This window comes from Geotrypetes seraphini, chromosome 1 (genome assembly GCF_902459505.1).
Source record: "Geotrypetes seraphini chromosome 1, aGeoSer1.1, whole genome shotgun sequence".
In the NCBI taxonomy this organism is placed as follows: domain Eukaryota; kingdom Metazoa; phylum Chordata; class Amphibia; order Gymnophiona; family Dermophiidae; genus Geotrypetes; species Geotrypetes seraphini.
Genome location: NC_047084.1, coordinates 21507648 through 21579736, shown reverse-complemented (window position 1 = coordinate 21579736; position 72089 = coordinate 21507648). Strand labels below are relative to the sequence as shown.

General features: G+C 42.7%; 2 protein-coding genes across 8 annotated transcripts in view; both read right to left on the bottom strand.

Moving 5' to 3' along the window:
- OCLN (occludin) overlaps positions 1–21670 on the bottom strand; it is a 64816-nt gene extending 43146 nt beyond the window's left edge. Inside the window, exons 1-4 of one of the 2 annotated variants that reach the window (XM_033928472.1) lie at positions 21515–21670; positions 14651–14764; positions 9405–9537; positions 3594–3755 (exon numbers count right to left, since the gene is read on the bottom strand). In XM_033928472.1, coding sequence (XP_033784363.1) covers positions 3594–3755; positions 9405–9537; positions 14651–14700 — 345 coding nt within the window. In that variant the 5' untranslated portion in view covers positions 14701–14764; positions 21515–21670. Of the gene's footprint in view, positions 1–3593; positions 3756–8858; positions 9538–14650; positions 14765–21514 lie in introns of both variants that reach the window. The other variant, XM_033928381.1, reaches the window with a different exon arrangement.
- Positions 21671–36468: 14798 nt separating this feature from the next.
- Positions 36469–71839, bottom strand: MARVELD2 (MARVEL domain containing 2). 6 transcript variants are annotated; one of them, XM_033927869.1, is made up of 9 exons: positions 71702–71811; positions 70376–70428; positions 67714–67812; positions 61767–62978; positions 58266–58301; positions 52363–52505; positions 45463–45634; positions 41710–41760; positions 36469–38145 (listed from the first exon to the last, which is right to left on the bottom strand). In XM_033927869.1, exons 4-9 carry the CDS (start codon positions 62958–62960, stop codon positions 38026–38028), a joined length of 1716 nt encoding a protein of 571 aa, XP_033783760.1. In that variant the 5' UTR covers positions 62961–62978; positions 67714–67812; positions 70376–70428; positions 71702–71811; the 3' UTR covers positions 36469–38025. The 6 variants fall into 6 exon arrangements, 5 of the variants coding, with proteins under 5 accessions (XP_033783760.1, XP_033783846.1, XP_033783926.1 ...); XM_033927955.1 differs by lacking the exon at positions 71702–71811 and adding an exon at positions 71609–71629; XM_033928035.1 differs by lacking the exon at positions 70376–70428 and having other exon boundaries at positions 71702–71839.
- Positions 71840–72089: the final 250 nt, after the last annotated feature.

Genomic DNA, 72089 nt, shown 5'->3' with positions numbered 1-72089 from the left:
TTTGTCTGCAAATTGCTATGTCTAATTTGTGGTTGTACATTCCATACTTGGTGTTTGTCTGTGGTTGCATGTCTGACTGAGGTAATGTCCTCTGCTAACATAGTTTGTGGCAGCATTAGGAGGACAGATAGAGACAAGTCTTTCTGTCAATAAGCAGTTACAGAAATGAAATAGACCACCTTAATGCGCAAAACCTAGTATAAAATACCAAGACTTCTGGAGGAAATAAGTAACTTTGCCGGATGCCTTCACATCACGGGATCCCTGCTGCTGGTTCATTTACAATCACACCTCACACAAAAGGCATTGAGCCCACCTAGGAAGTTCAGCACAAGAATAGATCTTGTACAATGAAGGATGTGATGCACAGAGATTTACACACAGAGATTAAATATATACAGTAGTGAGAAAGGATGTCAGCATGAGAAAACCGAGGGACAGTAGGGCTGGCCAAGGGGAGTATCATTCAAGAAAAAGGTGATAAGTGAAATAGAAGGGAAAAAGGTGGAGGGAGGAGGAGAGGCTGGAGAATGAACAGAAAGGGACAGTGATATTTGATAGGTAGGAAGCATATGATGAAAAAGGAAAGATGGGTGCCATGTGAAGACAAAAGGCAAGGAACAGATCAGGTGGCAAAGTCATCTACTATCAATTACTTCCACACAATAAACCCAGAGAATTAACCTATCAGTTGATACAGAGTATAATGATCCGACTAAAAATATGATTTTCTATTTTTTGTTCATCTAATTTTCTACACCATTCTCCCAGGGGAGCTCAGAACAGTTTACATGAATATATTCAGGTACTCAATCATTTTTCCCTGTCAAAATCTATCTAATGTACCTGGGGTAATGGGGGGTGGGGATTAGGTGACTTACCCAGGATCACAAGGAGCAGCGTGGGTTTAAACCTACAAACTCAGGGAACTGAGGCTGAAGCTTTAACCACTGCGCCACACTCTCCCACTTTTGCCTAAAATATATTGGCTTACTACCTGTAGGAAACAGGATTCCAAAAATATTTGAGACTTGAAGACAAACTGAAAAACAGGAAATGGTAGTAGTGATGTACTAAGGCAGTTTCCCTTCAGGGCAGAGCTCAGTGTAGATGCTTAAGAGGGATTAATTAGAAAATTACCAGCAAGCTCATTCAAATTTCAGTAGACTAAAATAGCAAAAATCAATAACTACTGGAAAAATTAGTATCCATCGTAATAAAACCCTTAGCGCGCATGCGCACTTAAAACTCCGTGCTTCCGTGCCTTTGCATGCGCAGTACATCGCCGTGCCTTCTGAGAGCGAAGGGCAAGGGTAAAGGAAGGGAGAGACGGCCGTGGTCGGAAGGTGGGTGTGACCATCTGGAAGGAGAACCGGTCATGTTCTAAAGGAATAGACCGCCTCCATTTGGGAGTGACAGAGGGGGTTGGAACTGTCCAGGAGCAGAGGCGAACGAGACCAGTCCGGTGAGGGCGAAGTTAACAGAAACTGTCACAGTTTGATTGAGAGAGTGCGCGCGAGGTGGGGGGGGGGGGGGGGAGAGAATCCCAGTGTCAAGGAGCGGAGAGACAGAGGGGATTGGAACAGGCGTTGTGACTGGGTTCGCTTGCCCAGGAAGCCAAGGAGCTGGAGGTAAAAGGGAGGAGAGCTGCGATCGGACATTTTGCCTGCATCTACCTCCAGAATTGCCCCAGCTGGAAAACACAAAAAAAGCCGAATCCTTCCTCCCAACCGACTAGAAAGGAAATGAAATTCTTGCAGAGCAGGGAGAGAGACAGAAAGAAAGAAAGACAGACAGCTGGCTGGGAGAGAGACAGAAAGAAAGAAAGACAGACAAGCAGGCAGGGGGCAGGGAGAGAGACAGGCAGGCAGGGGGCAGGGAAAGAGACAGACAGACAGGGGGCAGGGAAAGAGACAGACAGACAACTGGCTGGGAGAGACAGACAGCTGGCTGGGAGAGAGACAGAAAAAGACAGACAGCGGGCAGGGAGAGAGACAGACAGAAATAAAGACAGATAGACGGGGGCCAGGGAGAGAGACAGACAGATAGAAAGAAACACAGACAGACAGCAGGCAGGGAGAGAGAGACAGAAAGAAAGACAGACATACAGAAAGACAGCAGGGCAGGGAGAGAGAGACAGAAAGAAAGAAAGATAGACAGACAGCAGGGCAGGGAGAGAGAAAGAAAGACAGACAGACAGCGGGACAGGGAGAGAGACAGAAAGTACCAGACTGAAAATCTAAATAAGACCTGTCCCGTACATCATTATGTCAAAAAATCTAATTATCAATTAAGAATAGGAAATAAGCAAACGCTCGGTGTGAATTCAAAACAGGAGGACAGCAGCAGTGCAGGGAGAGAGACAGAAAGAAAGACAGACAGACAGAAAGCAAGGCAGGGAGAGAGACAGAAAGAAAGACAGACAGACAGAAAGCAGGGCAGGGAGAGAGACAGAAAGAAAGAAAGAGACAGACAGAAAGCAAGGGGAGCAGGGAGATAGAAAAAAGAAACGCCTCAGCACCCCATTGTGCTAAAAATCTACACATCTATTTTAGCACCCTTAAATGTAACGGGCTTAAACACTAGTCATAAAATAATTGCTCTATGAAGCATAGCAGAAGGTACCCACTTGCCAAAAAAATTATTTCTGTGGCGATTAAGAAGCTGGAAGAACAAAATTTGCCCCATTCTATCTATTAAAAAGGGCATTTTAAATTCTCTGGATGCCATTGCTTTTGACTTCCTCCAGTATTAATTTGATTATGCTAAGCTCTGGCAGGTTGCTTTTCACAGGATTTATGACTCCCTGTGGTCTTTCAAAGGACTAGCTGCTCCCTCATTTCACCAGCGTTTACCAGTCTTCACTCCTGACGAAGACACCGAAACGGGGCATTAATGGCTACAGCTTTTCAATGAATCTTTTTTCTATCAGCAAATCAATTTTCATTGTGTAGATTGTTGATGAAATTTTGATTTTTTCAGGGGGAGGGGGGTTCAAAGTGCTTTAAATCCTTTTTCCTCCCGTTTTGAATTCACACCGAGCGTTTGCTTATTTCCTATTCTTAATTGATAATTAGATTTTTTGACATAATGATGTACGGGACAGGTCTTATTTAGATTTTCAGTCTGGTACTTGTCTCCTATGAGTTCCTGCCTGGGGCCAAATGTCAATTAAAGGGTTAGTTGTGCCCGTACTGATGTCTTATTAAATTAATATTCTTATGCCAGTGCCGGGTCTTACCAGGAGCAAAAGGTTTGTGCCAATTGTTTTTTGGTTTAGTTACTTACATTATTGGCATTTTTCGGGTTCTTTTTGAAGCCTATTAAAAGGCAGAACAAGCCAACGAGCTCATACACAAGCCAACAAGCTCTCCAGTAAAGCAATCTGAGTGGTGGATCTCTGCATTGCCTACTCCCTTCATCTACTAACTGGAAACTTTCAAAGCAGCCATAATATTTATTGCCAGTCAAAGGCCCAGCATATAAAATTCCTCCTCTGTGTAGACGAGACAGAAGACAATTAACTCAACAGTATCTTTGAACATACACACTGCCAAACTAATTTCCTTACTGCCGCATAATTCTCCACTTACCCATTCTTCCACGTTGGGGACCCCTTCCCCTGAAAACACATTCTTATCCCACATGATGTTCGATTTGCCACAGTCATTGATCTTATTTCGAGTCTTCACGGCAAAGAAAATGATGAGGGCGAAGGCCACGATGATCAAGAAGCCCAGCACGATAGCAATGGCCTACAATCAAAGCAGGACAAAATACAAACAATATCAGAAGAGTTTAGAGTCAAACTAGACTTTACGTTTACACCCTGCCCTTTTCTAATAAAGGATCTAGGGTGGCTCACAATGAATAGCAACAATTATATAAATACACAATACATAACTACATATAACAGTTCAAAGGTGGCATACAAGCCCATTCCCTTCAATATTGTCTTAAGTCCAGGTCCTTCTCCTATTTCTACGATATCCCTCTTTCCTGCCCTCACCTGTATCTTTATCTTCATTTCAAATTTGCTATACTGCTAAACCAGTGTCCCGCAAACTTTCTCGATCTGCGGCACACTAAACTCGAGACACCCGGAAGTACGCGGATGACATCACATGCATGCGTGACATCATCACGTCGATGTCCGTGCATGTGCAAAGGCCCTCCAGAGGGGCCTGAGATGCCAGTGAGGGGGGAGAGTGCCTGCCAGTAGGGAAGTAGACCTAATAGAAGGAAGGGCGCGGGCGTTGGCTGAGGGCTGCCCAAGTCCTGTCCTCAAGATCTACTGGCAGGCCAGGATTTCTGGATATTCACATGAGAGAGATGTGCCTGCACTGCCTTCTTGGTATGTAAATCTCTCTCATGCATGTTTATTGCGGATATCCAGAAAACCTGGCCTGCCAGTAGATCTCGAGGACCGGACTTGGGCAGCCCTGGCCTACAGGATGTGCCTTTCGCTGTGAGAGGCATGTCCTGTAGGCAGTCAGCCTGCGCCTCTCCTCCTCCCCAGTGTGTCGAGGCACACCTGAAATCTCAGGAGGCACACTGGTGTGCCACGGCACACGTTTGTGATACATTGCGCTAAACCAAGGAAACAGAACTAAGGGCTAGATGCCCAAAATAGGATCAGTAAGACCACATGAGTTTGCTTCAGTCCAATTTTTGGCCGATTCTAAAACAACTATTGATGTACCAAAAATTTTGCATGCATATGATTCGCGTAGGGGTTCGTCGTAATCCCCCATCTCTCCCATCCGATTGATCGCTGTGAGAGTGACTCTCACACGTACGCAGAGCTGGTAGGGGAAGTCCAAACAGCTGAGAGGCGGGGGAAGCCTCCTGCCACTCAGCTGCTTGGGACAGGAAAACTTTTTTTTCGTTTTTAAATGGACACAGATGTTATGCACAATATCTGCCTCATTTAAAAAAAAACAAAAAAAACCTCCTCCCTCCAGGCCGAATTGGTACAGGGGACCGACCCCCCCCCCCCCATGACAAGAAAATGGCAGGAGGGATGCCTACTTCCTTCTACCCAGTGAACTCTCCCCTGCAGCAGCGAAAACAGCAGGAGGGATGCCCACTTCCTCTTGCTTGGTAAAGTATCCCCTCCCCTTCACAGCAGTGAAAAATGGCAGGAGGGATGACCACTCCCCCCGCAAATGGAGGCCCCCCCTGCACCAGGCACCCCCACCCAAACTATCCCCTACCCTCCCCTTTCCCCCCATAATAGGCAGGAGAAAGGCCACTCTCTCCTGCCACCAGATGCTCCCACGACCCCCCCCCACACACACACATACCTTTCTCAGACATTGGGAGCAGGATGGATGCTCGTTCTCTCCTGCTCCTAGGCCCGCCAGTCAAAAATGATGGGCTTTCACCTCCCCGGTGCATCAAATGATGCCTTATGGGGCCTTATGTGTCTGAGCCAATCAGGGCCTTATGCCCCTCCCTGTGCATCACATGATACACCGGGGAGGGGAAGGCCCGCCATTTTTGACCAGTGGGCCTAGGAGCAGGAGAGTAAGCATCCATCTTGTTCCTAATGAATGAGAAAGGTACGGGGTGGGGATTCGGAGGAGCATCTGGTGGCAGGAGGGAGTGGGCATGCCTCCTGCCTTTTTATTGGGGAGGGGATGGTAGGAGGGGAGGGGATGGTTCGGGGGGGGCGCTTGGCGTGGGGGGGCCTCCGTTGGCTAGAGGAAGTGGGCATCCCTCCTGCCATTTTTGCTGCTGAGGGGGAGTGAGGAGAATTCACCAATTTTTTCTCATATGGGGGGGGGCTGAGTCAGCATGGCAGGAGGGCGTGGGTATCCCTACTGCCAATTTTCGCTGGTGCGGAGGGGGTGTCAGTCCTCAATGCCATTTAGTTGGGGGGATGTTGGTGAGGGCCATCCAGCAGGGCTGCATTTTTCTTTTTTTTAATCTCTAAAACTCGTTTTTTTTTGTGCATCACCATGCGATATTAGTGAATCAATCGCTCGCATAGTTTGTATTGGGTTTTAATATTAAATAGCTAATTTGCATAGCCAGATCGGAAAATGGACGATCAAGGGGAAAAACACGCGGTGAGCCATTTTGTGCATCAGGTCGACAAAAGCAGGCAAAACTGGTTTAGTGACAAGCGCTGATTTTAGTACATCTAGCTCTAAGCAGTTTACATAACTAAGAAAAATGAAAGAAGGAAAGGAACTCCAGTACTTATAGGAAAGTGTAAGATTCATGCATACAATTAGTTGGGAAGGAGAGTTTTGTTTTCCCTTGCAGGAGTAGTCCAAACTGCCCCAGGACCCTCTGTTTACCAAAGGTAATCTAAAAGGCCCATAAAAATGACCAGGTTTTTATAGCCACTTTAAAATCTTTTAAAGAAGTCACATTGATATTGAAAATGACAGGCTATTCCAGGTAGAAGAGGCTGTAAAATAGAACCCTCTCTGTTTTCTTTTTTCAAAGTAAGCTTGTTTAGGACCTGGGAGAACCAACCAGTGGGCATTTAGAGAGTTTAATATGCAAGCTGGGCAGTATGGGATAGTCTTAGTGTATAAATAGTCCGGTACGCCAAGGCAAAAAGCCTTGAATGTCAGAAGTAAAATTTTATAAATAAACTTCTGCTTGTCTCATCACCCCTCTTGTTTTTCGACACAACCCCACCTATCTTCCTTCTTTCACCTCCTTCTCAAATTCCTGGTCAATGCTGTCACCTCTACTAAATTACAGTTACTGCAGGCAGATCCATATCAGCTCTTAGTATGCCTTATGATGCACCCCCTTCTCCCCCACCTCACAAGACAAAAAACAAGAGGCTGGGAGCAGAGAAAAGAAGACAGGCAAAAATATCTGGAAAAGATAAGAGAGGCTGCTCATGTAGTCAGGAAAGCAAATATGCAAATGGCAGAGAGTAAAATGTGGGGACAAGACAGTTTTTAGATATATTAGTGATAGGAGGAAGTGCAAAAATGGATTTGTGAGACTCAAAGGTGAAGCAGAGGAATATGTAGAAGCTGATAAAGATAAGACTGAATTGCTTAATAAATATTTCTGGATAAGTTCCTACTGGAACAGAACATATGCAAGTAAGGCTAGACTCAAACAGGGCTGCCGCATGAGCGAACTGCTGGTCACAATGGACCACTGGTCTGGCCCACCAGCAGCAATTCTTATGTTCTTATGTGTTCTGGGAATGGAACCACAAAAAACAAATCAAATAGGGCTTCGTCGGGGAATATGATGCAGCCTGAAAACTCTGCACGGAACAGGAGCAGAGTTTTCAGCTGCATCATATTCCCCGACGAAGCCTCGTGGGAGGCGAAACAAAGACTTGTTGTTCCTAAGCTAAGTGAAACATTTTGGTTTTTCTTTTCCTGTGCACAGTGATGGATTTTGTCACCCTTTGATAAATACATTTCAGTGGTTGTGGAGTTTTTTGCCTACGATAGTAAATGAAGCAGAATTGAACGTTTATTATTTTTGATTGTTAGCTGCTGATATATGAATTTTGAGGCTTTTTCTCCACCTTTTCATTAAATGTTTATCGGGAGTGTTTAGCCTATCTCTGGTGAGTAATATATATATTTTTGGTATTTTTTGGATTTAAGTTATTACTCTGATTTTTTCTTGAGAGATGTTTAAATACCTACATAATGTAAATGTGCATGAGTTGAGTCTCTTTAATTTGAAAGGAAACTCCGCAACGAGAGGGCATAAGCTCCGGAGTAATCTAAGGAAATACTTTTTTACAGAAAGGGTGGTAGATGCGTGGAACAGTCTCCCGGAAGAGGTGGTGGAAACAGAGACTATGTCTGAATTCAAAAGGGCCTGGGATAGGCACGTGGGATTTCTCAGACAGAGAAAAAGATAATGGTTACCCAATGTTATTACCAGACTGTGAAACTCCCCAAATACTCTTCTGATTAAGACCCCACTAAAACACGCAGACGTGGGAAGCTGTTAGAAGTGGTTGTAATCTGTGTATTCTGCGTTACTTTATTCCTAGGAAAATTCCTTACAAAAATAACTTCTCTGCATCATATTAACACAAAATTCTGCATTGTTTATCTGTAGTTTTTTTGTGCCTGAAATTTGCTCCAGCCTCCCTAGTTCCATCTCTCACCCCAACTCCAAGAGCCTGACTGAAACCAAATCTGCAACCAAAATATGGTCACTTTTGCTATCAGGCACTAGGAATAAAGGCAGCCAGGAATTTTCTACATTTGCCCATTTCATACCTCTCCTCTTACATCTAAGAGGACTGAGTGAAAAGTAAAGAGACTGACTCTTTTTCTTTCCAAGAAGTAGACGTGGCAACATCGTACTGGTTCTTGTGAAGCTCATACATCATCATTTCTGAACCTGCAGTTGGATCATAGCGAGAGGAAGAACTTCGTACGTTTCAGCAGGGCGTACTCTCCCAGACACATCTTCCTCACCTGCCATGACAAAACGTACAAAGTTCTTCCTCTCGCTGTGACACAGCAATGAAGACTATGGTAGTCCAACTGCAGGTTCAGAAATGATGATGTATGAACTTCACAAGCACCAACACAGCATTGCCACATCTACCTCTTGGAAAGAAAAACAGAGACAGTCTCATTACTTTTCAATTAGTCCTCATATCCATAGCAGTCACAGCCATCTAGCCAAGAGCCACAGATCCCTTCAAATCCTAGTATACCTGTATCCTTAGCAATGCTTTCTGGCCAGGCTACTGGCTGTGATTGTTATGTCCTCAGCACTGCCATCACCTCTTAACCCAAGGTAAAGCAACTGATTCCAGGCAGAAGATCACAAGAGTCCCCCATCTATGCACTTATCAGTTTACTAATAAGAGTGAAACAAAAAACACACATACATACCTCTTGCGGTTCCACCACACAGTAATGGTACAGATACTGGTTCACGAAGACTCCTGTGGTGGCAGGGGAGTAGTACTGACTGCATAAGGAAACTATCTGTGTGTAGAACACAGAGCCTGAAGCTTGGGCCACTGGGTTTACTCCCATTATATACACTATGGTCGCAATTAATGTCATGGTACCCAGAATAGCACTGACTATGATCACAATCAAGTAAAACCTCCTTGTTCTGGACATTTGAATCCTGGTGACCGTTATGACAAAAATTATAATTCCACAAAGAAAACAGAAAGCTGCCATAGCTAGCATAAAGCCTTTTGCTGCCCGAGGGTCAGTATAATTCCCTCCGTATCCAAAGCCATACCCAAAGTTAGATCCACCTCCGTAACTTCCATATCCTGATCCAAAACTGCCATAGTTTCCTCCATAAGATCCATACATTGGATAGCCCAAGCCACTTCCACTGAAGTCCAGATCCCAAGCCAGGGTGGAAGCGACACAGGCAAAGATGCCTATGGACATCACAACGATTAAGATTGACATAACCTTAATTATTCCTGGAGGGGAGGTCCACTTGTAAAAATGCTGCACCTCATCTTCTGGATAGTAAGAAAAGGCTGGCTGAGAACGCACCTCGACACCATACATATCTTTGCTTGGTGCATAATACGAAGGCTTACTGTAATTAAAAAGAATAATTTAATTAAAACATTTAACTAGATAGGAACAACATTAAAATCAGGTCCTGGTTAACAGTGGCGTAGTAAGGGGGAAAGGAGGCGGTCCACCACAGGCACCACCTTGGGGGGAGGGCGCACCAGCACCTTTCCTCCTCTCCGCCCTCGCTCCTCTCCCTGCCACGTGCATGCCTTCACTTTCTCCCACACCACCACACCTTCACTAGCATGAGCAGTAACTCTAACCTGCTCCTCGCGCCAACTCTCCCTCTGATGTCATTTCCGGGTCCCATGCCTAGGAAGTGACATCAGAGGGAAAGCTGACACCAGAACGGGCAGCAAGTTCATAATGCTGCTCGTACCAGGGAAGATAAAGAGATATAGGGGAAGGGATGCCTCTCACCCTCACTATGCCACTGATGATTAAGGTTATTTGAGCCTACTGTAATACCCTCCCCCCCTTTTTCTAAGCCAAGGTGCTGAGGATTCTATTCAGTAGTCATGGCATTTTTAATCATTGTAAACTGCATAGAACTTCGGTATATACTTCAGTAAACTGCATGGCCTTGCGGTATATAAACTGTTATTATTATTTGAGTAGCTTAGCCTAACACCCAGCCAGAAAAGGAGGAAGCTCAGAAAAATAACACTAGCCACTCTTAAAAGTAGAATATGCTGGCCAGGACTAAGGCCCCGATTCTGTAAACTGCGCCTAATGTTAGGCATGGTTTAGGCGTCCGATTTAAGTGGTTAACAAGCGATTTAAGGGTCTTAACAAGCGTTAATTGGGACTTAGATGGAGTTAGGCATCAAGTAGGCGTTGTCAGAATATAGACGCTAGGTAGACGCGAGTTTTGGGAAAAGTCACATACAAGTATGTAAACCTGGGTATAACGAGGGCGTAACATGGGTGTGGTTAAGGATAGGCACCACATAGGTGAGGAGGATTCTACTTCCCTATAAGAGGTTTGAAGTTGAGAGAGAGCTCAGCCTTCCTGCTGGAAGGTTGAATGGTAGGAAGTTCCCAGTTCAACTCCCACTGAAACTAATATATTATAAATATCCTTTTAAACATGGTATACTGTGTTTTTATTATCCTTTCAATGATGGTATACTTTGGGTTTATTATGTTAAAGATTACAATCCTGAAATAATGATAACAAATCAGTAAAAACCACATTTTTATACATAACTAACATTGTAGGGACATCTATCTGACGTCTACAACAGAAAAAAATGTGATTTTTTTGGGAACGGGTATTGGACGCCTACCCGACGCTCATTGCAACTTGCGCCACGCAGATGTCTAAACTACGCCTAAAACTAGGCACAGTTTACAGAATCAGGGCCTAAATGTGTATTGAAAATCAGATTGTGTGTTATAAATCTTTAAATGCTTTAAATTATCAGAAAGACTGTTATAAAGTGCACACATAAGTTTATTGCACTAACCAGTAAATACTATTAATACTAAAATCAGTTTAAAACAGTTTAAAACTTATAAAGTGCTAATTAAAATGCTTATGTATGCATTAATGGATCCAGTGTATTTACACACTAATTTGTATCACTGTTCTCTATTTACCATACATTTTCCTACTATAGCTCTTCAATGTCATACATAGGTAAGTAATTTGCAAAATAAATGTTTTCTAAATTTTTGGAACTATTTCTTAAAGATCAATCAATAACTAAAAGTTTTCTTTCTCTGTCCTTCAGTGTCACAAGTGACTGGAATTTCACTTCCAGTAAGTGTTAGAGTCTTTCAGTTGTTATTAAAATGCCTTTCTTTTCTTTGGATGACTTTACTTATCTTTATTCTTTTCTTTTCTTCAGGTTCCTCTTTCTTTTTCCTACACCTCTCTAAACCAAATGAAAATAAAAGGAAAGAACACCCTCACTGCCTGAGTGGGTGTGAATCTTGTTTGCCTTTCAGTTCAGGATGCCTGCACACCGTTCAATTAGCTACAAGCCAAAGATGGAGACTGCCCAACTTTGCTGCTTGGGCTGTCCTCCCAATTGAACTCAAAACGGGTTACAAATCAGATACTCAAGCATTTTTCCTATCTGTCCCAGCAGGCTCACAGTCTATCTGAAGTGCCTGGGACAATGGAGGATTAAGTGATTAGCTCAGGGTTACAAGGAGCAGCATGGAGTTTCAACCCACAACCTCAACTCAATTTGTTTACCCTTTTCTATGCTTTCCTATCCAAGCTCTACTTAATTCTTCACCCACCTTTGCCCTATTCTTCCTCTCTCAGATCCAAAAGCAAGGCTGCAGAATGCTTCTCACATTTAGTATACAAGGATGATACTAAGTCATGGTTGCCCTCCTCCTTTCTCCCTGGTTAATCTCTCCTGCCCACCAGTTGTATAATATCAGCACCAGTATGGAAAGCAGCCACAGGAAAAGGTGCACAGGAAGCTCAGTCCTGCTCCACCCATTTCAAAAGACCAGTGGCTCAGGGCCTTTGCCCTGAAACCAACTGACTACAACAGTGTTCTTCAATTCAAGGCCTCCAGAGACCTCCAAGGCCCTCATTGCCTTTCTGGTTGTTTTTTTTCAGCTACTCTGCCTCTCTACCTAGGCTTAGGCCAGAAAGGGGAAAGTAGATGAAGGCAAGAGCACATGCTTGAAGGACAAGGCATATTTCTCAGTAGACAAGAGAATATAGAAATGGTCACAACCTTGAGAATACTCCCTAATGAAGTCTGAAGGTTGGCTGTAGGGATGGATGCCAGCAGTTTTGTTACCCCCCCATGGGAAAATATTAAGTGACTCTCCTTCAGCTCATTAGAATCCAAAGTGGCCCCAGCTTAAAAATTAATGATTACTATAGGGACTATAGGGTATTACAACTTCTGGTTCACAGTTACAATCATACCACTTTTGAAACATCCTTTGCCAACACCAGTGAGAAAGCACCAGTAGTAAGAGTTCACCACCCTGGGACCAGAGAAGTCTAAAACCTGGAGTAGTGTTCCCACACCCAGATCATCTAAGTCAACACAGAGAGTTTAAAAGCATAGGCCCCCTACTGCCCTTTATCTTAAGATCCCCAATCCAGGCCCAGCTAATTAAAAACAAAAAGAAAAAAATACACTGGGGCATGAATTCTCAGTATGACATTTCTGTTTAATTTTATCTGTTGCTATGCAATCCATATTTTCATTGAATTGGTCATCTTCTAGCTATAAATTAATGGCTTAATATTCAAACTGATTTAATGTTAAATCACCTGGTCTGCCCATCCTCTGCCTTGAGCTCTCTTTTCTAAGGTTCAAGGCAGCTCTGAAACCCCATCTATTTAAATTAACATTTGGAGAGGCTGCAGTATGCAATGTGAATCCTGAATGCTTTGAACCATCACTCTGCCCTGGATGAATGGGTTCCATTATGGCATTTGGAGTTTATTTAATAAAAAGACTGTATTTCTGTTTGAATGTTACTTTCTCATTTCTCGGTTCTATATAATTTTGGAGTTATACGTCTACTGAATTTTAGCCTGCAAACCATTTTGCTATATTTTCTATGAAAGGCTGTCTTTATTGATTAGATTGGGAGCTCATTCAAACAGGGACTGTCTCCTTTGTGACTCTGTACAGCGCTGCTTACGCCTGGTAGTACTCTAGAAATAAATAATAAAAACAAATAAACCATATCCACCAATATTCAGTGGCACTTAACTAAACAGTGCAAATGAATCAGCTTTAACCGCTCACTGTATGGTCTAGTTAGTGCCAGAGCAGAGCGGTTACTTAACCCATTAGCACAATGTCTTTCTGTGTGCCCCGGAGAGATTCTAGAATTTTACTTTATTTTTTAAAAATTCCCTTTATAAGTATACACTACAATAGATGACATGTATGTCGTTTAAACAAGAGTCTGTCAATGTTATGAGCATCTGTAAGCATAAGGATACAACTGCCCGGAAAAGCATCATTCTTTGATGCGATTGGTTCTTGAAAACTAATGGCAAGTAATTGTAGTTTTATTTTTTATGCACTAGTTATCCTAACTTGAGCAACAAAGCAATCAAGGCTTTGTAACTGTTTGGATCTTCTTATCTTTGCAAACTTAGATTTTCAGCTTTGACAGACATTAAATAAAAAAAGAGAATGACTGCAGAAGGTGGATGATGAAATGTGGTTGTCTACTATCGAGCTACATTTTGAGTTAATTTGAACTCAAAAACAAGGACATCCATCGCATTGATTAGCAATTCTATTCTATCTACTTTAGCTACCCATACATAGCTTACAGAACTTTAAATAAATAACTCTCAAATTTAATTTTTGTTGGTTTTACAATTTTATAATTTCAATTATAATGTGCTGTGAAAAATATTTGCTCCATTTAGTGTGCTGGAGCTAAAAAAAAAGTTTGAGAAACACTGCATTAGTGGCAATATTCACACCACTAACCAGTTAAGTAAATGGCTAAAGTTAGGATAACAAAATGGCTGTCCTAACTTTAGCCACCAAGCTAACTAGACACCGGTCAAGTATTGGCTGGAGCCTGGTTAGCATCCGGGTAGCAGCATCTGGGCTTCTCGTGCCCCTCCCTTCCCAAATCAGGAATTTCCTGTTAAGCCTATCTTTTCAATCTAGGGGTTTTATAGGCAGAAGCAATGCCTACTCCTACCTGTTGCATCTCCTTTCTCAAAATGGCTTCCACAACTACCACTAAGGGCTATGGTAGCCATTTTGAGAAAGGAGCTGCTGAACAGGCAGGAGCAAGTGGTCATTGCTCCTGCCTGTAGGACCCCCCCCCCCTAGACCACCAGGGGTTGTAACGGTAGACCCAGAAGGGGGAGGGAGGCTTCCTTAGAAAGATTCAAAAACCTAGTCTAAGAATAATTTCTCCAGAAATCCATCTCTAACAATACAAAGGCCTTCTCTCCATGGGCCTGCAAATCCTCCAGACCTAATTGTGCATACCACCTCTCCTTAGTCTATCCCAGTCAACATGGAATTCCCAACAAGTAGCAGCAACAAGTCACAGTTGAAACAGTTCTTGTTACCAGCTATGCAAATATACTTTTAGAGATATGATTAGATGTATATAGTACTTATCACAGTTAAATTTATTTAGTATTCAATGTGGATATTTACAAGTCATCTGGGCGATAAGGTGGAGGACTTTCCATTGGCCTGACGGTCATTGTTGATGTTGGATTGTTGCCCAAATTTGCAAAATCTTCAGAATAAACCAACCTTGCAAACAGCCTATAGAAAACAAGATACAAAGAAAAAAACATTGCAAAAAAAAAAATTACAAATATATCTTACTAGTTCATTTCTATGAACGATTCAGATGTAAGTAAAACCAGAGTAAAAATAGAGCATAGTAAAAAGTCTCAAAATTAATGAAAGACTCAATGTATGGCATGCCAGCTTTAAGGATATAGGTGCCACACAGCCTTCTATAAAGTATGTGGAACATGATCTCATTCTCAAGTTTTCTGCCAGCGCTCACCATAGAACTTGAATCATGCCACAGAGAGCTTCCAAACTATCCAGGGGTGCTTGGAAGTTCTGATCAAGCCTGTATCTTTCTGCCACATTTTCTTGGTCTTAGTCTGTATTATGTGATACTTCAGGATCTTCTCTCTGCCCGTGTGATTCACAGAGTAATCGCTTGGGAATGACATCTCCGATTAATGTTGGTCTGGTGTTTTCCTCCTTTATGTGTTTAGTTGTGCTTTATTTTATGTGTTAAGAATCTTGTCTGCTTGTCATCTGTTATATTACTGAACTGAAGTTCCTTTTCTATGAGCAATTTCTACTTTTGAATTGTAAACCACTTTGACCTGTGCACCAGATAAGGTGATATATCAAGCTCTTATAGACATCTACGCTTCTCTGACTACCTCCACTGTTCTAACTCTAGTCGTTAACCCTTTCTCACCTACTGTCAACTATACAAACCTGACCACCTAAAGGAGACCTGCTCCTTCTTTTTCAGTGGATTTTAGTGTCACAAATCAAGTATCCCAAGAGGTCAAGATTTCACAGTAACCGAATGACACAAGCTCAATCTGACCCAAGACCAAATGTACGAACAGGCTTGCTTTTCTGAAGTATGCTCTGAAAACTGCAAGACTGTTTATAATTATTCTCATGCTGGTTTAGATTCTTAAATTTGTAATTTTTCAGTTTGTTATTTTCTATTTCTTACCTTTTCATTACTTTTTATTCTTCGTTTAGGGCTACTTTCTGATTAAACATTTATAAAACATGATTGTGCAATCAAAAAGTATGTTATTTATTTTTGTTTCCACTGCAGCTTCTTGTGACAGGTCACTTAACCCTCTATTGCCCAGAGTCACAAGGAGCTGTAGTGGGAATAAAACTAAACATCATGGGGGTAATAATAAAAAAAAATTAAAAAAAAACATCTATAAAGTGTCCTAAGTGGCTACTTGGACGATCAAAAAGCCTGATTGTCCAAGTACCCATAACCAAAGCTGGTTTTTAGACGTATCTAAAAACAGCTTAGGCCTTTCCCCTGCCTCTAGACACACAGAGAGAAAAGAGGTGTGTTTAGAGGAGGGGAAAGGGCGGGCAGTGGGTGGGAGGTGGGCTGACCTACACCTAGGCGTACAACACCTATAACCAAAACAGTTTAGTCGGCACTTTAGTCGGCACTTAGACCTGTTTGACTTAAACGAAAGAAAACCAGGTCTAAGTGCCGAAAAAGGGGCCGCTGAGCTGATGGCCGCTGGCGCCATCAGTTCAGCGGCCCGGCAACCTAACCATTGCAGCAGGAGAGATGCCTCATCTCCCCTACCACGATGCCATCACTCCTCTACCCGAACTGCTGCGACCCGCCCAAGTCCTCTTGCCCTGCTGAAGCCGCGACCCCCCCCACTCGATCGGGGCAAGAGGGAGCCCAAGCCCTCTTGCCCCGCGGCAGCCGCGACCCCCCCGACTCGATCGGGCCAGGAGGGAGCCCAAGCCCTCCTGGCCCAGGCGACCCCCTACCCTCACCCCCCACTACATTACGGGCAGGAGGGATCCCAGGCCCTCCTGCCCTCGATGAACCCCCCTCCCCCAATGTCTGCCCCCCCAGAACCCCCGATCGGCCCCCCAGCCGACCTGCAACCCCCCCGGCCGACCCCACGACTCCCTCACTCCCACCCCCCTTCCCCGTACCTTTTTTTCAAGGGCCGGACAGACAGGTGTCAAACCCGTCCGGCCGGCAGGCAGCCCACAGAAGAATGGGGCCGGATTGGCCCAGCCGTACCAAAGCCCCACCTACTGGTGGGGCCTTAGGCGCCTGGGCCAATCAGAATAGGCCCGGGAGCCTTAGGCCCCTCTTGTGGGCGGGTCCTTAGGCACATGGCTCGGGTTGGACCCATGTGCCTAAGGCCCCGCCCACAGGAGGGGCCTAAGGCTCTCGGGCCTATTCTGATTGGCCCAGGCGCCTTAGGCCCCACCAGTAGATGGGGCTTTGGTACAGCTGGGCCAATCCAGCCCCATTCTTCTGTGGGCTGCCGGACGGACGGACGGGTTTGGCACCAGGGGGGTCGCGGGTCGGCTGGGGGGGCCAATCGGGGGTTCTGGGGGGGCGGACGTTGGGGGGGGGGGGGTTCGTCGAGGGCAGGAGGGCCTGGGATCCCTCCTGCCCGTAATGTAGTGGGGGGTGGGGGTAGGGGGTTGCCTGGGCCAGGAGGGCTTGGGCTCCCTCCTGGCCCGATCGATTCGGGGGGTAGGGGGGTCACCTGGGCCAGGAGGGGTTGGGGTTTGGTGGTTTGACATGGCAGGAGGGCTTGGGCACCCTCCTGCCTGGATCGTTGTGGGGGGGGGGATTCTGTAACGTGTTGTTTTTGACAGACACTGGTTACAGAATCCAGCTTTTAGGTGAAGGACTGGCTCCTCCTTCGCCTAAAAGCTCTTCTGTTGGACGTTTGGGGCTTAGGCATTTTTTCTTTCATTATGGCTAAAAAGTGTAGACGTGCTGTGGGTGTACTTTTAGACGTAGTGGAGATTGGGCGTTTAGGCAGAGGAAGGCCATAATCAAAACATGGACGTTTGTTTTGGTTATGGACACTTTCCCTGCTTCTGGGTTGAACGTTTAGGGACTTAGGCCAAAAGGGGACTTAGGCCAAAAGGGGACTTAGACGCTTTTTTTGATTATGCCCCTCCATATCTTTAAATCTTGTGATTAATCATGATTAAAATTTTAAATTGAAATGCAACCCCAAACATGAATATTCCCTACAAATATTTTGAAACCCAAACTATAGAGGGTACCTGAGGAAAGAATATCAAATTTAAACCACAGTTTTTATGTCCATTAATGAGAAATGCAGACAAGTCAGCCATCTGCCCATGCAAAGTAACCTAATGAACCACAAACATGTATGAAAGCCCTGCTGCCAGCTTAGCTCCTATTTCTTTTCTCATTTTAAAAGTTACCCATCTGTATGTATTTAGCAAGGTGAAGCGATGTCTGTCTATGCACACCCCTGCACATGCACACTTTGCTACAAGACTCTAGCAGACGTAGGGGCTTTCAGTAATAAACTTTTGCTTCTTGAATAGCGCAACCCAAGAAGGGCAGGCAAAGAAGCCAGCTCTGTGGGTGCCATGGTTGCTTGAGCAGCCCCCCAATAGTGAACAAGTTTCTTGACTGTGTCCAGAGAGAGGTAAATTCCATCCTCAACAATTTTGAACTGGCTCCTATGCAGGCAGGGGATCTGTTACTTCCACAGCACATAGCTGTGCACAGCATAGCAAGCCCACAAAGATGGAAGGCCTGCTGATTGCTTTAAGCCCATATTTTCTTTTCTTTTAGATTTTCAGTATTTTTACATCAGCATATTACATGTTGATAATTAGAAACAATAGAAAATTAAAGGAAATAATCATCAGCATAACAAAGTACCAAGGAAAATACTAAAACATTCTGCCCACAAACTTAATGGCAATCAGATCACATGATGTTATACAAAAATTATTAATAAAGAAAATACAAGAGAGCCTTCTGCCCCAGAATCCCTCATCCAAGCTGGTTTATCAGTGCGCATGTGAGATTACACTATGACATTAACATCTACTCGTGCATCAAGAAAATGTTCGAGCTGCTTAGGACCATAACAATGAAATGGTTTCCCTTCATGTAAAATGCAACAAACACATGGAAATTGCAACAAAAACAATTTGTTAATAGTGCCTGTACTCTCGGATGCAACGCCAAGAAGGCCTTACACCTAATCTGAGTGTCTCTTGCAAGATCAGGAAAAATCCTTATCTTTGATCCCAAAAAGTTTGCTTCCAAATATCTAAAGGAAAGTTCCAAAACCGAATTTCGATCCAGCTCAAAGGCAAAAGAAACCACTAACATTGTTCTTTGCATTATCACTTCCAAAGAAAATTTGAGAAAAGTTGTCAGGCCCATATTGCCCCCATTAACCTCAGGACTCTCAGAAACTTTATGTGGACTTTTAAAACCTTGCAAATAAACAGCTTTGGTTATTGGGGGTAGTGAATCAGCAGGTAAAGTTTCAGTAAGAAATTTTTTTAACATATCCACAACGGACACCAAAGGAAACCTTGGAAAATTTTAAACTCTCAAGTTATATCTCCTAATTTGGTTTTCAAGATATTCCAGGCGTCTAGATGTATAGTTCCTATCCTTGATTTCAATCGCCTCAACTGCTTCAAACGTCTGGACCTTTTCTTTTAGATTCGCCAATTCAGAAGAACATTGATCTGAAACTTGTGCCTGGAGAACCACTTCTGAGATAATTTTCAAATCTCCACTACTTTTGTTTCACATCGTTTAACTCTCAATAATTTACTCACAGTTCCTTGCCCCAAAACTTTCGAGGCCGCTCGTGTGTTAAGATCCTCCTCTGGAGTTAAGCTCACTGATTCCGCCGCCAGCCCCCCCTTGTGAACCGGGACCTCCATGCAGGCAAATCTCCTCTGGTCCACTCTGGTCAGCAGACAAGCCGATTCCTGGTGTCCACTCTGGTCAGCAGACAAGCCGATTCCTGGTTGGTGGGGGGGGGGAGCCGCACGTTGAACGGGACTCAAAGACACCCCGCTTACACTGCCGCCCAAAACTTCCATTACGGGCTCAACCAAAGAGAGAGAGGGATTCTACCCTGCTGCAGTTCGAAAGCTAACAAGCGTTGCCTGTCTCATCACAGGAGTAGAAGCAGCAGCCGGGGGAGGTTCCCACACCTTTGCCTTCCTTTTCCCCATCCTTCACAGGGTGGGTTACCAATTCCATAGGCTCCGAAGCAGAACTCCGGAACTAGCAGCTTGTGCATCTGCTCACTACCGCGCCATCTTGGATCTTCTAAGCCCATATTTTCTGTACTCCTCAAAGGACTGCCTCAGCAAACATTAGACTAGATGGGAATGGGGAAAGGATAGCTAGTACAAATAAGAGAATTCTGAGTTATGTTCAAAAGGCAGCACCGGATATCACAGCTTTACATCATCATTAATAGCAGTAAAAAGGGCCGAGATACATTTCAATTGGGCTGGAAGCCCAAGCAGAAAACAAAGTACTGCCAGGCCAGAATTAATAAAAATGTCAGAAAGGAGGTACTACTATTTCTAGAGCATTACCGGACATATCCAGTGCTGTACAGAGTCAAGGAGGAGACAGTCCCTGCTCAATGAGCTCACAATCTAATCAAACAAGACAAACAGGATGCTAAGGGGGATGGTTAAACTGCTGGCCAGGGTGATGAGCAAAGGGCAGACCTAACAATAGCCGAAGAAGGTAATTATATATTAAGATTTGGATGTATATGTTATAAGATCTTACATGGTCTTGTACCAAAGTTATTTAGTAGATCGGTTTATATTTGTTAATCTGAATTGTTCACGGTGTATTGTTTGCTTTTCCAACTGTAAGAGGTTGTGCATGGAAAGATTTTTTTTCAGCATTTATCATTTCAAGCTGCAAATCGGGACACTGAATTTTGCTGATTACTGGATGGTTCTACCTCTTATTTGCACTTTAGCTAATTTATTTGTGAGATTTTTGGGAAAACTGATTTGTACTTCACTGTGATTATTCAGTCCTCTTTGAGAAACCGAACAGAACTGTAAGGTTTTGAGGTATACAAATGTGATTTTATATTTATGTTATATTATATTTAAGAGACTGCTAGACCATACACGGTCCTCTAGTTTCTCTTCAAGCTGAATGTCGTTTATTGACATGATATTCTGCTTCTCAACACAGCATACAAATGCATTCAGTATACATGAGTATAGCTCCCAGCATCTTTTTGGTTGTAATCATGCATAGAACACTCCCTTCTTAGCCCTTTGGTTGAGACTGAGAACCAAGGTTAACACACTGTTTACCTAAGCCTACCAAAGAGACACTATGATGTCATTACCACTGTCAAAGCAGGAGATTAAACTTCCTTTGACAATATCTGCCTGACAAGAATGGGCAGTTTCTTTAAATAGACATGTTCTTATAGGATAAGGAAAACTATTTGAAGAACCAGTGAAAAATATCCCTCAACAATAAATAAGCTCAAACAGAAAATGATTTACAGAGATAGGAATCTCAGATAGGCAGGTCAGAAAGGACCAAAATTGATGAAATAGCAAAAAGAAGTCTGATCTCAGAAAAGTTTTGAAGGCTGAACAAAATTAATGTTCCTTTGAACTAGTGCACCTATATTTAACTTAGCCTTGAGTTACTATGGCAAAGGTATAAGGTAAAGCCAGATAAACAAATAAATCATAAACATGCATCCCTCAGTGTCCCAAAAAAGCCAGGGATTATACCAGGCAACCAGAGATCAAAGTCACACGCATCTGCCTGCCCTCACAAGCCGAGCACCTCTCTTCACACGAGATCGGCTCCCCCTCCATTCCCCTCCCTCGTGGTCCGTCGTCTCCCTTTTTCCCCCCGCTCTCCCCAGTGCAGCATTCCTCTCCATCTGCGGTCCGGCATCTCTCCCTCATGCTCAAAGTCCTCTCACAGCCTACCTTTAAACTTCTTGAAGATCGTCTGCCACCGGTCCCAATTGTCCTTCTCCGACACCCTGCTCCCTCTCACACTACTTCTTCCTCCCGACCACGCCCCGCCTCCTCTGATGCCACTCCCTGTTCCTCGGCAGGTAGAGGCGTGGACGAGAGAGACGAGTTGCATCAGAGAGGGCGGGGCGCAGAAGAAGGAAAGCTCCGGGTCCACCTTAAAGAAGCTTGCAGGTAGGACGGAAGGGGGGAGGGGGACCATTTTGTTTCGAGAGATGGGTCGGTGCCAGAGTGTTGGGGCACGGGTCCGAGAAAGGGAAAGATAACAAGGAGTGTGAGCAGTTCAGTGACAGTGCCTGCTTCCTCCGATTTGCTTCTCACTACACTGAGTCCCTGTGATGGGCTTGTCCGGCAGCTGCCTAAGGGTACAGGGGAAATCTTTAAGGCAGGGGTAGGGAACTCCGGTCCTCGAGAGCCGCATTCCAGTCGGGTTTTCAGGATTTCCCCAATGAATAGGCATTGATCGCATGCATATTCATTGAGGAAAACCCGACTGGAATGCGGCTCTCGAGGACCGGAGTTCCCTACCCCTGCTTTAAGGAGAGAGAGCTTCCGTTCCGAGCCACAGTTCGCGATCCACCTCGTGTGTGTCCAGTAAAGGACATTTGGAGCCTGTGAAGGGTCTCCCCTGTCTGCATTGCACTCAAGTTCCACATCCACTTTAGTTCCCACCCTTACTGCCTTGGAATATGTAAATGCAAGACCTTGCTATGAATTTGCCCTGCAATTTTATCTTGCTGTTGTTAATTTGAAGAGGGAAAAAAGGGGATTTTTTTTTTCCATTTAAACTACTTTTGAATATAATTTCATAAAGCATTTTTATATGTGAGGCATGGACTACCAGGGGGCCGCTGAAAAGTTCTCAGCCCAACCAAGAGAAAATGATATGGAGCCATGAAACTTACAAGTTATTACACACTTTTCTTGACACTTTTCGTTTCATTTCATATCATTCTCTTCTTGGCTGGGCTATGAACTTTTCAGCGGCCCCTTGTACATGTGGAAATGGCTTTTATAAAATTCTATGGATGTACAAGTATGTAAGTAGGTGCTAACTATGGGTGAAGCTTTTGTACACCTGTATATTTTATTTTATTTTACAAAATAGGCTCGTGCAATGCTTATTTTATGTATCAGGGTACTGCTGGTTAAGTGGGGGGGATCTCTACTTTTTGTTTGAGGTTATAAGAAGCAAATTGATTTGATACTGAATAATTATTGTGTTTACTGGTGCCCCTAATGGCTTTTTGAAACTAATACCAACTTGCTAGAAATATGCTGTATTTAGTAGATTATATTAATTTGAGTCTGACAGCAATTTGTTTTACATGAGAGATGGGGAAGGAGTGTGTATTGTAAAAATGTTTACAGTTAATGACCCTTTTTATCAAGGTTGATAAAAAGGGGGGTGTTAAAATAGGCATGTTGCCTACATTAGAATACATAAATAATAAATGCCCACACTCCCCCCCCCCAAAAAACAAAAAACAAAAAAAAACCCTTTTGGTTTTGGACCATCAGAATTTTAAGCTACTCAAAGCTCGTCATGATAAGCAATGGGCTACAACAGTGTTCTCAAACTCATGGCCCGGGGGCCACATGCGGCCCACCAGGTACTATTTTGAGGCCCTTCATATGTTTATTATAATCACATCAGTAAAATAAAACAGTTTCTTGACCATATGTCTCTTTAACTATAAATTACAATATTATTAAGACTTAGCCAAAAGGAAAGATTTATAAACTATAAAGAGTTTTGCCTCATGCAAAATTGTCATTTCTTTAATAAGACATTAACTATTTTTTCTGAGGCCCTCCAAGTACCTACAACTCCAAAATGTGGCCCTGCAAATGGTTTGAGTTTGAGTCCACTGTGTTAAAGGATGACCCTTTCTTCAAGTTTCAAGTTTAATTAAAATTTCTTATACCACCTAATCAGCCTTCTAGGCTGTGTACAAAATCATAAAAGCATACAATAGCTAAAATACAAATTTAAGAAGACAGGGGATGACAAAGACTTTTGGAGACATAAAACCATAACAAATGGGAACCAGAGGAAAATGGGCAAGAACTACAATTTTGAAGATAAAAGATAAAAATGTAGGGGGAAAACAGTAGGAGGGGAAGTAGAAATAAAATTATTCTAGGTCGCCCTTAAAAGGGCAGTTAAATCTCAAAGGCATCAAGAAAAAGGAATGTCTTCTTGAGAGAGGAACATCATGGCCATATTAACAACTGTCCTAGTTTAGTGAGTGATGGGCTATGGTGAACTAGGCAAAGACTCAGAAATGTAACAGTTGTGCATTCATTTAATAAAGCTAGATGAATTATCTCTGAGCTTTAAATAATTGAACACAGAGATGAATTATAAAAAACCTGAAATTTTTTTGTAAAAAAAAGTATTCCTTATCACCCACTAGACTAGTCTGCACCAACAGGTTGTGTCTCTTCCTGATCCGCAGATGATCTGAACTTTTCCAGTGACATCACTGGTACAAGGATTATATCTACTGGTTTTCTTTAGTATTTCTTTTATATTATTATTATTAATCAAATAAGATAAAGTTGGACTGGTTCTGTGGGTAGGTGAGGTAGGTCTGATCTCCTGGGAAGCATTCCACAGTCTGCATTCTTGGGGATGGTCTGTGGGCCGTTTTATTCCTGGAGTTTGAATCGAGGTCCTTAGCCCATTGAATCCAGGAGTACTGCTCAGTCTTCTGCCCTTAGCTTTGCTGGGCTAGCTGGCAAGAGTCCCTGTGGTGACTTGGTCAGTCGTGTTGGTGGTAGAAGCTCAGAGGTGACTGTAGCAGTGGCTCTATAACTGGGCAGAGGATGCAGTATCTGAGATGTAGCTCAGTAAATTGTCCTAATTATTTATTTATTTATTCATTCAATTTTCTATACCGTTCTCCCTTTTAGGGATGTCTTCTCTTTGGGGAAGACTGGGAGTCTGCATAGTGAGATGCAAGGTTGTTGAGCTGGAGGTTCACTTACCGTATTTTCATGCATATAACGCGCGCGTTATACACGATTTTTACAAACCATGCATAACCTTGCGCGTTATATGTGTGAGCGCGTTTTACAACGTTTTTTTTACATAGTTCCCCCCCCGACGTCTGATTCACCCCGCAGGACCGCTCGCACACCCCCCCCGACGTCCGATTCACCCCCCCCCCCGCAGGACCGCTCGCACCCCCACCCCGAAGGACCGCTCGCACCCCCACAGCCTCCCCACCCCCCACCCCCATCATGGAGAAGCTCCTACCGTTCTCCTGCTGCTTCCTCTACTGGTGGTCCCGGCCCTTCTGTGAGCCCTGCGTCTGAAATGCTTCTTCTTCCGATGATCCCGGCGCTTCTGTGAGCCCTGCTTCTGCGCTGCTTCCTCTTCTGGCAGTCCTGCCCTTTCTCAGCAGTCCTTCGGGGTGGGGGTGCGAGCGGTCCTGCGGGGGGGGGGGGGTGAATCGGATGTCGGGGGGGGCATCAGGCTTTCAGGGTGGGGACAGGACTTCAAGGGGGAGAGGAGAGTTGGGGCGGGCCAGAGGAGAGTCGGGGCGGCCAGAGGAGAGTTGGGGCGGGCGAAAGGATAGTCGGGGTGGCCAGAGGAGAGTCGGGGCGGGCGAAAGGAGAGTCGGGCGGCGACGGGAGAGTCGGGGCGGCATGCACGGTATACGGGTGTGCGCGGTATATAAAAATTTCTTTACATAAATTACAGTTTCCCATGCGCTATACCGGTGTGCGCGTTTTACACGGGTGCGCGGTATATGAGTGAAAATATGGTAATTTGAGCCCAGGCATCATCCTGGGTGGAGTCCTGGGCCATTTCACCAGAAGATATCTGCTAATGGATGATCTGGTCATTGCTACATTCTTTCATAAAGCATTACAAGACAAATGTCCTGGCCAAACAGGATGCAGCCTTTGGCAGGGCAATCATTCAGAGGTCCTTGTCTTCCCCCCTACTGTAAAGAGTCTGCTCTTGTTCATTCAGTGGAGGGATTTTGGTCATTAATTACAGTTTTTCTGCAAAATTTTTCCCTAAGGGGAAAGTTTTTTTTTTGGGTCTGGATCCTGTACTGTTTGGGCAAAGCAATATTGAAGGATTTCAGCAGGCACTGGCCCTTACACCAATGATGTACAATTTTAAAAAATGTTAGAAAAATGAAGAAAAGTATATATATTAAGGTGGGTTTTTTTTAAGATTGAAGAGGGGAGGTTTTCATGCCAATGACTGGAAGAAAAGGGGCATTTGATTGCAGTTCAGCACCAAATAAGAGCTCCTTAAATACTTCTGATGCTTTTCCTTTTTCATGGATTTTTGAGAATTTCAGATAATGCTTTAAGAGTTTTTTGAATACTTGATTTTTAATTTTTTTTTATATACTTCATGAAGTGCTGGTGGTAATAGTACAATTACAGTGGTTTTCTGTATCCATGGAGTTCCTTTCTAGGTGCCATTTCACATCCTTGCACATAAAAAAACAGCCAAATTCAATTTTATTGCAATACTTTTTGAGTTTCTTACTTTTTCTAATTTTCAGATCAAGTTTGTCAAGAGGAAAGGTTCCATGAGTGTGAGTTATTTCTTACAGCATGCAATATCAAGATGGTCAGAAGTTAGACAGATCTAAATCTATAATAGATGCTGGCACTGTCATCTAGACATTGGGACATTGGATCATCTGTTGTTCTATTGTCCTTTGATACTTAACTTTTGGAAGTCTATATGGGGACAGATTAATCTCTTATTGGAATCTACAATTCCATTGACTTATGAGGTAGTGATATGTGGAACATTACTGTATATTAAGCTCCCCATGGACTGCTCTATAGGCCGGCCTTTTCTGATTATGACTGGGGTAGCCATGCAGATGATAACTCGCAATTGGAAAAATTGTGATCGACTTAATTTTTCCTTTTTGGTGGGCGAGCTTATGTTTAAGCTATAGGTATGAGAAAATGAATGCCAACATACTAGGACATTCTAAGATATTTAACTTAATTTAGGGTCCATTGACATCTTATGTACAATTGTTATAGTCTTTTATCCTTCTTTTTGCTGGTATAATTCAAACACATCCGGGGGGGGGGGGGGAGATATATCTTTAGTGTGATTCCTTGATGTAATTGTGGGGTGGGGGAGGGGTTATATTGTTGCAATGCTATTGATCAAATTTAAATGCTTAGTTGTTATTATTACTGATATGAATATTGTGTTGCACTTTTTGTTAATAATGGAAAATCAATAAAGACTTTAAAAAAAAAAAAAGATGGTCAGAAGTGCTGGAGGTGTTGGTGGAAAGTCACCAGACTGAGCAAATAATACTTACTTTGCTTCACCCTATCCACCTTCATCAGAGCACTGAGAAATTCCTCTACAAAAAGAAAGGAACTTTGTGGGCCATATTTTATAAACGATGTTGTAAGTTAGGCAGCAGTAGACACCCTACCACTGCCTAACATAATTGTTTGAATTGGCTTTAATCAGCACAGTAATTGATCACGGTGTTTAAAACCGATGAAAAACTCATTTAAAAAAGTAGGCACTGGAATCGTGTCTACATCAGGACACCTAACGGTGTCTTATGCCTTACACGCTCATTTTAAAAAAATATAGATGTCCAAAAGACAGCATAAACTAGCACTTGGACGTCTTACTAATGAAAACGTCCAAGAGGACATACTCAAAACAGACTTTCTAGACGTCTTTCTGGTTGTTTTGTCTCCAGTGTGTCCAGATCTTAAGGGGTGTGTTTTGGGCGGGCTTAGGACTTGGATGCTTGTCAGGCATAATCAAACCTTTAACAAAAGGTTCTGGGCTTTTTTTTTTTTTTTAGTCGTTTGGAGCTAGACCTATTTTAAAAAGCATCTTAAATGCTGAAAAGGTGCCCAAACAGACCAGGTGACCACTGGAAGGATTAAGGCATGCCTCCCCCGCCCCCCTTTACTTCCCCAGTAGTCACTGACCCCCTCCCACCACCCAAAGATGTATTTAAAAAAAACCCCAGTACATTCTAGCCTGTATTATGACGGGATGCTGAAAAGTTCTCAGCCCAAGCAGCTTCAGATATTAACAGACATTTGAGCTGAGAAAACAGAGGTTACTGCAGAGAATGTCATATTAAAAGTCCCAGGTACAGATCTCACTTTCACTTTCTTCTATTGTATGGTGAACCCTCCAAAACCTACTATACCTACATTGACACCTGTAGGCATAAGGGCTATTGTTGTGGTGTACAGGTGGGTACAGTCGGTTTTAGAGGGTTCACTTCAAACCTTAGGTGTCTGCAAAATAGGCCAGTTAAACCCTGGCCTGCATTGCAGACACCTACGTTTTCTGGTAGGCACCATTAGCTGCGATTCTTTAAATGGCGCCTAAGCAAGATAGACATGCAGCCAGCACCATTTTTCTAGGTGGCTGCCAAGTTAGGCACTGTCTAAATTCTTTGACATGTATGTCTAAATTCTTTGAAATTGAGCCTCCATATGTTTCAACTGCAATTGTCCTGAAGACAGTTCATTGTATCGTACTGACATTATGAGCATCTTGTCTATCTTATTTGAACGATGTAATGTGGTCCTGTGAAGGTATTTTATCTGTTGCTATTAAGGGTGTCATATATACTTAATTTCCTATTAAGGGTTTTATTTGTATTGTATTGCCACTCTAAGTATCATATCTGTGTTATTTGAGTGTTCATCCATGCTGCCAATTATAATATATAATTTGCACCTTACCGATTACCCGCCTTTGAAGGCATCATTCTCATGAAAATAGTCAGGGAAGAGCTATGCTAACAGCATTGATATATAGCTGCTAAAAGCACAATGCATATTTATTTGAATGTTATCTGCCTAATCACACTCACCAACATAGCATTGGTAGGCTTGTAAGTGCATTTAAGAGTCATTATAACTTGGAAATGTTAATCACATATTAAGCTGTAAGATACATATCCTAGTGTATTCTTCATATGCATACTGACCTTTCACTGGCATGTGTCACCAGAATTTAAGTAACAAAAGTCTTTTGTAGGTTAGTAAGGTGATGTCCTAGATACCTGAGGCATTGTTGTATTATTATATGGAGTAAAAGAGTACATAGTATTGTTGTTTACTAGTGAAACCCCCATAAAAGAACCTCTGCAAATCCAAAATCAGCACAGATACAGGTACTTATTAAAAGTTGAGCTTTTCTGTATAGCAATATGGAGACAATATCAGTTATTTATTCAATTAATTAATAAGATTTTAAATCAGTGAATATAATTTTTTCATGCATTAGTGAACAGTGTTAGAACTTAGGTTTCTCACAATAAATGAGCGATTTATATATTCAATATTTAATATGTACAATAAAAAGTTAATGAGAACATTCATTGGTTTTGCCAGAATTTTCACATTTTATAAACATTAATCAAGTTTTATCTCTTTTAGTTTTTGGTGCACGCATAGAAGGAGGCATAGCCCCTGATGAAACCGAGTGTGAAACGGTTGGGCAGCTATTGGGCATAAGAACATAAGAAGTTGCCTCCACTGGGTCAGACCAGAGGTCCATCGCGCCCAGCAGTCCGCATCCGCGGCGGCCCATCAGGTCCATGACCTGTCAAATGGTCCCTGCCTCATCCTATAACCTATCACTACTTCTGTCCGTACCCCTCAATCCCCTTATCCTTCAGGAATTTATCCAAACCTTCTTTGAATCCCTGTAGTGTCTTCTGCCCTATCACAACCTTTCTTTTGCACCTTAAGCACTAAAAGCACTTTATATTTATTGAATGTTATTAAATCAAGTTTACAAAATTAAAATAGAGCACATGTCACTTTACCAAGACCAATGATGAATTTACCATTTTTGTTTTCTTCAATTCAAGTTGACCTATTCTGCAGTACAGTAGAGTTTGGATGGGTTTTGGTGGGATCACACTTTCCACCATAAATGTAATGGGTAGTGTGGGATATTGGCCAGGATCCCCCTCTCTATGGTTCACTACATACACTGCCCACCAAACTACTCCAAACAACTGCTTGCTTCTCTACTAGGATGTCCCATAATATCTGCAGCTGTCATAGAGGCTGGTATGTACTATTTCTCTCACATCTTTGGGGGGTGGTCATTTGGTCAGTTTAGGTACCTTTGTGGCCCTTAGATACTTTTAAAACAGGTCTACACCCGGACATCTAAATAGCACCTTGGGAAGTGTTTGATTATTCCTACAAGATGTCCAGGTGCTAAGACCACCCAAAACATGCCTCGAACAGGCCCCCTTAAATTTTAGACATCCTGGAGGGTAAATGCTCTGTGAGATGTCTAAAAATGTGGTTTTGAAAATTGACACTTGAACGTTTTGGTGATTAAAACATCCAAGTGCCGGTTTATGCTGTTTTTTTGGATGTCCTTATTTTTTGAAAATGAGCCCTTCTGTTGACAATTTCAACTCTCATGTGATACTGCCAAATGCACTAAAAGTCTACCCCTCTTGTTCCTGTATTTAAACAATTGAAATTTGTTATAAGGGATTTAACAGAACATTGATGCAGCAATTAATTGAGTGCTATCTGCACATCTTGCAGCTGCTGTTTATGAGAACACTATGAGTAAGACTGAAATGCCTACATAAGCCTCCTAGCTGACACTCTAGCCCAGGAGTAGCCAATTCCGGTCCTCGAGAGCCGGAGCCAGGTCAGGTTTTCAGGATATCCACAATAAATATGCATGAGATAGATTTGCATCTCAAGGAGGCAGTGCATGCAAATCCATCTCTTACATATTCATTGTGGATATCCTGAAAACCTGACCTGGCTCCGGCTCTCGAAGATCGGAATTGCCTATCCCTGCTCTAGCCTATGAATCTTCGGATCCCTAGTTTTCCTAACATGAATAGTGTAGCTGATAACATTCCCTCTAACGCATAATACTAGATTCCCTCCCAAAATAATAACTCATAATCATTAGTAATTTTATCATCTCTCCAGCATTTTACTAAATATTCCTTATAGTATCTTTATATAAAGTTAAGGGGAAACCCAGTTATATAATTTGCTTACCCCTGGAGCAGGGGTAGGGAACTTCAGTCCTCGAGAGCCATATTCCAGTTGGGTTTTCAGGATTTCCCCAATGAATATGCATGAGATCTATTTTTCATGCACTGCTTTCAATGCATATTCATTGGGGAAATCCTGAAAACCCGACTGGAATACAGCTCTCGAGGACCGGAGTTCCCTACCCCTGCCCTGGAGGATCCCACTCAAGCCACACTGAGGCATGATCAGACATTGCATAAGGGCCAATTTCATCATAGGTAATGGATTTAAAAAGCACACTGGAAGCTAACAGATAATAATCAATGCAAGATTGTGTTGCATAGGCACAGGGCAAACGGGTATAATCCATGTCAACTGAGTACAACACTCGCCAGATATCAATACAATCGAGTAGATGACAAAGATTAGGTAGCCCCTTGGCTTTATAAATTATTTCCTTTCACAGGTTAAATGATGTATCCATTTCTAGATCACAAGATGTATTAAAACCCCTCCCACAAAAATAGGCTTGTCAGATTATGAAAACGGTAAGTTGTTTATCCAAGAAATTTGTAGTGTATATGCTGCACTTGAAGTTACATCAAGGAGGACCTGTCGACAGGAGGTCCTTGGTACAGGCCTCTGAAGATTCTTCTTCATGGTGTGGCTGAGTCTCCAGCTCTTGAAGGTAAAATAGATGTGATGGGGGGAGGGGGAGAAGCTGGGGAGAAGATGCTGACCCGGGCACAATTTTATTTTTTTTACTGCAGGAGCAAGGCTTTTTACCATTCCCACCGGGTGGTAAAAGGCTTTGCTCCCATTCCTGTGGTAAATCATCTGCAATTTTTCCCATTCCCATGGACTTCCTGCAGTTTGCTAAGGGAACCCAGTTCTGTGCCTTTCTATCACCTGATTTCTCTCAACATGCAGGTAAGCATCTTGATCACTACAACATAAAAGGATTCATCCCTCCTATGAAAGACAGGACATGTACCTAAAAATCAAGAACTTGGAAGACACATTTGAAGGAGTCTAAAAAGGAGAATATGTCCATCTTAAAGAGAACATACAGCTCTATTGTGTTGATAAAATAATAGAATTCTATGCACAAACCACAATTGTAATTTTAAAAAAGTAAAGTTACGATAAGATCATAAGCATTGTCACACTGGGACAGACCAAGGGTCTATTAAAGCCAGGATCCTGTATCCAACAGTGGCCTATCCATGTAACAAGTAGCTGGCAAGATCCCACAACAGAAAAATGGATTCTATGCTGCTTATCCCAGTAATAAGCAGTAGATTTTCCAGCTTGAGGCCTTTTTGCAAGGAGTTGAACAGCAATGCAGGCTTTATCCCGACATTGACTGCTTGAGTGTTTGGAACAGGAAAACAAGCAAAATATTGACCCTTAATCCCACAGACAATGCAAATCCAGTGAAAACGGAAACTCTGTGGAGATGGTGATGTTCAAGATGCAGGCTTTATTTATTTAAAAATATACAATTTGATAATCCACATAAAATATCTAGGATCTAAACCATTAAAAGCCTGCATCTTGAACCTTGCCATCTCCACAGAGTTTTCATTTTCGCTGAGTGCTTGGAACACCATATGTAGATCACTATAACAAAATGTATGTGTTTAGCTATTAGTGAAGTAGGTTAAATTTCTGTTATTTTCCACATTAAAGTACAGATATCGAAGGTTCATTTAATAAAATACTGCTAGATTTTTTTGCATAAAATATTTTATCAGTGTTGAGTGTGAAAACATAAAAGTTATAGCTATAATGCCAAGAAATTTGCTCCATCAAGCAAAAATAACAAATTTTAAGAAAAATGGAGCTTTATGTAATCAGTAGCTTTGAGGGACCCTAGGATGGGCTTTAAAAAATTACATTCTGATCAAGCATAATCAGATTAATGATAACTTCAATTCACGGTTTTTCCAACTTTAGGTTTTTCTGAACAACCCTACATGAATGTTAAATTATTAAATAACGTTCGCATATTGTTATTGTGAGTAGTCTACTCTACTGGGAAAACATGATACATTAAGTACAGATGTAGGATATATTTATCCAAATATTTCACAGCACTATAATTAATGAATCCATCTCATGCTTTACTCATGAGAGAACAGGATGTATATATTTTTCTTCCTTGGTTTGCTACGAGGAATTGTAAATGGCAGAATTCTTGATTCAAATAAGTCCTTTCACCAGCAGGCAAAGTAAATAAAACAAAAACAAAAAAATCAGAGGTGTGGTGGAAGGATATTTTTAATCTGAATAGGGTAAGGTTATTGGGATAGTCTATGTTTCTGTCTTATTGAATAATCATTGGTGGGGGGGAGAGAGATAAAATGGTTGGTTATGCATATTTGTAAGTTGAATGTGCTTTTAACTTATTATATGATATATATTTGTGTATTGTACTTTTGAAGTTTAGAAAATAAAGAATTTTTTTAAAAAAACAATAGTAGTCAAAATTAAAAAAAAATTAAAAATCAGAGGCATATTTCATGAATTAATACAGCAGGTTCCCAAACCTGTTCAACTGACCCCCCCAGTCACTTATATTTTTAACGTATCCAACAACAGACATGCAATAGATACATTTGCATATACACAATCTCCATTGTACATAATAACTCCTGATAGCCTCAAAGCCCAAGAGGCTGTGGGGTCATCAAGACAGGTTTGGGGTATTGTATGACACATATCAAAAGATACTGAGTCTAGCAGCAGTCAGTAATTACCATCCCGTTGCTGCTATACCACTATATGTTAAAGTGATGGAGGGTTTTGTTACAGATCAACTAGACATCTATTGTAAACAATTTGATATTTTACATTCTTACAATCAGGTTTTAGACAAAAGTATAGTACATAAACTGTAGTGTCAGCTTTGGTGGCCTATGATAAGGAACCATTATGCAAAGGTTAGTGTTCTATTATTATCCAACTTGATCTTAGCAGTGATTTTGATTTGATGATAGATACTTTGAGCCATATTGGAATTCAGGGCCAGGTGCTTTCTTGGATTAATGTTTTTTTGAAAGTTAGTTATTATACTGTGAAGAAAGAGGGGCAGTTTTCTGAAAATTGGAAACCACTTAGTGTAGTGCTGCAAGGCCCTTCTCCTTCAATTTTGGTTACTCTTGACCGAGTTAGTTTTAAACATTATATATATGGAAATGATATTACTGTCATTCTGGTTTCTTAATTATGATCAGAGACATTAGCTAATATCCAAATAATAACATCATCTCAAATTAAAAAAAAAAAAAAAATCACTCCCTCCTGCTACCGGATAACCGCCCCCCCCCCCCTCTCAAAGGGCCCACCACTCCAGGGACCAGAGTCATTTGAGCCAATCAGGGCCTTAGGCCCCTCCCCAAGCATCCCACGCTACACTGGGAAGGCCTGCCATTTTGGAGTGGTAGGCCTGTAAGGAGGGACCAGGCATCCCTCCTGATGCGATGCGGAGGGGGTGGGGGGACAACCAGTCTTTCAAAAGTAGGCAGAAGTAGTTGGTCGGTTTGGCAGGGGATTCCCTCCTGCCTCTACTTTTCTTTCAGGGGTCAGCCCAACTTTTTTCTTATGTGTGTCTATGCCCATTGAAGAAGAAAAAAATCCAGGCAGGCCTTTCGTTTTTTTCAGGATGGCATTAGCAATCCAATTATGGCATGCAATGTTAGGTCATTAATTGGATGGCTTGTTTTAATACTAACAACCTCATTTTAATAGTAATGAGGTCATTTGCATGCCAGAAGCAGAGAATGTATGACCACACAGTGAGCCATTTTCAACATCAAAGCATTCCATCATTCTATCTATAAGACCTTGAGAGGTGAGACCTGACACACTGGGGGAGTAATGGACTATAGGGCAGCCTTTCTTAAGTTGGTTCTGGAGTACCCTCTTTCCAGGTCAAGTTGTCATGATATCTACTCGTACAATGAATAGGCATGGGAATAATTTGCATTCAAAAGAGGCAATATATGCAAACCAATCTCATGCCTATTCATTGTATAAGTAGATATCCTGAAAGCCTGACTAGCAAAAGGACAGACAGACTTGAGAAACACTGGTCTAGTGAGAAAGGTAGAAGGCATTGCTAAGTTCCAAGTGTGAGTTAGGATCATGGGCATATGCTTCCTCTTACCTTGTCTGTTCATTATCAGGAATAAGTATTAGTTACATTGGTAAAGCTACTTCACCATTCTGACAATAAAAATTTTAATTATCAATCACACAACTAAAGGCAGAACATAGGCAGCAGTCCATTGGGAGGGTCATGCATTTCCTCTCCCTCCTTCTCACATTGGCATCTCCACCAGCAAAAGGTGTGTGATACCTAAAGGACCACCAGTCGAAGAATCTCACTGCAAAAGCTGCCTTCTTCGTCCTTGTGCTGCCTCAAAAGCAAGTTAGTGGGGTGCCTCCAGCCACCAATGCTAGCATTCCTCAAGCATGCTCAGTTCATGCATAAACTAAACTTGGTTAGGGACTACAAGTCAGTAGCTGGAGGCATGCCGCTGACTTCCAAACTCCTCAGGCAGTACAAGGAGGAAGGGGGTAACTTAGGCAGCCAATTTCTTTGGCTAACAGAGCTTCAGTTACCCTACTAGCAATTGAAAAGTACTGCAGCTTTGGAGGGTGTCTAAGCAGAAACAAGTGGGGCCAGGCCTCCCCCCCCCCCATCTTCCTTTCTCCTGCTTCCAGGTCCAATGAGCTCAGTTTCTCTCTCCCTCTTTCCCACCTTCTTTTCCTCCCTACTCACCCCAGGTCCAAAAAGCTCAATGTCTGTCTCCCCCACCAGCTCCAACTCTCATTCTCTCTCCTCTCAAGCCCCAAGCTCCTGATCTCTCTCTTCCTTTCACCCACTTCTCTGGGAGCCAATGTGGCTGCCTTCCTTTCTTCCCCCCCCACACATCTGTTCTGCTAGGTCTGCTTTGATGGCAGATAAACTGTATAGTCTATCCAGCCTTCCCAACAAGATAAATTCATAAGGTATGATTTATTTTATTTCAGTACAGTGGTACCTTGGTTTAAGAGTGCACCGGTTTGTGAGTGTTTTGCAAGAAGAGCAAAACATTCGCAAAATCAGCGCCTCAGAAACCGAGCGTGCCTCGATTTATGAGTGCCTCCCCGCAATCCGGCACCTTCTCCACCCCGTGAGAATCTCGGAGAGAGCGTGAACTCGCAGGCCTTAAGCATGCGCAGATGCTCAAGGCCCAGCACAGTAGAGGAGGCCAATCTTCGGGCACCGGCACCAACACACAGGACATGCCGGTGCCGAGGCCAGATGAAAGTAAGAAGCGGGTTCGGGTGGGTCTGGAGGCGGCGGAGGGGAAGGTGCCAGATCGCCAGGGGGAGCAATGACGATTCTCGTGGGGGGGGGGTGGATAGAGCAGCGCCGCTGGCCTCGGGGATGGGAACGTATCAAAGCGAGTTTCCATTATTTCCTATGGGGAAACTCGCTTTGATATACAAGTATTTTGGTCTACGAGCATGCTTCTGGAAAGAATTATGCTTGTAAACCAAGGTACCACTGTATTTATATACCACTTATAATCTAAGTGGTTTACATACAGGTACTAAAGCATTTGTCCCTATCTATCCTGGTAGGCTCACACTCTAATGTACCTGTGGTAATGGGGGATTAAGTGACTTGCCCAGGTTCACAAGGAGCGGCATAGAATTTGAACCCACAACCTCAGTATGCTGAGGCTGTAGCTTTAACCACTGCATCACACACTCCCATGCAAGTCAATTCTGCTATCACAAATCATTGAGATGGGTGTGTTTTTTTCCAGTACAACCTCTAAATATAGCAGAATAAATCAGTGTTATATGACACTTTATTTTTTATCATTTGTGTGTTGAGCAGATTTTATTAAAACAGGTTTTTTTGTACTTAGATACAGACTTGTTCAGAAAATTACTATCCAAATTAAAGGCAGAAAGATGTGCTCTCCCATACATGTTTATAAGATTTCATTACTCATTTACAGTAATCTCTAGCTATACAAGTCACAAACATGGACTGTAAGGAGGAATGTCAATTGAGGTGCTTCTAGTGTCATGTGCCTTTCAGTAAAATTTTACACTAACATGTAAGCATACTTCAAGTAGCTTAGTGCAGCTTGGACTCTTATCTACAGTATATACACAATGGATTAACTTGGATCAGTTTAACATTCCTTTAGAGCATCTGATAACATTTTTTTCTTTTGTTCAGTGCCAAAGATATCTTCCCCAGGAAATGTGGGGGGGAGGGTTGGAATTATCCTAATAGAGAACTGCCATAAGAAGGGGGTAGGTTCCTCCCTTGACCACCCCTGCTGCTTACTCTACAGACTCTGCACTATGAGCAGTTCCAACAGGCTGTGCTAATCTTGTTCATCAATGGCAAGCACAGTGTAGGCATACATTTAGAAAAACAACTGCTGTGCCAACACCGTAGCATACGGTATAAAAGGTAATGAAAGCCACTTGCTACACGGGCCATAGGTTGCCAGCTCCCCTACTTTAGGAACCCTGATTCAGTGTTTAAGAGCTGCAGTAAGCCCACATGGTAAATGGATGTTACAGTCCATGATTCAGACAGGCATCGATAAATTGAACAATTTTGTACCAAATGCACTGAATTTCCTTTCCCCATTAGCCTCAATCAGTATAACTGACTTGATAAGACAGGGTAACTCTCAAAAGTTTATGAAAAACTTAGGGCTCCTTTTACAAAGCTACAGTAGCGATTCCCACACAGCAAATGCAATGAAGCTTTGTAAAAGGAATCTTTGTTCCAAGAAAAAGATCTCACTTATAACGTGGTTGTACGGATTTTTAAAACTTGCAAAAAAAAAAAAAAAAAAAAAGGCTCTACTGTTCTAAATCTATACTCAGGAAACATTTTAAAATATTATAAATGATTAACCTAATACATATGATACATCAGTGCTGCCCTACTAGCTGTACAAACGATGTTATTAAAGCTAGATCGTATACCTCCAGCGATGCCTCGGACCATGCCAACAGTATACCATTACAGAACATGGCAGTCTGTTGCAAGAACAAATACAAAAGAGATCAAACCCTATCATAGATTTTGTCTAGGCTCCCAACAACAATTTAAAAACACAACAAAATATAAAACCTCTCCTAGTACATAATACAGAAGATCTGGTACTGATCTACAGTTACCATTGACAAAAAAATATGAAATGTTCTATTACATACACCATAATTTATCATTTCTAAAATGGCAATGTCATTCTTAAATATTTTGCTGACATTTCTTTACAAAATTATTCCTTACATATGATGACAAATACAGTATAATTAAGAGAATTAACACACTGAGGAAATTCACTTCACATTTTCTTTCAATCTATGGAGACGTGTGGCAGAAAACGGCATGGAGGCACCATGTCTTATCTATATCCATCATTCCAGTTCATAACCTTATCATAATCCTGGATTCTTTGTTTAATATGAGAGAGTTTATTCTTCAGATATTCGCAACGCTCCTTTTTCTCTAAAAATGTAGGATCCTGCAGGAAAAGGTGAAATAAATGAAAGCCAGGCTACCAGCAAAACAGCCATCAAGCTGTTTAGCTTCTCGCTTATATTTTCACGAAAAGGGCTCACACAAGAAAAATGCTCCACCCCCTATCATTATTCAAAAACAAAATGCAGAGATCATATCAGTTTGATATAGTGACAAGACTTATTCTTTAAAGAATAAGAACGGGATGGGAGAGTGGATATCCTAATTTCCTTGAGCCACAAATATCCATGATACCCAGGAGACAACACTGTCAAAACACTTAGGGCTAGATTCACTAAGGCCATGGATTGGATCTGATCCGTGAGCGATTCGATTCATGGCCGGGGGGCTGATTCACGAAGCACCCTCAAGCAAATGAGGGCGTTCAGAATCACACCCCCAACTGACCGCCCGGATCGCTCTCTGTAGATGGTCTGTGCATGAAACTTTTTTTTTTTTTTTTTTTTGAGTCAGGAGGAACTTTACTTTTTTTTTTTTTTTACTGTATGAGCCTGTGATTTTAACCCACGGGTCAAAACCACAGGCTTGCACTGCGGGGAAGGACAGGAAAGTTGGGGCAGAGAAGCAGGGCAGAAGGCAGGATAGTTGGAAAGGACCTGAGCGACTGGTCCTCAGCAGTCACTTACTTTTGGATCAGTCAGCCCAGTCGGTGTCTCTAATTTTTTTTTAGTGAATCACTGCCTGCCAACATTTGAATGCCGTTCCCCCTTCTTTGCATGCGCGGATCGGAGGAGATCGGGACAGAGTTTAGTGAATAGGGTTGGAGGGAAATCGGGTCACAAAGGGGTCGCTAAGTGGTCGGGACTAGAGAGCTGCACGGGAACGGGGATGACGGGGATCCCGTGGGTTCCCCCTTTGGGTCACGGGGATCCCGTAGGGATGCCCCCTAGGGTCACGGGGATCCCATGGGGACGCCCCCTAGGGTCACGGGGATCCCATGGGGACGCCCCCTAGGGTCACGGGGATCCTGCGGGGTTGGATCGCAGTGCATTCGAGCCGCGAGGGTAGTCTCCTCCTCCTTACCTGCACTGTCGCAGCACACAGCCAAACGGAAGTCTTCCCGATGTCAGTGCTGACGTCGGAGGGAGGGCTTAAGCAAAGCCCTCCCTTCCTCCGACGTCAGCGCTGACATCAGGAAGACTTCCGGTCGGCTGTGTGCGGCAGGGCAGGTAGGAAGAAGGCAATGGCGAACGAAAGAGGGGGGAGGGGGTGGTCCGCCCCGAAGAATGTGCACAGCCGGTCAGGTCCCCCGATCGACCGACAACAGGCCCGGCCGACAAACCTCCCTGCCCTGTAGCCGCGAATCTAAATTACCTCTTACAGCAGCTTCAATACTCCAGCTGCTGTAAGAAGGTAATTTAGATTCGCGGCTACAGGACAGGGAGATTTGTCCAACCGGGCCTGTTCTGTTGTCGGTCGGGTGCGGAAACGCCACAAAGGTAAGGGGCAGGGAGGGAGGAAAGGTGGAGTGGAGAAGAAAAGACGCTTAAGGGGGGAGAAGGCCGCTGAAAGCACTGGGGAAGACAAAGGGGTGGAGAAGGACGTTGAAAGGACATGGGGTAAACGGGAGGAGGGGGGGGGTGAAGGACCCTGAAAGCACTGGGGAAGACAAAGGGGTGGAGAATGCCACTGAAAGGACATGGGGAAAACAGGGGTGGAGAAGGCCACTGAAAGGACATGGGGAAGACAGAGGGGGGGAGAAGGCCACTGAAAGGACATGGGGAAGACAGAGGGGGGAGAAGGCCGCTGAAAGGACATGGGGAAGACAGAGGGGGGAGAAAGATGCTGCCTGACAGGACATGGGGAAGATGGTGGGGGAGAAAGACACTGGAAGGAAATGGGGAAGAGGGAATGGGGAGAAGACCCTGGCAGGGAAGAAGACAGAGGTGCCAGACTATGGGGGGAGCGGAGGGAAAAAGATGGGTGCCAGACCAATTTGGGAGGGGGGAGAAAGGGAGAGGCACAGTAACAGAGCAAATGGAAGACACAGAGAGAAGAGAGGCAGTGGATGGAAGGAATTGAATGAGAATATGAAGAAAGCAGAAACCAGGCAACAAAGGTAGGAAAAAAATTCTTTTTTTTTTTTTTTTTTGCTTAAGGATAAAGTAGTATATTAGTTGTGTTGATAAAAATTTATAAACATTAGAGGCTCTGGTAGAAACCCGTTTACAAAGTATGTATTCTTCCCAATTAATATTTCCAAATTAATAAAGTCTTTTTGCTTATTTTTAAATGGGTTTCTACCAGAGCCTTTAATTCAGTAGCATAATTAAATGAAATAACTATTTCTGTAGTTTATAGGAACGGGCGGGAACGTAGGGGATTCCTCGCGGGGACGGGTGGGATTTCTGTCCCCGCGCAACTCTCTAGTCGGGACTCGATTGGTGGGCTTAGTGAATCTAGCCCTTAAGATTTAGAGAAGGCACAGAGAAGACGACCCTAGGACACAGCAAGGGGGGGAATTCATCAAGAGGCACCAACTCAGCATATCCTAACAGATTTAGCATGTACTAATGATTTGCACACTCTAAATTCTAAGGGGCCCATTATATTACTATAGGCATCTTGGCATTTAGCACATGCTAAAATCAGTTAGTGCCCCTTGATGAATTCCCCCCCTGAACACACTGCACCCCTGGTCCTTACTGTGGCAAAGATTTTCAGGAGGAAGCATAGAGACTGCTGTCTAGTTCCCCCCCCCCAAAAAAAAAAAAAAAATTCTTGGATGGAGGGAGGAGCACAGAGTCAAACCATTTTATTAAGGTTGTAGAGGAAAAGGAGAAAGGCAAGAGAATTGTGCTTGAGTGGATTTACATTCTAATGGTTTCTCACAGGCCACATAAAAAGCAAATATACACACACATTTTTTTATTCCATGAGCTTCTGCTTTAGTCCAGCCACTCCCAGAGGGTTGCTTTATATGAAATATATGCCCCCATAGGAGGGGCCTTAAACAACCTGGGCCAATCAGGATGCACCGGGGAGGGGAAGAACCATCATTTTTAAGAGTCTTATACTGAACTTCCTGTAAGTTAGGTGAATTTTGTAGTGGGTTGCTAGGGAATCCCCACAGATACCAGCATCTGTAATTTATCAACTGCCATGCCCTCTGTCCCCCCCCTTTTTTTCCCCTCTCTTTTTCTTTGTTATTCTTTTTTGTTGACTTTTGGCGGTTGAGGGAAGGGTTCAATGGGGGAGGGGGGAGAAGTTGGACTAACTATCACACATGGATGACTATAACATGATTGGCGTTGTATCGTTGGATATGCATTTCTGTTACATCCATGCTCTCTGTTCTGAGCTGCGCTTAATAGTTAAAACATTATGTTATGGCGTAAGTTGTGGTCTTGAGTTATGATTGTATTCTTATTTGTTTCTTTGTTCTGCATTTTCTGTACTGCTCTTTTTTTTCCAATAGCATCAATAAAAACTAGTTTTACATTAAATCTAATAACCAGACAATTCCACTAGTCACCTAGCAATAAAAAAAAGGGCAGAAAGAGATGGACAAACTGATACAATGTAATATAAAAGGTATTTCACTCACATTCTTTTTCTTTTTGTACTCCTGAAGAACATTTGAAATCCTGTCATGCTCCTACAAAAAACAGATACAAAATAAAATTTATGCATTTACAAATGCACCCTCCCCCATCTCTATTTAGGCTCCATTCATTTGAGTTAAAAGGAAACCGTTGGGGGGGGTGGGAGGGGGCAGCTGCAGAGCAACTGAAGCAGCCAAGATACACCAAGCAGGGCTAGGGCTATTACCACAACCTATGGCTGTTACCACAGCTGCTGCATCACAATGAACAGTGCAAATAAAACCAGAAGACTGAAGAAGCATCATACAGTAAGCATTTTTTTCCTTCTCAGAACCTGTACAGACATTTAATTGACAATGAGAGACACTTGTGTGAACCTTAGTTCAAAGCAGCAAATGGTAACTGGATCCTTTTTTGCAAGCTGTTCCCCCTAAATTTTGAAGGGTGTTATAAAACTGGGGGGGGGGAGGTGGGGGAATCCCTGGGTAGTTGCAGCTCCATAAGACTTCATTTGCAACTCAATACAGAATGAAAGCCCAAAGGAGCAGGAGGAACTAACAGGACAAAGAACAATACACTGCTTTTGAATAACAGGTTAAAGCTCCAATGGAGATGAGAAATTCTGCACTCCAGCCATGGAATCGCATCAGTCTTCTACAGAGCATTTTTGACCATAACATCCTTATACCAATAGTATTCATGCAGGGGAGTAGCCTAATAGTGTAATGGCCTGTGTTTGATTCCCACTGAAGCACCTTGTGACCCTTCGGTAAGTCACCTAGCCCTCCATTTCTCCAAGTATAAAATTTAGATTGTGAGCCCACTAGAGATAGGGAAAAATACTAGAAAAATATCTACATATCTACTATATATAGTATATGTAGGTATTTTTATTTATTTTTCCCTATCTCTAATATACTATAAAAATACCTACATATACACTATAAAAATATGTATATATAGGTATTTTTAGGTGTGTGTATATATATATATATATATATATATATATATATATATATATACACATACATACATACACACACCTATATATACTTTGCTTGTACTATATAGTAAGTAAATTCAAGTAACTTTTGCCTGTTGCTGAATCCACGAGCGAGTTTTGAGGTTTTTGGGGCCTGGAAACACACAGCCAGACAAACAATAGGGCAGGAAAGTTCTTTATTGGCTTTAAACAAAGCACTCCCTGAATCCTGTTGCTTCATAGCATTGGACACACACAAAAAGTCTTTTTGACAAACAAGTCTCAAGCTGAGCTGATATTTCCATGCCCCAAACACATGTCTTCTTTAGAGAATGACACAGTAAAGGGTTCCCATGGTAAACCGTGGCAGCCCGCAAAAACAGGAAACAATGTAGCCGACTTACGGCGGAAACAAGAACAAGGTTTTCCACCGCCCTGCTTGAGCGGTAAATGGCCTTGTTCCCACAGCTCAGCATCTACTCCCCAGTTCCCCTTGTGCCTATCTTACCCAAATGAGTCAGCCATATCATGCTGAAAAATCTTGATAAGCCTGCTCCAAGGCTTCCCCTTCAGCCGATGAGCCCCTCCTTAACTTCCGGTTTTGTGAAACCAGAAGTTACATCAAGAAGGGGCTCTTGGCTACAGAAAGGCTTCTCAAAATTTTTCAGCAAGGCATGGCTGGCTCATTCAGGTAGTAGGTGTGAGGGAAGCTGGGGAGAAGATGCTAACCTGTGGTGGGGGTGTCACCTGCCACTATCGATGTACTTGCCTGGGGGGGGGGGGTGTTGCTAGCTGTCTTCAGAGCTGGAACTGAAGGACAGTGCTAGATTTGGGCAGGGGGAAAACAGGTGTTGGACAAGTGGGAGAGAGTTAAGAGCTGGAGGGAAGGGAGAGAGATACTGATATGGAGGGGGGATTGGAGCTGAAGGGAAAAGAGAAGTGCTAGACCTAAAACTGGGGAGTTTGAGGGAAGGGAGAGGTACTAGATTCACAGCTCAGAGCTGGAACTAGTGGGAAGGGAGAGAGGTGCTGGATCCTTGGGGAGTGTTAAGAGAATGGATGGGAGCTTAGGCACAGGGACACAAAGGGGAATGTTTTATGGGGGTGGTATATGGATACAATCAATGGGACAATGAAAGACATAGGAGGGTATATGGACACAGAAGACTGCTAGACATGAGGAAGAAGAGGAACGCAGAAGAGAGATGTTGGGACTTGAGAGAGGGGGCATAGGGACACAGAATAGTGTTGATGATGAAGGCAGGGAGATGGGCAGAGGGGAAATACTACAAAAAGGAAGTATAGGAGATAGAGAAGGGAGATGCTTGTTGAATATGGAGGAAAAACATACAGAGATGGAAGATGTCAAATGGTCAGGAGACCCTGGCAAGTGAGTTAAGAGTAGACAGACAGAAACAGAAGCCAGAGCCCAAGATCAATGTGATGTGAAGAATAAAATGACTAAACAAAAGGTAGAAAAAAAATATTTTCTATCTTGTGATTAGAATATATCAGATTTGAAATATGTATCCTTCTAGAGCTGGTGTTAGACATAACAGGGGAATGCAAAACCCAGGCTAAGCTTCTTTAGCTTCCAGCCGGCTTAGGGCTATCTCTGACCAGGGGGGTAGTTGCCCTACCCTAACACTATTCCTGCCATGTGTGACTGAAGTATTCTGTTAGCTTGATTTTTCTATGTAGCATTCTGTAGTAATTTGACTTCAGTTTTCTCGATAGTGCAGGGGATATTTGTGAGGAGAGGGGAGACAGGGTTTTGTTGATCCTTGCTCTGTAATGTGATTTATAAAATGACAATTGTACAGAATATTGTTTCTTTTTATACTTTAATAAAATAAGTTCAACATAAAACTATTCGAGGCTTGTGCGGATGGGATCAGATGGTTTGCGGTGATGGGACAGGGACAAATTTTTTCCCCGTGTCATTTTCTGGTCTTCTTCCAAACAGGTAGCAAAGTCTGGTTCTAACCAGACCTTAGAACAGGGCTCACATATAGTTAGTAGAAAGAACTTGCTTACCTCAGCCAAGCAAAGTGTCTGGATGTTGAGGTCAAAGGGTATGCTGGGGCTACCACTTCCTCCTACTCCCCTGGGCTTCTCTAATCTAGTTCTGGCCCTGCCTTATATACTTCCTGGCAGTTGCTTCCCTGACTCCTCCAGCCCATGTCACTTCCTCCTAAGAAGGAGTTCTGACAGTGTGAGGGAGTATCCAGCAGGGGGGGGAATGGTAGTGTCCTATAGACTCCCTCACACCATGTTTCTAAGTTAAGATTTCTTCCATTAACACCACTCATGAATTAGGCAAACAAAATGTATAGTATCAAAATTACCATTTAATTTCTGTGACACTGCAGAGGGTGAGTTAAGTGCTGTTGCTAGCACTCAGCTGGTCCTTTCCCTTTGTAAGAGACTAAGAGTCAGGCATGTCTCACAAAAGCATAAACAAGTTGATGCAGTAGGCAAAGCCCAGCCTTGAGGCCATAGCCCTGGCAGAGACTGGATTTGTCAGGCTCAGAAGCTGGTTTTAGTGGTACTGTATTAAATGTTACCTTTGAGACAAGCCTGGCCTTTCCACACTGGTGACTCCATTCTTTGCTCTGTGCTGTTAAGAGCACTTTGGACCTTTCTTTACCTCTTTCCATATGCTGCTTTGGAGGACTAGTTGAGCCGACGTCATTTAACTTATACTTATTAATTTTACACATAAGAACACACACACATACGATTGCAGGCTGGTTTGCGTTTAGAAACTCACAAGCTGGTTGTCAGGACGAATAGGCAACTTGTTCATAATTCCATCCAGTTCATCAAATTTCTTTAGCACTGCCTGAACTTCAGCAGAGAGCTCCTTATATTCGGAATACTGATCATTGAAAACAGCTTTGTAACGCTCCCGTTCATCATCTGTCTTAATTGCAGGGTACTTTCTGTGAGAAAAACATAGGTGGTTAAAAAAAGTTGGCAAACAATTGAATATGCGGGCCTCTTTTTTTTTGTGCCAATGTAGAACATAAATTACATGAGATATATTACCAGTAGATTTGAGGTTCAGATTTTCAGTAAAAGAAGCATTTTAAGCCCCGATATCCTCCTCTTTTTGGAGAAACACTGAAGCATAGCTGTCTCAATACTATTTGACACCCTCGATCTTCAGGCAATGTCAGGTATTAGCATTGAAAAAAGGTCATTCCAAAAATGCCTGCCTGAAGAAAATACTGGGTATAATATGCACCACCGTTCAATAAAAATAAAAAGCAAAGCATACTTTGTTCTTAACTTATGCGAGCCAGCTAAAGAATAAAATAAAACTGACCCCACCTGTCCCCTTGTGTATGACAAACGACATGAATTTTTTTCTCCATATACGGCACATGGGAAATAAAAATCAGAACAGCCTGGAGATTAAAGTAGTGGGCCAAAATGCAGGAAAGTCAAAGTTCAAATCCCACTTTTTCTAATGATGCTTTTAGTTACCTTCACCAAGTCACTCTACCCTCCATTGCCTCAGATATACAGATGGTAAGCCCTCATGGGCAGGGACCAGTCAACGATACTTGAATATGTAGCTTATTCTGAACTTATTTTGGAACAGGTAATTAAAATTTAAAATCCAAATACAGATTTGATTAGATTTAATCAATCAGCTGTACGGAAGTGTGATCTGAACACAGTAAGCAAAAGTGGTGAAACAAGACAATAGTCTGCAGATATCTGAAATTTTTAGTAGACTTGAACATCTTTTTAAGAGAGGTTTATGTGCATGCATTGTCTATATGTTACAAATTACTTCTCTGAGCTACAGCTCTCAGACTTTAAAAGGAGATTATGAAATTCATCAGAGAGGACAAGAGATGAATAGGAAAGATAATTGCATGTTACCTACCCACTATTTCTCTCTGGAGGGAAAGGGAGTACAGTACTGCACTCAACACAGCTTCAAGAGGACAAGAGAACAAAAGCTTCCTTCCTGCAGAACAAGTTTATCTAACCATCTAAAAGAGTGTTCCAGGAGCAGGCACAATTCTTTATCAAAATGCTCATTGCTTGATTATCTCTTGCAGAGGGGATACAATCATACCCTCATGTGAAAGTTGAGACCGACAATGGATTCACAGGGAACTAATTTAAGCAGCTGACTTCACCCTCACAGCTGGACATATTCTGAAGAGATCAAGAAATAAACCTGAAAAATCTGAGGGATTGAAGTAAAAACACAGACAAAAGAAATCCAGGGCGGTAACAGCAAAATGTTAAGGCTCCACGTCCTATGACAGCAACTCACGACCACTCCAAAAATGGCTCCTTCACTTTCCTATCCCTCAATGCACATTCTCCACTGTCCTTCCAACACTTTCTTGAATCTAAGCTATGCAATGCTAAACTCCTGCACTGCTCTTGAAAGACATCCTGCAACTCAACTGAGGGGCAGATGCACAAAGCGCCCCTTCCTTCCTCATACTGGCAATGTTTAAATTAAACTTGTTTTATCCTGTCTAAATTAAACATTTATTCTACAGCCAATGCAGAGGCTTTTGACCACTGCTTTACTGTGCAGAGAAGCAGTGAGTAAAAAAGTCTCATGCTAAAATGAGCTAATTAGCAGATTCTATGCAATACACAAAATAATGGGTTGCCCAAAACCCTTGTCAAATGACCACAGCTCAGGCACTAACAGCAAAGCAAATATAAAATGTCCAGTTTACTTCCCCATCTGACCCAACCCAAAAAACTATTCCTGGTGGTCCAGTGGCCAGGCTGGGCCTCCCAATACAATTCTCCTCCCCTTGAACCCCCAAAAAGTATTTCTGGTGGTCCCCCGCCACATCAAATACCCCTAGTTGTCCAACAGCCAACTCGATCCCCCACCCCACCCCCGATGGGCCAAGTGGCATGGCTGGGCCCTCCAGTTCCACAACCCTCCCCAGAGAACTCTCCCCCCCAGATCTTTTTCTGTAGAGCAGCAAGAGTGAAGCTTACTCCTTCTTGCCTCAGGCCCTGCCTCTTTAAAATGGTAGTGTCCTGCCTGGTGCATCACGGGATGCAATGGGAGAGGTCTAAATACCATATAATGAGTTTTTATCATTATATGGTATTTAGACCCCTCCTAGTGTATCCCAAGATGCACTTGGCAGAGCACTACCATTTTGAAGAGGCAGGCCCTGATGCAAGAGGGTGTAGGCTTTCCTCCTGCTACTCTATAGAAAAAGCTACTGGGGGGGTCTGGGGGCGGTTCTGGGCCGTGCCACTGGACCACCAGGAGTACTTTTTGGAGGCAGAAGGAAGGAATTGGGTCAGGAGGCCCAGCCACTGGATCCCCAAAGTACAGTGCTTTGATTGAAGTCTGTGTTCCCTAAGCATGCACACAAGAGTTGTGCTTACTGCACGGTTCTTATGGCATGCCCCAGGAAATTCCAAGCCCTTTAGCAACCAATGCTCAACACTAACAGCGTGCATATAATTTGAACGCTGTTAGTGTTGAGTATTGGTCACTAAAAACATTCCATTGTTTTTCTGGTGCTGCAGAGGAACAGCGCTGGAATTTTGATCATCTGCCCCTGAGGGCTTTGTGGTGCCTTGTGGAGGCAAGGGGATTAAAAAAACTAGGGATGGGTGGGAAAAATCAGGCTTGAGGAGGGGGTGGAGAGGGGATGGTGACTGGCAAGAAAAATGAGTACAGATCAAGATTGGCTAGAATGGAGTTGGGGCAAGAAGCTGGTAAGAGCAAATAAACGTTCAAGAGAAAGACTGTCCGGGGGTAAGGGGTGCGTGAAAATGGGCTAAGAGAGGAATAATGGGATAGACTTTGCTTTAAAAAAAACCTAAAAAAACTTACTGGTATGTCTAACTAACCAAGCTGACTTCACCATCAGAGAGGAACCCCTTTGCATAGAGTACCTGGCTGCTTTGTCAGAGCACAGCTCTCATTCTCACAGTGAAGTTATTTTTACTAAAGTGGCCCCTGTCTGAAAACTGTGAAAAATTACTGGCTTATGAAGAATCTTGAAGAGCTCCACAAAAACAATGCTAGGTTAGCTGGTGGCAAAGAAACACCAGTCAAAAGAAGACTTTTTAGGTGATCTGCTTCATGCAAAACAAAAGCCTTCAGGTATGGTGTTAAGTAGTAATTTCTTTGGATGCAGACTCCATCACATGGCTGCTTATTCCAGAAGATGACAGCAAAAAAAATAAGGGCACCTATGTACAGAGAAGGGCACTCAGTTGTGAAGGATTCAGCAACTGGCCATTTGCACAGCTTATAAACTCACAAAAGACTAGCTACTAACCATTAGAATATTGAAGCTTGTGAGCAGTAGAGCCAAACTTGTGCCAATTCAGCCTTTTTTTTTGCATGTGTCCCATATTCACATGGATGCTACTGTGGTACAGAGAAACAGGACATAATTGACCGCACCAGACTACAGGGCCAATCATAGAAACAGTGCAACAAGTCATCCTTGAGCACATGTTATCAGTATAATTCTCAGCCACTGAGGGCTAGTAAGCAGATGGAGAGGCATATTTACTTCAGTCCAGAGGCTAGGGGTGTGCAAGGAGAACAGTTGTTCCTCCCAAACAGATTTTGAATGAAATGGCATCTAGGTGGATTGGATCAGCAACCTCGTACTTGCCCTTATTTTACAAAAGGTCTGTTCTCCCTTATGTCAAAACCTAGGTAGGCTTCTGCTTTAGTCTTCTCCGACATAACTTATTACTGCGAAAGTGCCTGCCCAAAGAAATGTTGTATTCTGAAGCATAAAACATGCCAGTTTAAAATCCAAAAGTTGAGCGTTTATAATCTAATCTTTGGTTTATATACCAGTGGAGTTTGACTCGGTTGACATATAATTAAGACTAGAGTACATAGCAGAAAACACAGGAGAAGGAAGAACTAATTAAAAACTAAAGTACTTAAGAAAAGCATAAGAAAAATAACTATAATATTATCATTTCATTGAGGCTGTAGTTAAACCATTTAAAAATTGCGAGAACAACAAAGTGTTCAGGATTTATGAAATAATTGCAGCTGGCCTAAAAGCCTAATGGAGACAGGAAGTTCATTCCAGATTTCTACAAACTTGAAAACAAAAGATCGATTGAGCTTCCCAGCAGATTTAACTCCCTTAACCCTTTCAGGACCAAGGGACATATTTGTCCCATAACTTTAAAATCCTATAAATTTTGATTGGGATAGTCTACAGTTCTAAATTTGATATGTACGGATTCCATATGATACTGCCTTTATGTAAACAAACCGGTTCCGACATTCATTCATTAGCGTCGTTGCTAGATTGACGAGAAGATTCACTTGCCACACTGTCCATAAGCCAGAAGTGTGATTTTTTTAAATAAAAATAATGATATTTCACAAAAAAAATCAATTTTTTGGCATCTGCAAGCCCTTTTTACCATAAAAATGTCATCAAAACCACAAAAATTGGCCTACGATCCTTATGGTCCTGAAAGGGTTAAAGGAAGGAAAGGCTAACATATCTTTGTGTGCTTCTCAAATGGCAAAGTCTAAGGATATTCCAACTTAAGGGGACAAAAGGATCAAATATTCCATAGAGAAGCTTGAAGATTATGCATGCGCATTTAAACTGGATCCTAAAGCGAACTGAGAGTCAGTGAAGCTTTATCAACAAAGGGGAAACATGATCATACTTTCATTTCCCAAAAATGAACTTAGCTTAGCTACCAGTATTCTGTTTTATAAAAAGTGGAGAAGACAATACAGTATGTTTGCTCAAATACAAGGGCACCTCAGTTATTCTGCAAGAAAGATGACTGCTCACACAAGCACTAAAGTGCCTAATAAGTAGTACGAGGGGCCGCTGAAAAGTTCTCAGCCCAACAACAAAGTCAGGGCAGTCTCCATTGAAGGCTATACACTTAGTTCAGCGATTTTTCACTTTTTTCATTTTCATTTTTTAAATTCTTTATTCATTTTCAAACTTACAATAAGTGTGATAAAATGTCCAAACAAATTAACAATATCTATATCACTTAACTCCCCCCTTCCCCACCTTACCTATCAAATAATCAATACTTATAGAATACATAACTATAAAATTCCCCCCCTACCCTCACAATTGAACTTGTAAATTTAAGGGAAAAGAAAATTTCATCTAATCAGTACAATACTTTGTTAATGGCTCCCAAACATCTTGAAATTTCTTGAAACTACCCCGCTGTATTGCCGGAAATCTCTCCATTTTATATATATGACATAAGGAATTCCACCAAAAATTATAATTTAATCAACTCCAGTTTTTCCAATTATACGTAATTTGTTGAATGGCAACACCAGTCATTATGAGTAATAATTTGTTATTGTTTGTAGAAATCTGACTTTTTGCTCTCATTGCCATACCAAATAGCACAGTATCATATGATAATGCCACTGGGTTATCTAATAAACAATTAATTTGGTCCCAAATTGATTTCCAGAAATTCATAATAAATGGACAATAGAATAATAAATGATTTAAAGTACGGAATGAAAAAAGTGGACTAAAATTGCTGGACTGAGTGTATAGCCCTCGATGGAGACTGCCCTGACTTTGTTGGTTGGGCTGAGAACTTTTCAGCAGCCCCTCATAAGGGAATTGCATTCTGAGTAATATGCACACTGGTAACAAGGAGCCAATCATGCCAACAGAAGCGCACCAACATAGCAGCCTACCCACAAGCATGGTTCAACGTGCATATCCTGGGAGATTTCCCACCCTGCAGAAAATCTTACTGTACTACCAGCTGAAGCCTTACCTTAAGATATTACCGTATTTTCACGCATATAACATGCGCGTTATACACGATTTTACAAACCGTGCATAACCTTGCGCGTTATATGCGTGAGCGCGTTTTACAACTTTTTTTTTTAATCCGATCGGCATCCCCCCTGAGAACCGGCATCCTCCTCCCCGCTCGCGTCACCCCCCTCGCGATCCTACATCCCCCCCAGCACCGCAAAACATCTCTTACCCGATTGGGCACCGGCACCAGCACCAATGCACAGGACGTGCCAGTGCCCGAAGATCCTCCCTCGTTGGTTTGGGCTGGGCTGGGCTGGGCTGGGCGGTGCAGGAGAGATCCTCCTTCTTCCTGCGCCGGGCTGGACTAGGCTTTGAGCATTTGCGCATGCTCAAAGCCTTCTGGTCTTGCTCTCTCCGGAGAGCCTAGTCCAGCATGGCGCAGGAAGAAGGAGGATCTCTCCCGCACCGCCCAGCCCAGCCCAGCCCAGCCCAAACCAACGAGGGAGGATCTTCGGGCACTGGCACTGGCACATCCTGTGCATTGGTGCTGGTGCCCAATCGGGTAAGAGATGTTTTGCGGTGCTGGGGGGAATGTAGGATCGTGGGGGAGGATGCCGGTTCGCAGGGGGGATGCCGGATCAGATTGAAAAAAAAAAGTTGTAAAACGCGGGTAAGTGAGCGAGGGGGAGGATGCCGGTTCGGAGTAGGCGGGAGGAGGTTTTAGCATGCGCGGTATACGCGTGTACGCGCTATATTACATTTTTTTTACATACATTTATGTTCCCCGCGCGCTATACCCGTGTGCGCGTTTTACACGGGTGCGCAGTATATGGGTGAAAATACGGTACTATACCTTAGAAACATCTTTCACTTTTATTAGGGAATTTTCCCTGCATACTTACGCAACATAGTCTGGCATCACTATAGGCTTGGGAATATGTCCCGCTGGTATGGGTCCACTAAGCAGCTCTGGTTTCAGCTGGACATGCTTAAACTCTGTGGAACTGACTTCTCTTGAAGAATTATTACCAAAGGCCACTTTGTGCTAAATGAAAAACAGACAGTCAGATTGTTAATACTCTTTCCTCCCCCTTGCTGTGTTACATTATTTGATTTATCTGCTACCCTCAATGCCATTCAGGGATGCAACTAGGGCAGGATGACCAGGGCTTTGCCCCAGGTGTCATGTTTAAAGAGTGCTTCTGGTACTACTCTGTGGGGAGGCGTTGGAATGTACATATCTGCCATATGTCTCTGGCTCTACAGTGGTTTCAATCCTTTGATCTGAATACTAGGGGTTTTTTTTTGTCTTTTCTAAATCAAAACTCAAGGTAGATTACATTCAGGTACATTAGTTATTTGCCTGCCTAAGTAGGCTCACAATGTAAGCTGTACCTGTGGTAACAGAGGTGAAGCAACTTAATAGATATCTGTTCTTGTTTGGGTATCTGTTGAATCAGAAAGCCCTGAAATCAGTGCATTGTTTCAAATAATACTATGTGCAGTTCTGGTTGCCATATCTCAAAAAAGATATAGCAGAATTATTAAAGGTACAGAGAAGGGCAACAAAAATGATAAAAGGGATGGGACAACTTCCCTATGAGGAAAGTCTAAAGTGGCTCTTCAGCTTAGAGACGAGACGGCTCAGGGGGCGATACGATAGAGGTCTATAAAATAACGAGTGGAGTAGAAAGGGTAGATGTGAATCACTTGTTCGCTTTCCAATAATACTAGGACTAGGGGATGTGCGATGAAGCTACAAAGTAGTAGATTTAAAACAAACCCGAGAAAATATTTATTCACACGTGTAATTAAACTTTGGAATTCACTGCCAGAGAATAAGAACCTAAGAATTGCCGCTGCTGGGTCAGACCAGTGATCCATCATGCCCAGCAGTCCGCTCACGCGGTGGCCCTCTGGTCAAAGACCAGCACCCTAACTGAGACTAGCCCTAACAGCGCACGTACTTGTTCAACAGGAACTTGTCTAAGTTTGTCTTGAATCCCTGGAGGGTGTTTTCCCCTATAACAGCCTCCAGAAGAGCGTTCCAGTTTTCTACCACTCTCTGGGTGAAGAAGAACTTCCTTATCTTCATATGGAATCTATCCCCTTTCAACTTTAGAGAGTGCCCTCTCGTTCTCCCTACCTTGGAGAGGGTGAACAACCTGTCCTTATCTACTAAGTCTAGTCCCTTCAGAACCTTGAATGTTTTGATCATGTCCCCTCTCAATCTCTGTTCAAGGGAGAAGAGGCCCAGTTTCTCTAATCTTTCGCTGTATGGCAGCTCTTCCAACCCCTTAACCATCTTAGTCACTCTTTTCTAGACCCTTTCGAGTACTACCGTGTCCTTCTTCATGTACGGTGACCAGTGCTGGACGCAGTACTCTAGGTGAGAGCGCACCATGGCCCGGTACAGCGGCATGATAACCTTCTCTGATCTGTTTGTGATCCCCTTCTTTATCATTCCTAGCATTCTGTTAGCTTAGCAGGGTTTAAAAAATGTCTAGCTAATTTCCTAAAAGAGAAGTCCATAGGCCATTATTGAGATGGCTTGGGGAAATCCACTGCTTATTCCAAGGATAAGCAGCATAAAATCTGTTTTACTACTTGGGATCTTGCTAGGTACTTGGGACCTGGGTTGGCTACTGTTGGAAACAGGATAGCGGGCTTGATGGACCTTCGGTCTGACCCACTATGGCAATTCTTATGTTAAGGTAATAACATGAAGCAAAAAACAAAAAAAATAAACACAAAATAAAGCTAACAATGAAATTGTTGCCAGATACAGAACCTGCTGTTCTATTTAAACACTAGAGATGAGAGGAGGGAACAATTCCAATATTTGCAAACAAAAATAAAATATGAAATGGTAACATGATACAGTAAATTGATTTTGGGGAAGAGAGTATGAGTGCTCTCCTACAGTGTTTATGTTATTTGATTTAGTTTTCAGCTGAAATTTTCTGTCTTCTGTACAAAACATGCTCCTAGGCATCTCTCTCCTTGGCAGGTGGTCAGGAGGAAACCTCTCACAGCAATGAATATAAACTGAATTGCATTTGGTCTAGTTTTATATACCCTGTCTTTAGAGACGAGTTAGCTGTGCCACAGAAAACTGCATTTTAGTCAAATCTAAGTGCGGTAGATGGCAATAGCAGTTTTCTAATTCAGTGCCATATCAGCCTGATTTGATGAAGTGAGGTTCTTTTTTTTACTCATTCTGCATGTCATGACAGTTCATTTAAGTACTGCTACTATCTGGCTTACTGAGTCCACAAGAGGAACCCCCAATTGTAGGTTTGACAGTGACCACACCTGGCTGTACATAGGGTTTAAAAAAACCCCCAAAAAACCACACAGAAATATGTACCTGGGTATGTAGAACCCTAATGAAGAGGCCAGGAGGGGGAGGAGAGGGATGGCAAGTGATTATAGAGGGTAGAAGTGTGGTAATGGGGAGTAAATTAAAGATGAAAGAGAATGGAGGGTTGAGCAAGGAGTGAGATGGGGAATGGGAGAGCTAATGGGTGAAAGAATATGGAAACATGATACAGTAAGTAGCTGAAATGTAAAGAGGAGAAGGGTGAGAGATGCAGAAAAGAGCTAAAAGGAATGATAAATATATCAGAGGCAGGTGTAGTGAGGGAAGAGATAGGAGAGAGGAGAAAAGACAAATGGACAGCAGCCACTTGAAAAATTAACAGATGACAGGACAGCAGAAATGAGAAATGAACCAATATGATAGAAAAATAAAGTGTCCAGACTACAAAGGTAGAAAAAAAGCATTTTGTTTTGGATGCTATATATGGAATGAGTTCCAGAGGATGTTGTAAATGTGGTTAGTGTAGCTGGGTTTAAAAAAAGGTTTGTAAAACACACAATCAAAATCAAACAGGTTTCACACATACAACTAATGTGAAATTCAGAGGAAAAGGACCTCAGATGCCTGTGCTATTCAGAGATATGAATTCTTATATAGCATTTGCAGGAGCAGATTTTCTTTCATCGGTCCCAAAACCTCTTATAAGCTGATCAAACTTTTTTCTTTATTTTTATATTATATTTTAACAATTATAATGACCAGCAAAAAAATGCACTTATCTGTTGTGCAAATCAGAATCTTATTTAGCCCGATGGGACCCTGGACATCATCAGTAACGTGGCAGAGTGAATTCACGGGTGGACAAGGCCAAAGCAGCCCGTTTAGAGTGCTGTCGGCCTGACGCTGCTTAGGGAGCTATGTAGGGCTCTCGCGATGAGGGGGGGGGGGGTTTGGATGGGAGGGAGGGAGGGAAGGAAGGATGGGAGTTCGGCTGCGTGGTGGGGCGGGTGCTCGGGGGTATGCTCACGCAAAGGTCCTGCTGCACGAAGGATATGAGGGAGGGAAGGACAGAAGCTGGGCAAGGGTCCTGCTGCACGAGGGATGGGAGGGAGAGGAGGAAAGATGCTGCACATGTGGGGAAGAGAGAAAGGAAAGAGGAAGAATTGGGGTAAAGGAGAGGAAGGAAGAGATGATCATGTACATACCCCAAAAATAAGACCTAGTGCATTTTTTGGGCCTAAAATTAATATAAGACACTATCTTATTTTCAGTGAGACACGGTACTTACTAATTTAACAATAAAATGGCCATTTCATAATTTCTGCTGCTTAAAGCTCTAGGGGGCACTTGGCCTTAAAAAGTTGGGGAACATTGGTATATTACATAGACTTGTTCTAAACCATGATCTTTTGAGTGACTGTCAGCCTTCCCCCCCCCCCCAGTTTCTAATTTAAAAGCTGTTCTATTTCCTTTTTAAACGCCAATACCAACAGCCTGATTCCACCTTGACTAAGGTGGGGCCAGTATGGCAATTCTTATGTTCTTAGGCAAGGCACTACGAATGAGCAATAAAGAAATGTACTGTAACATGCCACTGCAGGGTGAAAGAGCTCCAATATACACTATACCCAACTTGATCCTTCTGATTACATATAGCAAAATCAAGACCCAACTTATACTGATACTAGATACAGTGTATTTTGGTGTACAATAATTTTATACCATCTGTACTGATTTTTTGTAACCCAAGGTGGTATATAGATATAAACTATTCTTAGCCATCTTTCCTGATGCGCGCATATAAAAGAAGTCTAAAAGCATAATAATCTTGAACAGAATGGCATAAAGGATAGTCTATGCCACAGTTCTTCAACCGTTGGTCCGCGGACCGGTGTCTGTCCGCAGAAAATTTTTGCCGGTCCACGCAGGGCCGGTGAGATCAAGTTGGCAGTTAAATTTCCTGCTGACTGCGGTTCCTGCTCACTAATGTTCCTCCCAGCCTCAGGCGATCAAGATAGGCTGCCAACGTCAGGGCCTTCCCTCTCCGAGTCTCGCCTGTTCGGAAACAGGAAGTTGAAACAAAATAGGCGGGACTCAGAGAGTGTAAGTCCCAACGTTGGCAGCGTGTCTTGATCGTCGCCCCTGCAGAGTTGCTGAAGAGGGCCGCGGGGAGGTTGCGATTAGAACGGAGAGAGCTGCAGATTCAGGTGCAGGTGGAGGGAGATGGTCAGCGTGTGCGAACAAGATCCTGGGGAGCCTTCACAGTGGCTGTCTCCCCTCCCACCAGCTCTCCTATTTGCCAGGGCAGTGATTTACCGGCAACTTCCTGCAGGCAAGTACTGAGAGCTGCTGGAAGGGGAGGAAGCCACTGTAGGAGGCTGGGAAGGTGCTGGATAAAGGGAGAGCTGTTACTGGACTTGAAGGGAGTTAGAAGGAGAGATGCTGCTGGGAGGGGAGGAGGGAAAGGGATGGGAAAAGAGTTAATGTTGGATAGAGGGAGGAGGGAAGGGAGAAGGAAAAAAAGGAAGGAGGGTAGGGAGAAAGAAAAAAGGAAGGAAACAGCTGGCAGGGAGATTACAGGAGGGAAAGGGGGGTCAGGGTGGAATGGAGAGATCAGGTGAGGGAAAGGGGAGAGAGGAATGAGAAAGTAGAGAGACATTGATGCTGGAAAGGGGGTCAGCAGAGAAATGAGAGAGGGATAAAGATGCTAGATCTGGTGTAGGAGAGATAAAAATGAAGAAGGCAGTGAAGCTGGAATGAATGATGTAAAAAGAAGAGGAGGATGGACAGGGAAGAGGGGCATAGAAAGAAGTCAGATACATATGGAAGGGGGAGAGGGCAGATATTGGATGGAACGGGCAGATGCTGGAAGGAAAAGAGTGAAAAGAAGATGAAAGCAGAACCCAGAGACAACAAAAGGTAGAAAAAAATAATTTTATTTCTATTTTGTCATTAGAATATATCAGATTTGAAATATATATCCTGCTAGAGACATAACTGGAGACAGCAGTATTCTGTTAGCATGATATTTCTATGTAGCATTCTATAATAACTTGGCTTGTTCAGTTTTCTTGATAGTAGAGGGGATATATGTGAAGGGGAGGGGAGACAGGGGTTTTGTTGGTCTGTGCTCAGTAGATTTGTATTTATAAAATCACAATTGTTCAGAATATTGTTTCTTTTTATACTTTAATAAAATACGTTCAATATAAAATCATAATTGCGGCTTGTGCAGATGGGATCTGATGGTTTGCGGGGACCGAGCTCGCGGAGATGGGGCGTAAACGAGGTTTTTAAATTTTAGTCCTAGTAGTTTGCCGGTCCACAAAATAATTCTTTTATTTCTGCCGGTCCACGGGTGTAAAAAGGTTGAAGAACACTGGTCTATGCAGTGGCCGTCATTTTTTATGTTGTTTTATGGAAACATCCTCCCCAACCACCTTCTCTAAGGGGGAAAACAGAACATAGAAATTTTGTTCTTACCAGCAGCTTTGGTGAAGTACTCTGTGCTGAAATCACCTACAAAATATTGTAAAATGATTTTCTTAAAATCACTGTACACATAATCCTACAGTTATCGTGAATTAATTCCAAATACGGTGCATTTTAAACATTAAAAAAATCCTTTAATATAAATAAGCCCTCCTTCCCCAATGTGACAAAGGCAGAGAGTATCTGGTGCAGGGTGTAGAGAGGAATACAATTGCTCATAACCTATACGATTCCACAGCCAATTATATCATACTGTACCATATCAATGGACAAGTCAGATATGTCACTTGTTCAAAAGCACAATCAGCTTTGGAAAATAATTAAGTCTCTTGTGAAAACTCTTTTGTATCCTGGAGTTTTTGAATACTAACAAAACTTAGTTTGAAAGGTCAACAAAAGGGTAGTTTAATATAATGTTACAAATAAGGATCATTTCCACAAAGAATCTGAAAAACTATTTAGGTGTGCTCTTACCCAAAGCATTATTCTACTGCAGTGGTACCCACGATCGCAAAGGCAATGCAAGTCAATCACGTTGCCTTCGCATTCTACCTGCTTCCCGATGCAGAAGTTCCGAGCCGACCAGCCTTCCTCACCCGACATCAATTCTAACATCGGAGAGGAAAGTCCGGGCCAGGAAATTCCTGCCTGGCTGGCCGGAACTTCCTCTCCAACGTCATAATTGACGTTGGGGGTGAAGACTGGTCGGCCCGGCGCTTCTGCGTCGGGAAGCGGGGAGAGTTTGGGGCAGGGGCTTGGAGGGGAGGGAGGGAAGGAAGGAAAGGGAGAGAGACAGACGGAGGGAAGGAAGGAAAGGGAGAGAGGGAGAGAGACAGACGGAGGGAAGGAAGGAAAGGGAGAGAGAGAGGGAGACAGACGGAGGGAAGGAAGGAAAGGGAGAGAGAGAGGGAGACAGACGGAGGGAAGGAAGGAAAGGGAGAGAGAGAGGGAGACAGACAGACAGACGAAAGGCAGGGACAGAAAGAAAGAACATAAGAATATAAGAAATGCCTTCACCGGATCAGACCTAGGTCCATCTAGTCCGGCGATCCGCACACGCGGAGGCCCAGTTAGGTGCTCCCTGTTGGAGACCCGGATTTCCCGTATTGGATTTGCAAGAAGGTGTGCATCCAACTTGCGCTTGAAACCCGGAACACTAGTCTCTGCCACAAGCTCCTCTGGGAGAGCATTCCAAGCGCTCACCACTCGCTGTGTGAAACAGAACTTCCTGACATTTGTCCTGAACCTGCTGCCACACAGTTTCAGGCTATGACCTCTTGTCCGTGTCACATCTGAAAATGTCAGTAATGCTTCTTCCTGGTCTATTATGTCAAATCCTTTTAATATTTTTAAAGTCTCTATCAAATCCCCTCTCAATCTTCTCTTTTCGAGGGTGAACAGTCCCAGTTTTCTGAGGCGTTCTTTGTAGCTCAAATTCTCCATACCTTTGACTAGTTTCGTGGCTCTCCTCTGCACCCTCTCCAGCAGGGAAGGGAAGGAAAGAAGGAAAGAAAGGACAGGGAGACAGAAAGAAAGACAGACAAAGAAAGAAGAGGGCAGGGAGCAAGAAAGAAAGGGGAGGGGGGTTGGGAGAGAGTTGGCAGAAAAAGTTGGCAGAAGGAATGAGGTCTGGAAGCATATAGCAGGAAGGGAAGAAATATTTGATTGCACGGTTAGAACAAAGTGCAATTAGAGATTCATGAAATGACCAGACAACAAGGGTAGGAAAAATTATTTTATTTTGAATTTAGTGATCAAAATGTGTCTGTTTTGAGAATTTATATCTGCTGTCTAAATTTTGCACTATGGCCCCCTTTTACTAAACCGCAATAGCGGTTTTTAGTGCAGGGAACCTATGAGTGTCAAGAGCAGCACGGGGGCATTCAGCGCAGCTCCCTGCACTAAAAAATGCTATCATGGTTTAGTAAAAAGGGAGGGGATATATTCGTCTATTTTTGTATAGTTGTTACTAAGGTGATATTGCATAGAGTCATCTACCTTGACCTCTTTGAAAAAACCCCGGAATATAAATGATAATTCACATTCTCTCTGTGTACAGTGTGCTTTTTAAAATTTTATTGTTGGTAGATCATTTTGACTTGGTCATTTTAAAGTAGCTCGCAAGCCCAAAAAGTATGGGCACCCCTGTTCTACTGTATAAGCTCACGTGTAAGTAGCAAAGCACACAATTTAAAAGGGAGGGGCATATGGGAGTATCACCCAATGCACATGCTGACTGACGGATCTAGGCATGCCCTCCTGTGCCAGTCACTGACTTGGCATATGTAAGTGTGCCTTCTTTTTGACATACCAATGCAAATTTGTGTTAGTATTCTGTAATTGCATCAGGGCACTCTGAAGTCATCATTATAGAATTGCCCTTCCCATGCTGCATCAGGTGCAAAAAAGAGGCAACAATTTACAGAATTTCTGCCTATATATAAATCCATTTAAAAAGTAGTCACTTGCTCCTATTTATCCCCCTCTAATTTAGCAGCTGTATCTTGCAGTAGCTGCAAGACAAGAACTTCTTGGGTAGTTCTAAGTATAGTAAGCTACAGCAATCAAGGTGGGAGAAGGTAATTGAATGCACCACTTGCTTTACATTAGAGCAGGGGTATCAAACTCAATCACATAAGGGGCCAAAATCTAACAATTTGTACATCGCCAGAATTTTGAATAGGCGATAAATCAAACTATTTAATAAACTTGGAACACACAGGCTAAGTTGCGGGCCAAATGTTTTAAGATACATAAAAGTATAGGGTTACAACTTCTCCAACCCCACACCGGCTCTGTGGTCGTAAACAAAATCAAAAAAGACTTTTCCTCACTCTTTTTAAGTCCTAGCTCACGCTTGCTGTCTAACACCAGCTCTGGCAGGATACACATTTCAAATCTGACATATTGCAATCACAAAACAGAAAATAAAATTATTTTTTCTACCTTTTGTTGTCTGGTCATTTTGCTTTTCCATCATCTTGGTCCCAGTTTCTCTGATTTTTTGCCTATCTTCTACTAATTCTCTTTCCAGTGTCTGCTGTCCATTTTTTCTCCTCTTCTCTCGTTCCATTCCCTCCTCATGCCCATCTCCAATGTATTGATTTTTCCCATTCAGCTTTCTTACCTTTTTCTTTTTTTGCCTCCGTCTACTCAAAATCTTGCCCTCTCTCAATCTTCTTTTTAAATTTTCAGCTACCTCTCAATTATCTATCTTCTCTCAGTCCCTAACTTTCAATTAATGACAATTATGAGGTGGAAAAAAATAAAAGTACACTTCAAGGTACTGGAGAGAAGGAACAAAGACTGGTAAGCTTTAATTCTCCAATAATATCATGGTTAGGGTTACCATATGGCTCCAGAAAAAGGAGGACGGATAGAGACATCTGGGTTTTACTTCCACTGCTTTCAGTGGATGTCTCAATCCGTTCTCCTTTTTCTGGAGCCATATGGTAAACCTAATCATAGTTGCACAAAACTTATGTTTCTTACCTTCTGCTCTATAATGAATTCTCGCTGCTTCCGTGCTCCCTCATGCCGCCACAACTTTAAGCTAACGATGGCACTAATGAGATATACAATCATTAAAACAAACAGAAAAATAATAGCTGCTGTCTGTCCACCTTCAATGCGGCAAAATGATGCATTTAGAGGCGTATTAAATAAAGGGTAGTAGCAGAGACCGCCTCGGTTTGCATCATTCACATAAACTATGGCGGCAGCCAAATACAAAATGAATAAAGCCAGGTTAATGCCAAATTCTGTTAGAGGCCACCAACTGGAGTCTAAAAGAATAGTCCGATAATACATAGACATACCAAGAACAAGGAGGATGACAGTCACTACCCAAGCAAGCCCTGCAATCACTAGCACAAATGGTGTTTTAGGGCCACTGTAGTAGTATCCTCCATATATGCTGCTAGTTCCATAGCCATATGGCTGTGAATATCCGTACATGTTATACCATTCATTATCTTTATGAATGTAAGTAGTAACGCAGGCAAACACTGCTGCACCCAAAAGCAGCTCTACCGTGCACAAAATTCTTAGCAAGCCTGCCCAGGACTTCATGTAGGAATATCTCATATTATATTCTTCTACCCTCTCACTGTAGGTTTTTACAGTCTGAGTATGGCGGCCAAGAGAACCGTAAGAATCCTGAACAAACATGGGTTTGATTTCTTTCCGTGAATTGTAGCTCCCTCCTGATCCACCATATGGGTCCTTGTAAGAACTTGGGGCTGACCTTTGGTCCTGAGCAGAGCCCTGTTCCCTCTGTAACGGAACAGAATGTCCTGGAGAGGGAGGAGGAGAACATTCAACACCATCTGAAATGTAATTGATGTCAGACATGGGCTTGTCCCACTGTCCCTCTCTTTTTCCCTTGAAGAAATTCTTCCAGGAATCTGGAATAAATCGCCTCACTGGTCTGAGGTCAAGTGCAGTGGCAGGTTCTTCATTGTCACTGGGATAAAAGTCAGGACCAAAAGGAGGCTGGAGCGGTAATGGTGGTGGCGGCAAGGGGTCCTCACTTAGCGCCAAATCACAGACTTTCGAACTTTGAGGAGTTCTTCCCAAGTAGTGTGAAACAGAAGAACCCACAGGAACCTCATCATACTGGGCAAGTCTTTTTTGTTGCCGCCCTGCTCTCGACCCCAGCTCTGATGATGAAACACCTCCAGACATCTGTATTCTTTTCCCTATCTAAGATCAAAAAGGAAATGGTATATTAGACATATTCTTAGTAGTTTAAACATTTGCTTGAATGTCTGACATTAGAAATTTAGTTTACTATACCAGTTATGCTTTGCATGTATAGCTCTGACAACAGAACCAGGTACTTGTGTTTGAGGGTCCTTTGTGGTGTACATTAATAAGGAGCACACCATAAACTGTCACATGCTCTAAGCCAGGGATGTCGAAGTCCCTCCTCGAGGGCTGCAATCCAGTCGGGGTTTTCAGGATTTCCCCAATGAACATGCATGAGATCTATTAGCATACAATGAAAGCAGAGCATGCAAATAGGTCTCATGCATATTCATTGAAGAAATCCTGAAAACCAGACTGGATTGCGGCCCTCGAGGAGGGACTTTGACACCCCTGCTCTAAGCTATGATTTTGGAGGGCCACAAACCAGTCAGGTTTTAAGGATATCCCTAATGAAATATATTTGCAAAAAATGAGGCAGGGCATGCAAATCTTATTCATAAATATTCACCGAGATATCCTAAAATGCTCACTAGTTTGCGGCCCTCCAGGATTGTAGCTTGACTCCACTGCTGTACAGACTGCCTTGTGGGCAGAGGCCCTCAGACTAGATCAAAAAACCTTCTGGAGACTGCACTTTCAAAAAGATATAAAAAGGATGGAGTCGGTCTAGAGAAAGGTCTACGAAAATGGTTCTTTATCACTTGTGGAAGTTATATACGAGTTGATTTGGTGAATTGATAAGAAGGAAAGAAGTTTGGACTTCTGGCATTGGCCATGCCTACAATGGCAGTAGGTGTCATAAAGCACATCTACAGCTGCAATTCATGTGAAAGGTAGCACTGGAAATGTAGGCCTTGAAAACACTGGTCTTTTTTAGGCGCCTATATATATATATATTTTTTTTTTTTTTTTATACACTTTTACTCCTTTTTAAACAGCGTTTTGCACTTAACTTATAAGTTAGGCGCCAGTAGGGTGCCTACCAGTGCCTAATTTAAGGCACCATTTATAGAATATGGGCCTAAGTGTATAGCCCTTGATGGAGACTACAGTATATAACTTACTAATTTACCAATCTTTTCAAACCACCCTCGTGTATCAGACCGTCTAATTTGGAGTGAATTTAAAATAATCCTTACTGTTTGAATTACATGGAATATTAAAAAAAAACACTCAGTTAAGATGATGGAAAACATTAAGGGAAGGTAGATTCATATATTTGCTGCAGCTGTTAGTTCAGACTTGGTTACCAGACTAACCCCCTCTTTTACAAAACTGCAAAAAAAAAAAAAAAAAACACAACAAAAAACAAACAAACCCCAAAACGGTTTTTAGCACAGGCTGGCATACTAAATGCTCTGCACTGCTCCTGACACTCATAGGAAAGGGAATGGAGACTTGTACCCTGCCGTTTTGTGTCTTTGGCATTTCATAGCTTACATACAAGGTGGTGGGCACCAGAGGATTAAGTTACTTGCCCAGGGTCACAAGGAATAGCACCAGGATTTGATCTCACAACCTCGGGGCCACAGCCCTTCATCCTTGTTTGGAATAAAGAGTCCTATTTCAACATTCTCTTCCTATTGTTTCTTCTCTTCAATAGAAATGACCTCAGTCAAAAATGTTTTCATGTATTCCCTTCTCCTTCATAAAGTTAGCATGAATATATTTTATCTGTGATTGGCAAGCTTTTGAGCACTTTATAAGAAATAAAATGATCATATACTAGCTGAAAATCTACCGCCTGCTCAAAGGAGGCGGTAGCGGCTAACACGCTATTCCGCGCATTAAGCCCCTAGGGCACCTTCATAAAAGGAGCCCTTATTTTTTTCATTTCAGAAAAGTATGAACTAAAAAAGAAACTCTCAAAGAGTTCTGTTTGACAACTATGTAGTAGACTTAACAACCCCAACCAAATCGGTACTTAGACGATCTAAAACAGTGTTTCTCAACTTCTTCAAGCCAAGTACCCTTAAGTCTAACAAATATCAACCGAGTACCCTCACCCAAGCCCTGCCCCACCCCCATAATCATAGTACTAATTGTAATGCAATTTTTTATTTCCTTTTTTCATATACACACACACAATATAATATTAATACCTAAAAGGTAGCCACAAAACTTAAAAAAAAACAAAACCCACAAAGCACACTGTATGCAGAGAAATCTTAATTATCATTTATATTCTTTTTTTTTCCCCCCCCCCAAAAGAGGTCAAGGCTGATGACTTTAAAATATGCAATGTCATCTCAGTAACAACTATAGAAATATATAGTGCAAAATATAGACAGCAGTTATAAATTATCAAAACTGACACATTTCGATCACTAAGTTGAAAATAAAATCATTTTTCCTACCTTTGTTGTCTGGTGATTTCATGAGTCTCAAGTTGCACTTCCTTCTGACTGTGCATCCAATATTTCTTTCTTTCTGCCTCCTGCATGCTTCCTCTCCCCTGGACCTCATTCCCTTCCCCAACCAACATCTCTCTCTCTCCCTCCAAGAGTCTAACTTTTCTTCCTCTCTCCTCCACCCCTATTGGCAACATGTCTCCCTCTCTCTCTGTCCATCTGTCTTGAGAGATCCAGGCATCTCTCCCACCCCCTCTACTGCCACATCCAACTTTTCTTCCTCTCTCATCCCCTGGATCATGTGCAGCATTTTTCACCACTGCTCACCAGCCCCATGTCCATTTCTCCTTCTATCACCCCTGTCCAGCACAATGCCACATTTCTCCCTCCATCACTATGTCCCAACATTCCTCCCTCTCATCCTTCTATCCCCATGCATCTCTACCTCTCTTCTCTCTCTATGTCCAATTTTCCTCTTTCTTCCTTTCCCCATGTGCACCTCTTTCCCTCTCCTCTCATGCCCAACAATTCTCCCTTTCTATTCCCTCCCTCCTATGTCCCAAGTTAGTGCTCCCTCCCTTCCTTTTCTGTGTTGAATTCATGCCCCCTCCCTGCCTTCCAGTCTTTATCCCAAAATCGTGCCTCTCCCATGGCCCAATGCAGTCCTTCCCCCCACCTTCTCCCTTTATCCCAGAAAGATCATGTCCTCTTACTTGTTCGAGCCACACTCGCTCCTTCTGCCTTCAGCGGCACTTGTTGCAGTCAGTGGTTTACACGCTGCACGTGGCTGACCCACAAGCCTTCCCTCTGACATTGGAGATACGTTTTTTGGGTCAGCTACGTGCGTGTGAACCGCTGCCTGTAACAAGTGTCGCTGAAGGCAGAAGGAGCGAATACAGCTCTAACGAGGTGACTGGGACTCCCCGCTGATCTGGAAGGCTTTCTTCCGACATCAACTCTGACATCGGAGGGAAACTCTCTGGGTCGGCTTCAGAAGAGGGGGATGGGCAGGAAGGAGGAATCCCCGGCAGCAGCTTCAGCTATTAGGCAGGCAATATTCTTGGTGGCAGCCAGCGCCACGTACCCCTAAGGGTACGCGTACTATGTGATAAGAAACACTGATCTAAAAGATAGGTCATCTAAGTGCTGATAATTGAAACGGCTTTTTACACATATCCAGGGACTTTTTAGGCCTCTGAATCCTGCTGTGCACCCCACAGCTGAAAGGGGCATTATTGGAGGAATGGTTAGGGTGGGATGTGAGCAGGATGTGGGCCGACTTAGACTTATTTACCCTGCAGGGATAATTGAAGATTTGACGATACTGCCTAGACGAATTGTGATTTAAGACAATGTAAAGACATGTATAAGTGCCTAAAAGGTATCCAAAGTGACCAGATAACCACTGCAGGAACAAAGTAAAGACCTCCCATACACACCCCGTGTTCACTGACCGCATCGCATCCCCACAAAGTTCAAAATAAAAATGTATTTAACTGCTTCCGGAACATCAGCACCTGGCATAGGAAAGCCTAATAGAGCTGCACAGAGGTGGCTTAAGTAGTCTTGGGGGATGGGCGAGTGAACCATAGAGAGGAGGACCCAGGCCCATAAGCTACTCTAACTGCTACATCAATAGTGGAAGATGCAAGCCCACCAAAACCCCCCTGCAGTCATGGAGTGGAATCCAGGCAGGAAGAGCTTTATATGCTCAGTCTGAGATTCATTCTGGGAGTTAACCGTGAGAGGCATCTAGGAGACGGGTCACCTGTGGGAAGGTGAGAGCTTCTATAGAGTCTTCCCTGAGCAGAGAAGAGTCAGAAGCTGTGGGTTAAGGAGAACCTCAGGGGAAGCTGAGAAGACTGGAAAGGATTGCTTGGAATAGATGGTATGGTGAGTGGTGTTGTGCTTGGCTGGATGAGAAGCTTGCTGAATGTATTGGAAGCTTGGACAGTAAATGTGCTGGCTAAGATAAGCCAATGTTTATTTGGTTGAGGCTGTGTGCTGAAGAGCCTAACACTGCTGGGAAAGGAACAGCTAATTTCTGGTGTGGCTGAGGTAAGCCACACAGGTTTTGAAATTGCCGAGAGCTGATTAACTGACTAAACACTGAATGGGAACTGACACTGTCTATAGAACAAATTGTTACACTGGACTAAGAGACTAAAATTAAAGTATAGAGTTTTGGTTTCTCTGAACTTGTGAAGGAACAGACTCAGGTCCTGTACACCAATAAAAGTGTTTGTTATACCTTCAAGAGTGTCTAGAAGTGTCTGTGTGTGTGTGAATACAGAGAGGGTTGTTATAAAACCTGGCCCGGAGCACTGCAGGTCCTGGCAATGTGACGGGAAAATGACCACTCGGCTTGTCACACTCACTTTCAAAATTCCAGCCTTGAGAAATCAGATGTCAAACGTAGACAGGCAAGCCATTTTGTTTTGTTCAGGCTGTTCCATATGAAGACTTTCCGTCAGTGACTGTCAACATAAAAAAAAGTACACTCAGAAGTGAAGAGAACTCAGAACAGCTCAAGCTCAAGACTACCACAACTGAGGGGAGTTGAATTGCTCTCATAAGCATTATTTTGCTTATTAGCATGCGTACCAGTGTCATACTAAGTTAGGGAACCCCCCTCTCCCCATACACACACTATGCCAACATTTCATCTTTCCTTCAAAATCAGAATTTATATCGTTCAGTGACCTTTTAGCCCTGAAAGCTGGTTTCATTTCCTTGTGCCTACTTTAACATTGTAACAAAGTCACTCAAGATATTCTAGATATCCGAGCCAAACAGCACAGGAAATGACTGGGAATCTGCTCCCCAAGATCAATCACAACTGAGGATTCTTAAACAGAGGTGGAAAATTCTCAGCTATTGCTCAGCACAACACCTGCTGCCTGTTCTACATTCAATGAAGGGCCAACCTAGAATAAAGCTCATAAGATGGTGGCTGGAGGTAAATGCACTGCTTCAACTGGTGCAGCTATAAATCAAGGAATAACACCTGGAACCTTCTAATGCTATCCAGGGACAAGGCATTTTAAAGGCCTATTTTACAGTAGGCCTAAGCTAGCTAATGCGACTCTGCACTAAGTTAGAAGACTGAGGCCCTAGAAAATCTTAACATATAGTTGAGGAAAGTTTAAAAAATATTGGTTCATGTTCCTATTATAAAATTTGTAGACAAAGACTGTATTGCATACTAGTTCTACGAGTCCCTAGGGAATCTATGCCTCTCTGCTGCTGAATATTCTACCTGGTCTCAGGGGCTTTGGTGAAGAAAATCATAAGGACATTTTAGATTACAACTTAGATCTTTCCATATTGCCGAGATAACCCCCCACCCCCACTACACTCTTAAAATTGAAAGCAATAACTGACATGAAACAGTTATTCCGCCTAATGCATACCACGACTTCACCCCTAGTATTAGGTTAATCAGACATTGACTCTCAACCTAAAGCACAGATCTTAGCAGACTTCTTCCAAAATAAAATCTAAAAAGTAAAATCAGAAGTCAAAAAAGCTACTGTCACTGTTCCTGTATCTCTCTAACCAAGTAATGTAATGTAATGTAATGTAATTTATTTCTTATATACCGCTACATCCGTTAGGTTCTAAGCGGTTTACAGAAAATATACATTAAGATTAGAAATAAGAAAGGTACTTGGAAAATTCCCTTACTGTCCCGAAGGCTCACAATCAAACCCAAACAGAATATGAAACACCTTCCAGCCTTTATCCCAAACAACCACTACTACTCTCTTGAAAAAAACTGTCCATTTATAGCAGTATACTTGACTGATACCCCAATCGTTTTCTTATAGAAGTCCCTGACCACATCATAGAATGGCTGACAATATCTTCATCTTCAAGGTCAACTACCATCCCAAATGGGGCAAACGGCATGATCCCCAAAGCCCAAAACTAACCAAACTTATTGCAATGCACGTCTGCAAACAACTCTCCGTCTTCATTGAAGAACATTCTTGCCGCCATCCTACTCAATTTGGATTCTGCTCAAACCACAGCACAGAGGTCCTTTTACTGACATTAACCACCAAAATCAAGCAATACTTGAGAGTGTTGGCTGTCAGGTGATCCTCCTTCAATTTGACATATTCACTGCCTTCAACTAGGTTGATCACCAACTACTATTAACCAAACAACAAAATAGACATTGTAGGAACCATTCTGAATGGGTTCAAAAACTTCCAACAAAACAGACAAATATCTAGTCTACAAAGATGAAGAGTTTTCAAAAAACTACCAAGCATTCTTTGGCATACCGCAAGTATCGCCATTATCACTGATCCTCTGTAACCTCTTCATGAGCTCACAACAATGAATGTATATTCTCATATCCTTGTACGCAATCCAATTAATCACGATTCTAACAAAACAACGTTAATATCAAGTGGAACAGACAAAATACAGAACTGAGCTGTATCCGACAAACAAACTAAATGCAGACAAACCCAAAATCCCGTGGTTTCATGACTGTACACACAGTTCCTCCTGCTGTAATTCTAACCTCAGGATCCACACTGGAAATGAACAAGATGTCCAAGGTCCTCGGAGTCATACTCAGCTCAACCCTATCATACAAATCTCTAGTATCCAACTTAAAGAAGAAAACCTTCTACAATATGAGAAGACTAAGACTTATCAGATCCTTTTTTCAAGGGCGCCAATTTGCTACACTAACTCAAATGCATATACTGTCCGAGCTGGACTACTGTAACTCCCTCTAAGCGGGTCTATCCTTTTCTCTCCTGAACAAATTACAGACGATTCAAAACACAGCTATCAGACTAATATTCAAACAAAAAAATTTGACTCTGGCTCACCTTACTATAAGAAATTACACTGGCTACCTGTCAAAACCCATTCTAATTTCTAAATGCAAAAACCGCTGAAACTTATTTGTCAGTTCTTGGTCAGCATCTACCAGACAGCTAGAATTGCTTCAACCTGCTCCTTCCATCTCTCAAAGGGGTTAAATACAAATGCACATTCAACTCGCTCTTCACTTACCTTGGCACCAAGACCCGGAACAACCTCCAAACTGACATCAGGATGGAAACATTCTATAACAGATTCCAAAAGAAAGTAAAAATTCTCTTCTTTGAAAGCATTCATAGACAACTAACTTGAAATACCCGTCACTAAATCCCATTCTCAACTCCAAGTGTTATACCTTTATAGTCATAGAACCTCTATTCTCCCTTCTCCATTACTCCATTCATAAATCTGCCTTCCTCAAACTCTTACAATATAGTATATACATTCTGTAATTTATTTTATTGTAAGTCGGGGGATTGTGCGATGCGGCAGGAGAGAGTGGGCATCTCTCCGGCTGCGAGGCGGGGGCGAGTGGGCAGGCAGTAGTGTTGGGCGATTGTGCAACCCTCCTGCTCCCAGGGGTGGGTGTCCGGAATTGTGCAAGCATGGTGGGAGAGAGTGGGCATTTCTCATGCTGATCTTTGATTTGGTTTTGAGAGTTTTTTGGGTGTTTTTAAAATATCCGTGTGTATTCTATACATGTGCTGATCTCTACTGCCAGCAACTCATTTCAAGTAAATTTAGAGAATCTACGTGAACATCTGCGAGTGTGAACCTCATCCGACTCGCCTTTATGAAAGTGTTACAATAACGACCTCAGAAGCAACCCATTGTATTTTATCTTGAAGTTTTGAGAATCTTCTTCCATGTGTTAAGGGGAATCAGATGTGAAAACACAAACCATAAAGGCCTACTGAAAAGGGAAAAGTTTTAAAAGCTCTCCAGGGCTTGCTTTGAGAGAAGATTTTAAATCAGCCAGTAAATGAATAATTATATTAGAATAGCATGGAAAAGTAGGGAAAATTAGAGAAGGCAAGAAAAAATAAATATGCCACTCAGTCTCTGAGGAAGGATAATAAAGGAAACAGGGAGAAATTAAATACAAAAAGTGATGAGGGCATGAGGTAAACTCCCATTCTGCTGCTTCAGAGGCAATATAAGAATTAAATAAAACAAAAAGTAAAGTTGTATCTTCCTAGCCATAAGTCTAATACGTTTGAGTGTATGAAAAGAAAGGTAAATCGAACCAGAAAGCATAAGGCTGTAATTTTGCGGGAGTGGAGGAGAAAGGCGAAAAGTATTAAATATAATTTACAACTTGCAAGCCAACAATGAAGCTGAATCCACTACATGAAAAAGCTCAACTAGAACTCAGATTTCGACTGAACAGCTAGAAAGGAAAACAATCGAGAGGCACACACGTACGTTCCCCGATAAGTACCACAGAAGAGGATTTGCACCCCCTCCCTCCATCTCGGGGAGTTGGATTGTTCCCTTTTCTTTCTTTTGGTCTCTCACCTGTTAAGTTTTGCCCAGTTTCTGCTTCCAACTTCCCTCCGCCCCTACGCGAAAAGAGCAGATATGGCGGACTTTCGGTCACGTGACAATCCCCGGCATGACGTCACCAGGTGCTTTTTCTCCCAGGTATGGGCTCGTTCGTTTCCCTCCTTACTCATACGTAATTGTAGAGAGCCTTGACTCACTAAACTCTCCTACTGTCTACACTTCCAGCTTCTCGGATTTCCGGCTGCTAAAGGTTAGACACCTGTTGCCATAGGAGCCAGCACGGTGAGTGCTTGAGCACCCCCCCAATACTGAACAAATTTCTCGAGTGGGTCCAAGGTGGGGGTTATTTATTTAGCACCCTCAAGCATTTTTTGAAAAGTTGGCTCCTATGCCTCTGTTG

Coding starts and splice junctions, on each gene's coding strand:
- MARVELD2 (XM_033928035.1), bottom strand. CDS start 62,960: ATGTCTGGAGGTGTTTCATCATCAGAGCTGGGGTCGAGAGCAGGGCGG. Junction 45,635..52,362: donor GTGATGCCAGACTATGTTGC/GTAAGTATGCAG, acceptor TTTTTCTCACAG/AAAGTACCCTGCAATTAAGA. Junction 41,761..45,462: donor TTCGTCCTGACAACCAGCTT/GTGAGTTTCTAA, acceptor TGTTTTTTGTAG/GAGCATGACAGGATTTCAAA.